The following is a 72,089-nucleotide window of genomic DNA, read 5'->3' as shown; positions in this document are numbered from 1 at the left end:
CCATGCAGAAGCCCCCCCCACGGTGTGTTTTAGGACCATGCAGAAGCCTCCCCCCTCCCACGGTGTGTTTTAGGACCATGCAGAAGCCTCCCCCCTCCCACGGTGTGTTTTAGGACCATGCAGAAGCCTCCCCCCTCCCACGGTGTGTTTTAGGACCATGCAGAAGCCCCCCCTCCCACGGTGTGTTTTAGGACCATGCAGAAGCCCCCCCCTCCCACGGTGTGTTTTAGGACCATGCAGAAGCCCCCCCTCCCACGGTGTGTTTTAGGACCATGCAGAAGCCTCCGAGCATCGAGTAGGCTGTTAATAATAAAATATAAAATAATAATAAAAATTAAAAACAATTCTGCCCCCCCCCCCCACTTCTAAAACCAAAGTTGCATCCCTTGCAAAAGCAGCCGCTAGTGTAAGAACACAACCAGTGACTAAACAGTTTGTGAACAGTGTTTTGGCATGTCAACATATTTGCCATTGACACATTATAAATCAAACTAATATTGTATTAATAGTTGCTTCATAATAGAGACCAGAATGGAGTCTATGAGCTTCGACTCTAGTTTTACTCTAGTAAACTATCAATTCATTGAACCAGGGCCAGACAATACTGTTGGACTCTAGCATCTGTCTGCTACCAACACATGAGAATCATGTTCCCTGCCCTTTACTCCTACAAAACATGCCTGCCTGCATCCCATCTGCCTGTTCCACCTTTATCCTCACAACATGAGCCCAAACCATGAGGGAAGAGAGGGATGGACTATTTTCTCCTTGGAAGTACCAATTTGAAGGTCACAGAGGCTTTCCCCACTACTGTCCCTGTTTGTGGGCTAAATGAGTGCTGGCCCACGTCAGCTTTTAGAGCCCATTATCCGAAGGGAGAGGGGAGGGAATAGGGCTTCCCGTTGCTGTCTACCAGCCCTGGCTTCTCTCTGGCAGAGAACGAAGAATACCTTCTCAGTGGCAAAAAAAAATCCTTGCCTGCTTTATGCGTCATTGACATGCAGAGTTACATCCAGCACAGAAACCGTTATTCCCTGCAACATTATTAATTCAGAAAGTCAGTTCCCGGCTTTAAATCAGGATTCCAAAACAATGTGCCAACTATCGAAGGGGAAACATGATTGAGATGTAGCACTGACAGGGTCATAAGAATCATCCCAATTTGCATTAATCAGCTCTGAGTCCACCAATTACTGAGATTTACTAAAATGATTGAGTCCACATCTCTTTACCGAATCCTCCAGTAAGAGCTGTCGGTGCCCACCTAGGAGAAGTCATGGCTGCCTGGTTTGATCTCTGGGTGAAATGAGACAGGGGCTATATGAATTCACAGCAACATGACACAGTAAAGTCCCAAATCAGAACAGATGCATGGTGTCCTCTCCTTTATACAACAGGAAAAAGAGAATGTTCCAGAAAATCCCAGCCCAACTAAGCAAACGATCAAGAGGATGTACTCTGGCAGTGTATGATGAATACATTATGACTATTAGCTAACTAACTACATATGCCAGGCTGTCCCAAGAGTCCAGGATATTTAAAAGAATCCCAACATACGTAGAAAGATTCCATCCTCATGGAAGCTTGGTGTTTGTTACCTTCCCCAGTTTCTGTGTTGTTTTGGATTTGTATGTGTGTATTTCAGGAAATGGCTTCTCGAAGTCTAAAGCAGCTGATTGGTCGGCCCCATTGCAGATTGGCACTCTGACTCCGCCCTCTCGTCAAGGGATGCAGCTGTCTTCAATTACAAACTCCTTCTGCAGCTGGATAAAAGCCAGTGTTCCTTTGTCAGGAGAAGAGAGAGCTTCTTTGTATGGCATGTGTTTCGGTGTGGGTCTGTATAATTTGTTGTAAAGTATTTTGTAGCTGGTCCTGCAGAGGTATGTTTATGTCAAAAGGACTGTGTTTTTGATTTGAAAATGCTCACTTTACATTAGTAACTGTTCCATTTTTGTTCCGCAAAGGGGAAGGCACTTTGGGAGTGTTTAGGCAAGAGACCTGCAGGCATACATACACATGTAGTATGTACTCTGTCTATGCAAACTAGGTAAGACCCGGGTGGACCACCCCCTGTATTTTGGTTAGCGTGCCAGGTGGTGTAACTACCCATCCGGGAGCGTTGTCATCAACTACAGTAATTAGCATAACGCAACAGACAAAAAACGGACAAATCTTTTCGCTATATAGTGAAATTAAATAACTTAAATCATTTACCTTTGCGCTTCGGATGTTTTCACTCACGAGACTCCCAGTAAGATAGGAAATTTTCCTTTTTTCCAAAAATATTATTTTTGTAGCCGAAATAACTCCGTTAGTTCTTCACGTTTGGCTGAGAATTCGACCGGAAATTGCAGTCACGACAACGCCGAAAAATATTCCAAATTAGCTCCATAATATCGACAGAAACATGGCAAACATAGTTTATAATCAATCCTCAAGGTGTTTTTCAAATATCTAATCAATAATATATCCACCGGGACAGCTGTATTTTCAGTAAGACCGGGAGGAAAAATAGCTACCTGTCTATTACGCAAGAATTACTCAGAGAGCTCATTCTTCAACATAAAGGCGTGAAACTACGTCAAAATGCTGTAGACACCTTGGGGAATACGTAGAAAAAGGAATCTGGTTGATTATCCCATTCACTGCTCAATAGGGACGCATCGGAACGCAGAGCTTTCAAAACATGAGTCACTTCCTGATTGGATTTTTCTCAGGCTTTCGTCTGCAATATCAGTTCTGTTATACTCACACAATATTTTTACAGTTTTGGAAACTTTTGAGTTTTCTATCCTAAGCTGTCAATTATATGCATATTCTAGCATCTTGTCCTGACAAAATAGCCCATTTTACTTTGGGTACGTTATTTTTCCAAAAATTAAAATAGTGCCCCCTAGTTACAACAGGTTTTAAGAGTAAGTAGGAGAGGGGCTCTAACTTTTACTTTATTTCCTTTGGTTCCGTCCAGCCCCTTTTCCCCAAATTACCGTGTGAAGGAAGAATAAATTCCCTGTCAACGGTAATATTCTCTGCCTCTGTCATCCTTATCCAGACCTACAGTCACATACCTCTATCACTCCACGGGAGTTGCATGTAGCAGGGAGTTACGTGTAGAAGGGTGTTGCGTTTCCTCCTCCCAGAGGCGTCCGTAACACTTGGCAAAGCCACTTTTAATCCAGCCTGGTCACACCTGACACAGATAACCAAGGTGACTATGTAGTGTGTATGTATATTTTTATTAATTCCATTCATCAGATTCATAAAATATATTTATAGTTATTTTTAAAGGCCCACTGGTAATCTGATGGCCTGTAAAATAGATAATGTGATAAACAAATGAGTATTGCATATTAAATCTACTGAATAATATATCATATAGCCTCAGAAATAGTGACAAATTATTGTTTAACATTCATGGATGTAAAGGCCCGTTTAAGAGTTCAGAAATGTCCGCTGCTGCATTTTTCCATGTGTCCCGAGTGGACACCTTGGCTCTGTGGATCCTGGCCATGGAGAGAACCATAAGTACAATTTCCTTCAATGTGAGCAGCCATTGTTGCAATGGTAACTGATGCGATGGAATCCACCTTCGTACAAATCATTTTCTTAGCAACTGTGGTTCCTGCCAACCACACTCTGTTCACGCAAATCAGAGTCATCACAAAGCAACATCACTACTGGATCTAACGGCAATATTTTATCTATAAGTACAGAGATTACATTTGTGGAAAGTCAACAGAATTCAACCACCCCTGGGCATTTCATGCTGAAAGTACCAAGGTCCCCTGTGGTGCAGAACTAACTTAATAGTGATGGACTAATACCCATGTGATGTCTTTTTTGAGGTGTTAGATTTTCACTTAAGAAATAATTGGTGATTGGGGTTTCTAGACTATGTAGTATTTCTGACTTCCAGTATGAGGGAATATCAAAGTCCCTATTCCCAGCTTCCAGGCACATGCACAGATAGGGCTCTACCTGTGCAGAACACAGTCTCTGAAGTGCCCTTTTCTGTTGTGATATAATTGAACCCACTGCCCACAAGTTGTCATTAAATTCTAATCTATGCTTCAGAACCAAAAAGTACCACGTATTGATTGTTGACCAATGACCAGTCATCCGCATTGGCGCCCAAAGGTGGGTGTTCATGTCCAGATGACCAGAAATAACTTGTTTAATTTCCTCCAGTTTTGCCTGGAAAAAGCAGAGTAGATCTATGTTTATCATCCATATAAAATAGTTTATTAATTTACTACTGACTCATCTTTGCCAGAACTACAGGCTTACCTTGTGATTTGATTTACATTTTTCATATTTCAGATAGGCCTGTTTGGGTGGCTATTGGCTATGTAAGTATGTCTAAGCTAAGCAGCTGTAACATCTCACTGCCTTTTAATATTACGGGATGACGATGTAACATGTTCTAGAGGATTTATTACAATATTTGTGCTGAGAACAACGCTACCCGGCTGGCAACAAGCACTCTGCAGGAAGGCTGCCCTCCAAAGTGATGGTGAGGTGCAGACAGAACATGCTTTCCATCCAATCCTACAACCTCTGCTACAATTAGGCCATATGATTCTGCTTCCTCTGGACTCCAGAGATGTGACGTGATATATCCCTAGTTGATATTGGCTGCTAACGTGAATGTCTTTCAGGTGAAAAACACAGTTTATTTCTGTTGCTTATCACCATTTATGGCTGTAATGACATGATACATTTGCGCAGCGATTGTGCACACATGTTAGCTTGTGCACTGGTGCAAGTTTGGTACCACTCCTTTTTGGGGGTTGCGGGTCAAAAAGTTTGAAAACCACTGGGATACATGACCGTGGAAACAAATGGAGTTGGTTGGATATACAGTGGTAATGGTAGACTGATCTTCAGAACAGGGCTACCCGGTTGGCTAATCTTCAGGACAGGGCTACCCGGTTGGCTAATCTTCAGGACAGGGCTACCCGGCTGGCTAATCTTCAGGACAGGGCTACCCGGCTGGCTAATCTTCAGGACAGGGCTACCCGGCTGGCTAATCTTCAGGACAGGGCTACCCGGCTGGCTAATCTTCAGGACAGGGCGACCCGGCTGGCTAATCTTTTATTTGGACTGAAATTGTGTTTCACTCTTCTTGTAATAATTGCTCAATCTGTGACCGCTGTTGCAGGAAAAACATTTTGAGGTGACCCTTTTTTTTTGTTGGAGCACATAAGTTCTGTGCACGGCCCTGCCAGCTCCATTTAGAGTGCATGAGAAGCCTGGTATCTTGTTGTGGTCTCTGACTCATGTAGCTCTGCTGCTATTGGCTTGGAAATGTCTCCCAGGAAGGCACAGGTCAAATTGTACATGAGACTCCTGACCACTACCCTGGCCTCTCAAACATGGACCTGCCCCTGAGGATCAACAACCCTCAGCTCCTCTCTCTCTGACACTACCAGGGATAAACAGAGATTCATAACACCATAGTGAGGAGGAACTATGAATGTATAGAAGACGATAAAGTATGTTAAAATGTGGAGGTTTTCCGCATGCTTCAATGAAGTTGTAACACTGTTCTTTGTAAGCATTATGGTGAGGATTTTTTTTAAATATCCATTGCAGAGTTTGAGTTAAATGGCTATGACTAAAAGGTTAAGACATGGCTCAGTTAAGAGACAGAATTCTGTGCCCCGGCTGTAACCCACTACTCTTTGGATAGCAGGCATTGCCTCCAAGGTTTGAGGTTGCCTCCTGTCTTCTGGACGGCTGAAGCTGGAATTCCCTCATGGATCTAACCTCGTCTTACTTGGCCTGCGGTATAAGACGTACTGCCACATGAGCGTTAGTTATGGATCACTTCTGGGTTGGAAAAGCCCTACTGCAGCCAGCATACACTGGCCTGTTCTGTCAATGTTATTGAGTCAGGGTGGTAAATGTCTTCTTCCTCCTTTTGGCCCAGCAGCACTCAATTCCCTCTCTAAGTGCCATGTCAATGAAAGCCTTTGCGCTGAATGCCCACCCAAAAAAAGAACAAATGGTTTTGTTCGCCCAAGGCTTTTGTGTCTAGGAGGATGCCACTCAGCAGGCTGGGAAGTTCCAGGCCACAGTCTTTTTATCTTGCTTCTGCCCCTGGCATTGACACAAGTTTATTTATATGGGCAATATCAAATATACTCTGACTTATACAGTGTCCCACCAAAAGAAATTGGATGAATAGAACGGCCGTCCCCATTCAAGACATTGATGGCATAATGGGTGGACTGGCAGCCATTTTGAATGTACCCATGAGCTTACCAGTCAAATTGCCAGGGTTAGCGCTTCCAAGCCTGTTCTATTCATTCATTTCTGTGGTCTCACCCAGACTGATGGTAATGCAAGGCATTTCAGCAATATGCCTGCCTGTTGAGATATTTAATAAACATATAATGACTACAAATCAAGTGAATCTCTTCATGTGTTCTTCAACTTGCCACTCTCACACATTCTTGAAATATATTTGTGATTGTATGTAAATCAGAATGCAGTCAAAACGACCAAAAAATTGGAGGGGTTGCTCCTTTCGTGTTCATTTTACTTTCTGGAGTATGCTGTGCTACCATATTTAGAATTCTCTTTATTCACTTTACCATGTGTGTGGCTGAATGCTGGAGAAATGGACATGAGCAGCATGCAGATATCCCTTGCTGAGTTGAAACCGTATGGGAGAGGTTATCTGTCTTACTCTATTGTTTCAACAGAAATGTAATAGTTATCTGTCAGTTCTCCTAATGGCGTGTCAACGAGCACAAACAGGCTGAAAAGTGGGGCTGCTATGGGGCCAAAAACACTGGTGCAGGTGCCAAAGTACTTAGCTACAATTAGCCATATTGGGGCTGTATTTTACAGGGCAGCTGAACTCAAAAAACTACTTCTCAGGTTGAAAATGGCCTTTGTGGCATCAATATTAGTCAGAAACATTGATTCTAGGTAACAGCAAGATGACGCCTACAGAGATGGTCGCCTCGCTTTGAGTTCTTAGGAAACTATGCAGTATTTGTTTTTTTATGTGTTATTTCTTACATTGTCAGACCAGAAAATCCTAAGTGTTATTATATACAGCCGGGAAGAAATATTGGAACTTTTGGATATAAGAGCGATGTCAACTTTCCAACATTATGACCAGGAATACAACTTCACCGAAGCTGATCCTTTGTTCGGACTACCACCCAGGACAGTGGATTTAATCACAGAAACCGACCCAAAACAACATCGCCGTAGAAGAGGCAGACGGAGCGGCCTCCTGGTCAGGCTTCGTAGGTGTGCACACCACCCACCTCTCCCGAGGATACTACTCGCCATTGTCCAGTCTCTTGACAACAAGGTAGATGAAATTAGAGCAAGGGTTGCCTTCCAGAGAGACATCAGAGATTGTAACATTCTCTGTTTCACAGAAACATGGCTCTCTCAGGATATGTTGTCGGTCGGTTCAGCCACCGTGCTTCTTCATACGTCGCGCTGACAGAGATTAACACCTCTCTGGAAGAGGGCGGGAGTGTTTCCTTCATGACCTATGACCTATCATAACATACAGGAACTCAAGTCCTTCTTCTCAACCGACCTAGAATTACTTTACAATCAAATGCTGGCCCAAGAGAATTCTCGTCAGTTATCATCACAGCTGTGTATATCTCGTCTCGACCCTGCCCTGTGCAACTGGGTTCTGGACTTCCTGACGGGCCGCCCCCAGGTGGTGAGGGTAGGTAAGAACATCTCCACCCCGCTGATCCTCAACACTGGGGCCCCACAAGGGTGCGTTCTGAGCCCTCTCCTGTACTCCCTGTTCACCCACGACTGCGTGGCCATGTACGCCTCCAACTCAATCATCAAGTTTGCGGATGACACTACAGTGGTAGGCTTGATTACCAACAACGATGAGATGGCCTACAGGGAGGAGGTGAGAGCCCTCGGAGTGAGGTGTCAGGAAAATAACCTCACACTCAACATCAACAAAACAAAGGAGATGATTGTGGACTTCAGGAAACAGCAGAGGGAGCACACCCCTATCCACATCGACGGGACAGTAGTGGAGAGGGTAGTAAGTTTTAAGTTCCTCTGCGTACACATCACGGACAAACTGAATTGGTCCACCCACACAGACAGTGTTGTGAAGAAGGTGCAGCAGTGCCTCTTCAACCTCAGGCGGCTTGTCACCAAAAGTACTCACAAACCTCTACAGACGCACAATAGAGAGCATCCTGTCGGACTGTATCACCGCCTGGTACGACAACTGCTCCGCCCACAATCGTAAGGCTCTCCAGAGGGTAGTGAGGTCTGCACAACGCATCACCGGGGGCAAACTACCTGCCCTCCAGGACACCTACACCACCCGATGTCACAGGGAGGCCACAAAAATCATCAAGGACAACAACCTCCTGAGCCATTGCCTGTTCACCCCGCTATCATCCAGAAGGCGAGGTCAGTACAGGTGCATCAAAGCAGGGACTGAGAGACTGAAAAACAGCTTCTATCTCAAGGCCATCAGACTGTTAAACAGCCACCATTAACATTGAGTGGTTGCTGCCAACATACTGACTCAACTCCAGCCACTTTAATAATGGAAATCGATGTAAAAAATGTATCACAAGCCACATTAAACAATGCCACTTAATATAATGTTTACATACCCAACATTACTCATCTCATATGAATTGGTATATACTGTACTCTATATCATCTACTGCATCTTTATGTAATACATGTATCACTAGCCACTTTAAACTATGCCACTTTGTTTACATACCCTACATTACTCATCTCATATTTATATACACTACTCGATATCTTATTTGTTTATGAGAAGCAGAAAAGCCTCAGGCCAAATCGATGAGTTCAGCCGCACTTTAGCAAAAGGACAAGTCATCACGTTCGTACTTACATTTACATTACATTTAAGTCATTTAGCAGACGCTCTTATCCTTATCAGTAATGAGAATGTTCCCTGCTGAACAGACCTCTATTTCTGGTCATTTCGACAGTCATGTTGGGTAGGTCTTTATCTTCATTCAACCAAAGTACATTGCTCCCTTCGGCTGTAGGATTGCCTGCTTGGCCAGATACCCCTGCATCCTTACACTCACCACAAAGGATTTGTCATCACATTCACTTGATTTGTCATCACATCCATTTGATTTCGGTCCGATTCAGTATATGTTCTCTACAGCCAGGTCACAGGGGAGTTCCTCAGCCAAAAAATTAAATTACAAAAAGATTCTCCCATGCTCATCGGGTAGGCTTGTCTACCGAACAATGTAGATATAATAATAGCTTATCCCCATGTAGCAATGGTGACCTTTCTCAAAGTCCTTTTGAAAAGCTATTTATGTAGGGGAGAGTGGGGTAACTCCTGCTCTCACCTACCCGCCTGGGGCTCAATCTACCAAACATCGGCTGGAGTGGATCTGGAAAATATTCAACACATACTTTCCATCTGACATTAATTCCACAAACAAAAGTAATCAAGCTTTGACATCAGTCCTATTTATTTTAGTTTCTTTCTCAGGTAGTTTTCAGCTGAATGTGCCATTTAGATATAATTGGATGCATCTGAATCAGAAAAAGAGAGAAACCTAGACGGTGATGGTTGCTATAATGACAATCACAGATGATGTGTTTATGAGATTGAAATATGGTGACCTTTGGTATATTGTATTTTATGGAAATTCAAAACTTAGCAGCAAAAAAAGCAAGTTGAAGTTGAAGCTATTTATAGACCACCCGGTATGTTCCACCATGATTACTATTGAAACAACAGGCCACATCTACTTCAATAACCCTCCTATCTGAGGGGTAGCAGTCAGTCAGACCCCCGTTGATTCCAGGAATGAAAGAAAATGAGTATCCTTCTCCTCCTGACATCACAGCAACATGCACACACTCTGATCTTGGTGTTCACCAAAGGAGAGAAGACATTCTCAAAGAACAGGCCCCGAGAAATAAGGCTCTGTAACCAACCACTCTCTCTTGTTTTAGTTATCTGAATGTTCCTCTGTAATGGGGTCTCAGCTACAGATACAGCAGGAATAAGAATAAGAGAGAGGGCTGGAGAAAGCAACTATTCCTGCTTTTCTGATAAGTGGCACAAAATACTGTCTTCATTAGGCTTTAATGGGTGAGATAGGATGACTGTTCTGAAGTGTGTGTGTGTGTGTGTGTGTGTGTGTGTGTGTGTGTGTGTATGTGTCAGCGTTCATTTTTACCCCAGCTATTTTAGATTTAGTCTTAGTCCTAGACTTTCTGACTAAAATACCATTTAGTCTTAGTCCCAAATTAGTCATTTCATCATTCTTAGTTTTAGTTATGACTTGTTTAAGTTTTAGTCACAGTCATTTTAGTCAGTGCATTTTTCCCCATGAAATAATACACTTTTGCCTTTAAATTCCATCATGTGCACATTCAGATAGCGTTGTCCAACTAGGCCTACTATCTCTCGTATAGCTGGCACATTGCTATTGTGGCAGATTGTAACCTATGCCAGCCAAGATTTACTATATACAGTTGAAGTCGGAAGTGCATACACTTAGGTTGGCGTCATTAAAACACGTTTTTCAACCACTCCACAAATTTCTAGTTAGTAAACTATAGTTTTGGCAAGTCGGTTAGGACATCTACTTTGTGCATGACAAGTAATTTTTCCAACAATTCTTTACAGACATATTATTTCACTTATAATTCACTATATCACAATTCCAGTGGGTCAGAAGTTTACATACAGTAAGTAGACTGTGCCTTTAAACAGCTTGGAAAATTCCACAAAATTATGTCAGGGCTTTAGAAGCTTCTAATAGGCTAATTTACATCATTTGAGTCAATTTGATGTGTACCTGTGGATGTATTTCAAGGCCTACCTTCAAACTCAGTGCCTCTTTGCTTGACATCATGGGAAAATCAAAAGAAATCAGCCAATACTTCAGGTTCATCCTTGGTTCATCCTTGGGAGCAATCAGGTTCATCCTTGGGAGCAATTTCCATATGCCTGAAGGTACCACGTTCATCTGTACAAACAATAGTACTCAAGTATAAACACCATGGGACCACGCAGCCGTCATACCACTCAGGAAGGAGATGCGTTCGGTCTCCTAGAGATTAACGTACTTTGGTGTGAAAAGTGCAAATCAATCCCAAAACAACAGCAAAGGACCTTGTCAAGACGCTGGAGGAAACAGGTACAAAAGTATCTATATTCACAGTAAAACAAGTCCTATATTGACATAACCTGAAAGGCCGCTCTGCAAGGAAGAAGCCACTGCTCCAAAACCACCTGCACATGGGGACAAAGATCGTACTTTTTGGAGAAATGTCCTCTGGTCTGATGAAATAAAAATAGATCTGTTTGGCCATAATGACCACCGTTATGTTTGGAGGAAAAAGGGGGAGGCTTGCAAGCCGAAGAACACCATCCCAAACACAGGGGTGGCAGCATCATGTTGTGGGGGTGCTTTGCTGCAGGAGGGACTGGTGAACTTCACAAAATAGATGGCATCATGAGGTAGGAAAATTATGTGGATATATTGAAGCAACATCTCAAGACATCAGTCAGGAAGTTGAAGCTTTGTTGCAAATGGGTCTTCCAAATGAACGATGATCCGAAGCATACTTCCAAAGTTGTGCTAAAATGGCTTAAAGACAACATTGGCAAGGTATTGGAGTGGCCATCACAAAGCCCCTCCCTCGGTCCTATAGAAAATTTTGGGCAGTTAAACCAGCTCTGTCAGGAGGAATGAGCCAAAATTCACCCAATTTATTGTGGGAAGCTTGTGGAAGGCTCCCCAAAACATTGGACCCAAGTTCAACAATTTGAAGGAAATGCTACCAAATACTAATTGAGTGTATGTAAACTTCTGACCCACTGGGAATGTGATGAAAGAAATAAAAGCTGAAATAAATCATGCTCTCTACTATTATTCTGACATTTCACATTCTTAAAATAAAGTGGTGATCCTAACTGACCTAAGACAGGTAATTGTTACCAGGATTAAATGTCAAGAATTGTGAAAAACTGAGTTTAAATGTATTTTGCTAAGATGTATGTAAACTTCCGACTTCAACTGTAGGCTACAAAGCCTTGGCTATAGGTTAAACAATTTAGACATACAGCCATTTTCTTCCCATCCTAACATTAGGATGGGGGTAAATTACAGTGATTTCCTTAAAAAGGGGAGAATCTGAACTTTCCAACAATTCCAGCAATACTACGGCAATCCTTATATTCAGCAAATAGCATGAATATTTCCCGTCTGGAAAAAACAACCGCCCTCTCATTTGCAGACTGTGAGAGCGGCAACACCGATAACAGAGCGCATGGGAAAATGTGATTAAAGCAAAATAGATAAAAGAAAGAGAGGGTGAACACTATTATTTCTAGTTTATTTAACGAGGCAAGTCAATTAAGAACAAATTATTTTTTTCAATGACAGCCTAGGAACAGTGGGTTAACTGCCTGTTCAGGGGCAGAACAACAGATTTGTACTTTGTCAGCTCGGCAATTTGAACTTGCAACTTTTCAGTTACTAGGCCAACGCTCTAGCCACTAGGCTACCCTGCCGCCCCAGTTTAGGTTAGTTACAATTGATGTGTCCTGACTTCCCATCAGTTCAAAAGTTTGACTGACCACCCGGGAGCTTTGTGTGAGAGCTGGGCAAATCGGCTCAATCAGAACACACAACTGAAAGACGTTAATTCTGCATATGAGAGGATTGCGTTGAATATGATGCAAAGCCATGGATGCTTATTTTTTTTTATTTTTTTATTTTACCTTTATTTTACTAGGCAAGTCAGTTAAGAACAAATTCTTATTTTCAATGACGGCCTAGGAACAGTGGGTTAACTGCCTGTTCAAGGGCAGAACGAAAGATTTGTACCTTGTCAGCTCGGGGATTCGTACTTGCAACCTTTCGGTTACTAGTCAAACACTCTAACCACTAGGCTACCCTGCCGCCCCATGATTGGACAAAACAGATTAGTCCATTAGTCTCATGTGAAATTCTTGTCTTGTCACGTTTACGTAAACTAAAATTACACTGTTTTTTTCATGCCATTATTTGAAGTCTTCTTGGTTATGACGCTACAAGCTTGGCACGCCTGTATTTGGGGGGGTGCTCCCCATCCAAGCCGATAGAGCTTCGGCCCAAGCGTTGCTGCACAGCTATTTTCAGGTTTCTCCAGAGATATTCCATCGGGTTCAAATCCGGGCTTTTGTGGGCCACTCAAGGACATTCGGAAACATGTCCCAAAGACACTCCTGCACTGTCTTGGCTGTGTGATTAGGGTTGTTGTCCTGTTGGAAGGTGAAACTTTGCTCCAGTCCTGAAAGCTCTGGAGCAAGTTTTATCAAGGATCTCTCTGTACTTTGCTCCGTTCATCTTTCCCTTGATCCTGACTAGCCTCTCAGGCCCGGCCAGTGAAAAATATCCCCACAGCATGAAGCTGCCACCACCACGCTTCATCTTAGGGATGGTGCCAGGTTTCCTCCAAATGTGACATTTGGCATTAATAAGGCCAAAGAGTTCTATCTTTGTTTCATCAGACCAGAGAATATTGTTTCTCATAGTCTGAGAGTCTTTAGGTGCCTTTTGGCAAGCTCCAAGCGGGTTGTTATGTGAATTTTACTGAGGAGTGGCTTCCATCTGGGCACTCTACCATAAAGGCCTGATTGGTGGTGGTACAGAGATGTTTGTCCTTCTGGAAGGTTTTCCCATCTCCAAAGAGGAACTCTGGAGCTCTATCGGAGTGACCATCAGGTTCTTGGTCACCTCCCTTCTCCCCCATTGCTAAGCTCTTGGAAGTGTCTTGGTGGTTCCAAACTTCTTCCATTTAAGAATGATGTAGGCCACTGTGTTCTTGGGGACCTCAATGCTGCAGAAATTGTTTGGTACCCTTCCCCAGATCTGTGTCTCGACACAATCCTGTCTCGGAGCTATACAGACAATTCCTTCAACCTCATTGATTGCTTTTTGCTCTAACATACGCTGTCAACTGTGGGACCTTATATAGACAGGTGTGAGACTTTCCAAATCATGTCCAATCAATTGAATTTACCACAGGTGGACTCCAATCAAGTTGTAGAAACATCTCAATGATGACCAATGGAAACAGGACTCACCTGAGCTAAATTTCAAGTCTCATAGCAAAGGGTCTGAATACATACAGTATGTAAATAAGGTAGTTCTGCGTTTTCTGCATAAATGTCTAAAAACCTGGTTTGCTTTGTCGTTTTGGGGTATTTTGTGTAGACTGATGAGGAAAAACATATTTAATCAATTTTAAAATAAGGCTGTAAGGTAACAAAACGTGGGAAATGTCATGGGGTCAGAATACTTTCCGAATGCACTGTAAATGCACACGTGTGTGTATGACTGAACATACTCCAACACTTGACGTCTGACACTCTGCCACACACCAAGTTTGTTGCCAACATGTGGCCCGCACTCCAGAGCCCTGTCTTTCTGTCTTACAATTGGTATTCACACTCATCCATTCATGTGTATAGTTAGCTCTCTGCCAGGGCTGCATTTTTAATAGTAATGACTTGTTCCCCTGTCCCTCCCGTGCATTGGGTTATTTACAACTGCTTTCGGATTCACCATGGCCCTCTAGCATTCCACTTCATTCAATCTGACTCATAGTAGCTTTCAAACACAGAGAAGCAGGCAGAGAGGCCTATCGTCTATTTCTGTGTTTCTTTTGTTTCTCCGTTGTACTGATGTAACTGGTTTCGTGGATTGAATGATGACATTTATTAGACTATTTTATAAATCATACATAAGGGTGCTCCAGCCGGTGACGCCTCCACGTACAATTTAAGGAAATCATCAAGTAAAACACAGTAAAGTTTAAAAGCTTATTTCCATTGTGGTCATTTTGTAAGGAGGATGCAGCAAGGTTATGGGGCAATTGTAGTGGCAACAGACAATGGTAGACAAAATTATTGTTTGTTTCATAAAATAGCCAAAGAGTACAGTTCTATTTCGAATAAACAACTATGGACATGTATATCTCCCTTGTCTCATATACCCTTAAAATATAAAACAGTTCATCCCTAATATATACAATATAACCATAATATGATACACAATTGGCAGCATATAACTCACTTTTGAGACATGCTACTATTTAGCCATTTTTGGGGTGAGAACTTGAAACTACCAATTGAAGGTATGAGTTTCCAATTATTTGGAAGACTACACCAAAGAATGGCATCTGAGGACAAAAATGCTTCTTTCCTCATACCACTATTAAATCTAAAAGGAACAATGTCAGTTTTACTCCTTCTGGTGGAATAGTTATGCTTATCCCGGACCAAGTTAAAGTATTTACAGTGGGGCAAAAAAGTATTCAGTCAGCCACCAATTGTTTAAGTTCTCCCACTTCAAATGATGAGAGAGGCCTGTAATTCTCATCATAGGTACACTTCAACAATGACAGACAAAATGAGAAAAAAAAATCCAGAAAATCACATTGTAGGATAATGAATTTATTTGCAAATTATGGTGGAAAATAAGTATTTGGTCACCTACAAACCAGCAGGATTTCTGGCTCACACAGACCTGTAACTTCTTCTTTAAGAGGCTCCTCTGTCCTCCACTCGTTACCTGTATTAATGGCACCTGTTTGAACTTGTTATCAGTATAAAAGACACCTGTCCACAACCTCAAACAGTCACACTCCAAACTCCACTATGACCAAGACCAAAGAGCTGTCAAAGGACACCAGAAACAAAATTGTAGACCTGCACCAGCCTGGGAAGAGTGAATCTGCAATAGGTATGCAGCTTGGTTTGAAGAAATCAACTGTGGGAGCAGTTATTAGGAAATGGAAGACATACAAGACCACTGATAATCTCCCTCGATCTGGGGCTCCACGCAAGATCTCACCCCGTGGGGTCAAAATTATCACAAGAACGGTGAGCAAAAATCACAGAACCACACGGGGGGACCTAGTGAATGACCTGCAGAGAGCTGGGACCAAAGTAACAAAGCCTACCATCATTAACATACTACGCCGCCAGGGACTCAAATCCTGCAGTGCCAGACGTGTCCCCCTGCTTAAGCCAGTACATGTCCAGGCCCGTCTGAAGTTTGCTAGAGAGCATTTGGATGATCCAGAAGAAGATTGGGAGAATGTCATATGGTCAGATGAAACCAAAATATAACTTTTTGGTAAAAACTCAACTCGTCGTGTTTGGAGGACAAAGGATGCTGATTTGCATCCAAAGAACACCATACCTACTGTGAAGCATGGGGGTGGAAGCATCATGCTTTGGGGCTGTTTTTCTGCAAAGGGACCAGGACAACTGATCCGTGTAAAGGAAAGAATGAATGGGGCCATGTATCGTGAGATTTTGAGTGAAAACCTCCTTCCATCAGCAAGGGCATTGAAGATGAAACGTTGCTGGGTCTTTCAGCATGACAATGATCCCAAACACACTGCCCGGGCAACGAAGGAGTGGCTTCGTAAGAAGCATTTCAAGGTCTTGGAGTGGCCTAGCCAGTCTCCAGATCTCAACCCCATGGAAAATCTTTGGAGGGAGTTGAAAGTCTGTGTTGCCCAGCAACAGCCCCAAAGCATCACTGCTCTAGAGGAGATCTGCATGGAAGAATGGGCCAAAATAGTCTGTCATAATTGACGTGTACCTATGATGAAAATTACAGGCCTCTCTCATAATTTTAAGTGGGAGAACTTGCACAATTGGTGGCTGACTAAATACTTTTTTGCCCCACTGTACATAGGTCCTTGGGGACCATACTGTGGACAAGCTTATGAACAAGACACAATGTAATCTGAGAGACTCTCTCCTCCACTTTGAGCCATCTGGGGCTATCAAAGTAGGAATGGTCAAGATGAGTATGTACTGGAATTTTAAGAATAGTCCTGAATAATTTGTTCCAAGATGTCTGCTGTTTATTTTTTATGATCTTGGGGGCACTATTGTACCAGGAAGAGCAAATATAGTCAAAGTGGCACTGAACTAGAGCCCCTGCCAATGCTACCACTGCATTCTTATCCAGATACTTGGAGGTTCTTGCTAGAAACCTAATTTTATGGTCCAATTTGGAGATAACATCTGACAGGGAGAGCATGGCATAAAAAGTTATCTAGCACACATCCAAGATAATTAACATTCTTTTTCTGTGATTACTAAGTCACCTACAACCACCTTAAAATCAGAGGATTTCTTCAGTCTCACTTTGGGCCAGAAAAAATTGAATCTGTTTTTCCAAGGTGAAGTGACAGCTTATTGTCATATAGCCATTTACTGACATTCAGAAGTTCAGCACTGAGGTCTTTCTCAACCACTGTCTTTGTGGGATACCAACTGTGCAAAATCATCGGCATAGAGGAAAAGGTCACTTGTACAGCCAGATTTCAGATCATTTACAGTTGTCATGACCTTGGCCTGGGAGTAGGTTTATGACAGTCATAAATACCTCTTCCCCCCTTTTCCTCTCTCTACCCAACTGATGTTGCATTTGCAAACCCCTTGGTTAACATAAAGATTCTGGGAACATCAGAAGGTGGGGGGAAATTAACTATATTCTGGTAATCCGACCAATTGAACATATGAGGTGGTACTTAATGAATATGATGTCAGTGCGGTTGTCATCTGAGACATTCTCATCAATGATAAGATGACAAACTTTACAGTGGAAAGTCTACAAATCAGAGTTATCGGATTCACATGGAATTGTTGTTCAATTTAAATGTCTGAATATGAAATTATTCGTGATGGGATGAAATGTGATTTTAGCTTCTAAAATGTGAGATTTGGGTTTTCATAAGGTAGGGCTCTGCTCAATCTGTGGCCCGCCCCTGTGAAGGGACATGGGCTATAAAACTTTTCAAACACGCCCTCCTCTCCCTTCCTGTATACAGCCTTGACGACAACCTCCTGTTCCGAGGATGTGAGGACGACGGTCCGATGTCAGAATGGTTCAGATAATAACTACAGAACGAATCCAACATCAGCGTGAGCTTTGGTTGCAAATAGTATGAACTTTGAACTCTTATTCACTACAGAAGTGATACCTCCTAGCCGTTGAGTTGGCAACAGCAGCTGCAAACGAGGGGTAGGAAGGAACAGACAGAGTATCCCGTCTATCACACATCGACGTTACCAATTGACCACCAGAGACATTCTTCAAAGGGCAAAGGACTAGGTTTGGCAACACGGCCTTCCATCTACCAACAACCTACTGAAGCGCAGCTCAGAGTAAATATTTATTACATTTTCCTTTTCCAAATGGGCGGTAATTTAGAATGCATAAGATACTGTATTTACGATAGCACAGATTCTTCCTTTGTTACTCAGTCTTCCTGCTCTTTCACTCAAACCCAGACCCTTTTCTTTGCTGTAACAAGCTATCATATCTGTTCCTCCCGCTAGGGGCGTTTTCCTTTATGATGTAATATGTAATCAAGTTATGATTAATTATGTGTATGTGTAATTTTGTGTGATTAGTTAGGTATTTAGTAAATAAATAATTAAACCCAATTTTGTATTGCTAGTTCAACTTGTTAGCCAGGGTTTGTGAAGATAACCAAGAATTTACAACTTTCAGATGAGACTGAATTAAGGTGACGATTAATATTGACTGCTATTGATGTAAAATATTACTAGGTCTTTAAGAGTTTATTCAGGAGATAACAGCTCTATAAATATTATTTTGTGGTGCTCCGACTCTCTAGTTAATTACATTTACATGATTAGCTCAATCAGGTAATATCAATTTCGGATACATTATTTTATAGAATTGCATGTCATATCACTTAATCCGGCATAGCCAAAGACACGGCACAGTACTGTGCAAAGGTTTTAGGCAGGTGTGAAAAAATGCTGTAAAGTATGAATGCTTTCAAAAATAGACGTGTTAATAGATTAGATGAATTAACAAAATGCAAAGTGAGTAAACAGAGGAAAAATCAACATCAAATCAATATTTGGTTTGACCACCCTTTGCCTTCAAAACAGTATCAGCTGTTCAAACCAGCATTCTTCTAGGTACACTTGCACACAGTTTGAAGGAACTCGGCAGATAGATTGGCCCAAAAATCTTGGAGAACTCACCGCAGTTCTTTTGTGGATTTAGGCAGCCTCAGGTGCTTCTCTCTCTTCATGTAATCCCAGACAGACATGATGATGTTGAGATCAAGGCTCTGTGGGGGCCATACCATCACTTCCAGGACTCCTTGTTCTTCTTGACGCTGAAGATAGTTCTTAATGACATTCGCTGTATGTTTGGGGTTGTTGTCATGCTGCAGAATACATTTGGGGCCAATCAGATGCCTCCCTGATGGTATTGCATGATGGATAAGTATCTGCATGTACTTCTCAGCATTGAGGAGACCATTAATTCTGACCAAATCTTCAACTCCATTTTCAGAAATGCAGACCCAAACTTGCAAGGAACCTCCACCATGCTTCACTGTTGACAGCAGACACTCATTCATGTACCGCTCTCCAGCCCTTTGGCAAACAAACTGCCTTCTGCTACATTCAAATATTTGACTCATCAGTCCAGAGCACCTGCTGCCAATTTTCTGCACCCCAGTTCCCGTGTTTTCGTGCATAGTTGAGTTGCTTGGCCTTGTTTCCACGTTGGAGGTATGGCTTTTTGTCCGCAAGTCTTCCATGAAGGCCACTTCTGACCAGACTTTTCAGGACAGTAGATGGGTGTACCAGGGTCCCACTGTTTTCTGACAATTCTGAGCTGATGGCACTGCTGGACATCTTCAGTGTGTGAAGGGAAGTAAACATGATGTCTTTCATCTGCTGCAGTAAGTTTCCTTGGCCGACCACTGCGTTTACGGTCCTCAACATTGCCTGTTTCTTTGTGCTTCTTCAAAAGAGCTTAAACAGCACATCTGGAAACCCCTGTCTTCCTTGAAATGTCTACCTAGGACAGACCTTGCTGATGCAGTATAACTACCTTGTGTCTTGTTGCTGTGATCAGTCTTGCCGTGGTGTATGACTTTTGACAGTAAACTGTCTTCAGCAACCTCACCTTGTTAGCTGAGTTTGGCTGTTCCTCACCCAGTTTTATTCCTCCTACACAGCTGTTTGTGTTTCAGTTAATGATTGTGTTTCAATCTACATATTGCATTGATGATCATTAGCATCTGTTTGGTATAATTGTTTAATCATACACCTGACTATATGCCTACAAAATCCCGGACTTTGTGCAAGTGTGCCTACAAGAATTCATGCACTTTTGAAGGCAAAGGGTGGTCACACCAAATATGGATTTGATTTTTCTTCTGTTCACTCACTTTGCATTTTGTTAATTTATAAATATGATCAATTAACATGTCTATTTTTTGAAAGCATTCTTACTTTACAGCATTTTTTCACACCTGCCTAAAACTTTTTCACAGTACTGTATATACAACAGAAAGAAAATTGGACCCAGTATACTCCCTTGAGGTACCCTGCAGTTCAAGATTTTGGGTTTAGACAGGGTACCATCCACATTCACCATCTGTTTTCTTTCTTGCAGATAAGAGCTAGCCCATTATACTGTTAAGTTGTTAAAGCCCATGGCTCTTAGTTTGATTAACAGAATCTCAAGATCCACTGTATCAAATGCCTTGTGGAGATACTATTCTTAAACATTATAGTTATCATGAGCTGGCTATGGATATTAACAGTATAGAGGAATATTCCAGCTTGTAGGATTGGGGGTTATGAATTATGTGCTGCACATTTACAAAAACCCTGCTTTCAAACAAAATGTCTACTTATGAAGAGATGTAGAGAGGATGTAGTACAACCAGCCCCAAAATGCATCAGACATGTTTTTAGTCCTCAGAGAGAGAGAGAGAGAGAGAAGAGAGAGAGAGAGAGAATGGTCCAGTGAATGGTCTTGTGCTCAGCTTATTCACAGATTGTATTGTTCTGTTCCCTGGCAACCTGATCTAGAATCATGTCTGTCTGATATGCGTAATGTTGGAAGGATTCTCACAATATCACCTAGAGAACTGACTTGGCAGTCAGAGGATTCTGGCTAAGTATCTGCATCAAAAAGAGATCTACAGAATTCTACACACACATGCACACATACATGCAAATAAAATTAAAAATAAGTTATAAAATGAAGAAATGTGTGAAAAGAAATTTCGATAAGATAGGGATACAGATGTAGGATCTTAATTTGATTACCCTGTTGGCAGTAAATATTAAACTTCTGTATTTGAGATTTTAAAATGCCTCTGAAGTTTGTAATTTCCGACTTGACTTTCCCTTACGAAAAATGTATCAACCCCAACAAAAATGTCCATTCAATACAATCCACATAATAATTCACATTTCATGTTGCTACCAGATTATTTTCCTTCTCTAGCAAACTGTCTCAAATGAAGATGCTACATCTGTCCTGACCCCTATTTACCTTTTGCTTGCACTTTAAAATAATTACTATGCCCAAGTTACCAGTTTGTTTACACACATCTAAGGAGAAACTGATTAACAAATGTTCAGTGTTTCTTCAAGCTGAAAATACGTTTGTTGTTACTTATGTAATTGCCTAACAAGGAAGATTTAGGTTTTTAATTAGCAATTGGGAAAATGGAGGATAGGTGTTCCTACACAGAACAAATGTTTTTGTCAAAAAAAGTAATCAGTGCTCATAAGTAGATCTGAGTCCTAATCAATTCTCAGGGCTTAATTTGAGTGACATGCAGGATTAGTTGATTGTAAGGGTAGCAGAATAGGAGCAGGTAGTGTACCTGGATGTGACAGTTGGAAGCAGTGTCTTCATCCCAAATGGCACCCTATTTTTCTACATGCGGATGTAGGATTTTAATTTGATCACCCTGTTGCAGGAGAACATTCCTGCATTGAGGAAATGTAAAATGTGTAGTGTATTTGAATTTTTAAAGGGCTTCTGAAGTTTGTAATTTCCACTTTGACATTTCAGACTTGATTGTCCCTTACAGAAAACTGATCAACTCCTACAAAAACCAAATAATAATTCACATTTCCTGTTGCTGCAGCATTATTTTCCTTCGATAGCAAATTGACTCAAATTAAGATCCTACATCTGTAATGCACTACGTTTGACCAGAGCCCTAATGGTCATTACCAAAAGTTGACTGCACCCCTCACATTTTCTACTGACTTTTCCTCTTATAGAATATTAGTTCAAAACTATTGTGGAGATCCTGCACCTAAATATAAACAGTACCGGCACCTATTTCAGTCCAAGTCAAGCACTGGTCATTAGGTTACACGTGTGGAGAGAGATGGATGAGATCATTGATAGGTGTCAAGCTATCCCCCTGCGGGAGAAAAACCAATTCCCGAACAATAAATACTTCAGAGAGGGTCAATAGCTTCAGATGATGTCACTTCCCCTTTGTGTCAAACTCTAATCTCTATCCATTCCAGTGCTGCCACCAGCCACCCTACTCAATGGCTTGGCTGTAGTTGTGAAATACAGTACATTGCTGAGTTTTCACATTATATGAAAGAGGCTTTGACCACAACCTAAATATCGGTTACCCAGAAGTACAATTATCTTGCAAAAGTTTGTAATTTCCTGTTTTACTTCTTTTACCTTTGTGCAAAAGAAGGAAGCAAAGACTCCTTCCTCGAAAACTGAAAACTCGGCCAAACCCATTCCGCTAATTTCACCTTTGTTTATCATGGCCAAAGCATACATTTTTGTTTTCATACATTTTTACAATACAGACAATTTTGGTGTTGTAGCTGTGGAAACTAGTAAAAACCATTTAAAATCTGCACACTGACTTGAAAATCACTGCATCAGTTTAGGCACCGCCTTTGCCCAATCCTGATTCGTCCAAATAATCAACAACAAAAATCCCAAACCAGGAACTACTGCTGCTCATAATCACATTATTATACTTGGCCTTGAAAGATTCTCACCGTTTCATCTGTCCATGAGGATCTGACCACGCGAGATGAAACCATTAATAACTTCAGGGTCTGAAGATGATTGGGGATTGATCTTAAAGATCTGACAGCCAATCTGAGAAGCGCAACCAATCAGCCACCGCAAAGATTTACTTTGTTCCCAACCCATACCCAATAATACAGGGATCACTCTTGCACGTTGTCTCTCAGTAATAGATTTTGGAAGTGCCTGTAATGTCAAATGAATGGCATACAAAGCCATGGCCTTTATCGAAGAAGCATTTTCATAGTAAAGCAAAATTGCCACAGCCAGCGCTGTGCTGTGTTTTCATGATAAAGACCCACATTTACTAGTGGAAGATTTGCCAAGCAAGTCATCTTTACACCTGAAAGCACACAACAAATGAACGAACCAAAAATGGATGACATTGTCGGTTATTAAAATGGACGATCTGATTCCTGCTTAGACAATGGAATTGAAAAAGGAAACTGTTGAAGAGTTGTGATGTTCCACCTTTGAGAGGGAGGTGGCAGAGCTCCAATGAGTCTTAATATCTAGTGTGTTTTTAACACTTCACTACCTCTTCTCATTTAAAAACCCTAGATAACTCCTGAGTGGGGACTCTTATGGTTAGAGCGTTTCTGAAAGACTTTACTTAATCATTGTCCATTGCAAATTATTTCCCAATTACCTTGTCAGAGAAATATGGAGCACAAAAGCAGCACATCTGACCACTTCAAAGGGTGATTCTCCTAATAATGTCTCTTTTGATGGACTAATTATAGTTTGGTTTTATAAGAAAGCCGTCTCTCCTGTAATAATATTGGTATCTTCAAACTATCAGTCTTTTTAATAATGTGGATCTTCCTGATTAATATGTCCAATGTTCCTTCTCACGCTCTGATGCATTAAACCAGGTTTGGCTGTTTCATTTAAAACGGAGCACCTGCATTATATTGATAGACTCCATGAAAAATGTAACGGTCGTAGGGAGCAAATTGAAGCGTTTTATTCACTTAAACTGTATTAAACTCCATGGCAACAGGTATATTAAGAGGTGGAACTACTCCTTTCACTCCTCTGTTCTGACAAAGACAGCCAGGCCAGGCATCAATCTTGGGAGCTCACCACCAACCTTGTAGAAATCTTAGTGTTGATTCATGGCCGGCTACCAACAGGCCTCGACTTAAATACTCCTGAAGGGTAATGTTAATGGAAGGGAGAGGGGTCGCCATATTTTTCATGTCAGAGAGTGTATTTTCTCGTCAGCTCTTTATGTTTTATAATTTACTGCAAATGCGTTTGGAAATCTCATAAACTGTTACTTAAATTCAGTCTACTGTTGTTCTTGGGACTTCTCCAGATAATGAGTCACCCACAAGTAGAAGCTGTGGCAAATATTATATTTATGGTCCAATACCGGTCAGTGGTGAAGCAACCAGTCACCTTTTAAATGAAAGAAATGTGTTAGAGTTCATGAGAGAAACTCCAGTAAGCGATATCTTTATAAACCTCTTACTTTGACCCCCACTGCTCAAAGGTAACATCTATATTTCATGTGTATTGCTTCACTCACCTTCAATATCGTCTGAATGATTGTGTATTTTGCAGTGCTTTCTTCCAATTCCTTGGAACCATTATTGTTTTTCCCAGGCCAGCCAACTATGGCCAAGTGTCTGTATAATCATTTTTCTTCTTGAAAACTTTCAGCACTGCCCAAACTTTCCATCAAAGTCACTGGAAAAACAAGCACTGCAGAAATTACTTGGTCAAATATTTGCAGAGGGAAAATAGTTATAGAACATCATTATTTTACATTAAAATGCAGGACCTTTCTAAGGTATGGTAGTGTGTGAATTGAATAACAACCTGGACTCAGGAGTAGACGCATCACAGTACATGCAAATTTGACTCCCTCCATTTAATATGATATGTTACGTTTCATATGGTGTGAATTAATATGTTACGAATTCCAATTTGTTCCGGCTAACGTTATATAGGTGGCTGAGTGGCTAGCGTTAGCTAGGCTAGGGATTAGGTTTAGAGATCAAAGTTAGATTTAGGGGTTAAGGTTAGGAGTTAGGGTTGGGGTTAGGGGTTAATGTTTAGGGTTAAGGTTAGGGTTAGTTTGAGTTAAGGTTAGGGGTTAAGGTTAGGGTTAAGGGAAGGGTTAGCTAACATGCTAAGTAGTTGCAAGTAGCTTAAAAGTAGTAAGTAGTTGCAAGTTGCTAATTAACTAAAATGTTAAAGTTGTTTGTGATGTGTTTTGAACAAGCAACCTTTGGGTTGCTAGTCATTCTAGTTATATGCACACCCGTCCCCCCCTCGCCTTTCATTTTGGCTTAAACAACCATATGTAACCATTATATAACCTTATGTAACCAAATGTAATCTTATATAACCATACCAAATGTAACATATCATAATAATTGGATGGCACAAATGTATGTTTACTATGTTACGTCTAGTCTTCGAGGCCAGGCTGTGAATAGAGGACAAGGGTTTTTTTAAAGATTGACCTTTTCCAGGCAGACCGTTTTTCAGCATTTTGGCAGCCTTGCCCCCCTACCACTCCATGGTGTTGATGTTGGATCGATGCACGGTCTTTGAAACAGGATGTTTTTATCTCCTCTTGAAAGCGGTTACAGTGGGGAACAGGTGATTGAAGAAGGGTCCCTAGTGACCTCATACGTCCCCCTACCAAACCAGTCTTGGTCTTGAAGGTAGAAGGTGACAGCCACCTAACAATGTTCAGTCCCCCAAGAGATGCTGCAATATACTTCCATACACAGAAGTTACATACTGTAATACAGACAGTATACACATTGTAGTATTGTTCAACACAGTGAAGTGATGGGGGTGGAGTGTGGGGGTGGAGGGGTGTGGGTTGAGGGGGTGGATGGGGGTGTGTAGAGGTTTCAGTATGAATGGTGTGTAGGAGTGTGAGGGTGGATGGGGGTCAATAGGGACTGATGGGTTCCTCTACAAGAAGGACATAAGAAATGGGGTCGCTATTTATATGTGTGTAACTTACTTCAACCTCATTTGTCAAATTCACTTAATCCATTCTCCCTGTATCCCATTTTCCTCAATCCCTGTTTTTCTCAGACTGTCACTCATTCTCTCTTCACTCTCTTCCATCCGTTAACTCTTCCCTTCTCCCCCTCTCCCTGAAAGCCCATTATCTTTAAAGATAGGGGCCATTATGCACCAGACAATGCAATCAGTTGATTAAATGCTGCTTCGACCTCCCGCTCCAATCAGTCACAGGAGGGAGAGCTCACTGTCTCTGTGTCCAGTCCATCATGTGGGCCAGGACATCCCCCACTGCACTGCCTCAGCCACTGTGGACTCCACAAACCCCGTCATGTGACTTCGGTTTGTACCTTATCCACCAGAGGTCCCAGTGCTGACAGATGAACACAACATGTGTCTTCTAACTTCTACAATATTAGTAGTTTTTTTTTCCCTAGAGAGCCTGTGTCATTGAAAATCCCCTGAAAGCCCAATCGAAGGTGATAGTCATTCACAGAGAGAAAGATACTGCATACATTTTGCATGTGAAGACTTCTAGCTGTAGGATGTTTAGAGAGAGCAGAGCCTGACGGAGAAACAGGCCCAATGATCTCTTCCCGTAAGCTACCCAGGCAACAGCATCTTGCTGGAAATGTGAAATGTGATGGCTGCTCTTAGCCCAAGGATTGAGATGAATGGTGGTTCTGACACCACCTCTTTTATGCCAAGGGCATGCATGCATATGTTGTCTTTGATAACTTAAAATATTAGAGCCTGAGGTGGATTTATTTGCACAGAAGTATGGTACACAAACATGCATAATTCATGGAATGGACAACAAGGGATTTATAATATTGGTTTACCGATGCTGTATAACTAATGAAGGCACAGGGATTTGGGTGTTTCTATCTGTGTCTTGGCACAGACAAGGTCGGGAAGTCTATGAGATCTGTGATAATCTGCCATTAGCTATATTTGCCTCCCAAACGGCTCTATAACCAGGTGAGAAGAAACACCCTTGAGACATGGTGGAGGTGACCACTACAGTAGTAACGTTTAAAACAAGTGACCCAATACCATATTATTAGCCAATACAACATCTGTTAGACTCCTTATGGGGTTTTGAATAAGCCACTGCCTGAAATACTAACACACCATATCTCCTTTCAGATCTCATTCACACAGCAATACTCACTCATTTGGAATGAGCTACTACATTTAGCAACCACTAGGAAGCTGCTCAAGGGCACCTCAACAGATTTTTCACCTTTTGGCTCAGGGATTTGAACCAGTGACCTTTTGGTTACTGTTCCAACACTCTAACCACTAGGCTACTCCCCTCAGCTGCCTGGCCTCACCATGCCCACTCAGTAGCAGCAGCTATACCTGGAGAAGAGCAGCTCAGATTCTCCATCCCAGCAGCCTGTAGAATGGGAACTCTTGTGTGTTGCTGCTTTACTGGAAGCAGACCAGTGAATCTGTCACATCATTTAGAGGACCGGGGCCAACAGCGCTTTAATTTGCCGTGACCAATAACCATCCATCTGTGTGGTAGTTGTCACGGGAAGGCGTTTCCGTGGCGATCCCGCTATTATCTCGGCGCTCAATACTCATCTCATAAATGGTTTAATTTCCCCCCAGAGGGAGATTGAAATGGAATGTGCTCTGTGGGCATCCCCATTGATTTTCATCCATTTTTTTTCCGACTGCAAAAAAGGAGAGAGATCCAGAATGGGGGGGAAACAGGGTCTCTACTGCCAGCAGAAGGCATTATTACAAACAGTCATTATGTTACCTGTTATGATGAGGACCTATCGTGAGCAATAACAAACAACAGTGGGTCTGTAGGGTTTACAGACATCCACAAGTGTGATGGTTCAGTTTGACTAAAGTGCCCTCTAGTGGTTTGGCTGTGTTACCATGCTGCAGCCGAGCTGCCTGATTTCCAGGGAGTGACACTCCGCTCCCTCTGAGCTTGTATGTACTGCAAAGCACGAATCCTATGGACCATCTAGCCAGAGGTGGCACCACAGGTCCCAGAGTAGTGTGCCGACAAATTTTCTGGGGCCCGTAGTTTTTCCTGACCTGGTAAACTAACCAGGTAAAACTCTGGACTTAATACAGTGACGTGATTAGTCTGTTTTTAAAAAATGTTTAATATGGGCTATGATGATACCAGTTTTTATAATCAAGTCACATGGTTTTCAAAAAAACTCCTGGAAAAACTCCTGGCCTTAATGGATGAAAACCCAGTCAAAATGCAGCAACCTTATGAATTATATTTTAAAGAAGGACTAAGTGAGTTTCCTATATGCAGACACAGAGAAAGCAACATGATTGGACAATAAAACTCACAGGGCTGAGCTTGCTTTATGTAGGTTTGCATCATGTAGTCCTGCCCTATGCAACTTTATAAGCCTAAATAAAAATGTCAGCTATTGTTTTATTGATTCATTCCAGTTAATCATTTTGGATTGAAAAAGTCTAGGTAGCCTAGTGAGCCTATGTTTGAATTTAAACCAAATTTGATCTCATTCACATTTTCTCACAAACAAATGGACTATAAATACACAACGTTAGCCTCTTGCAAATGTTTTCAGGGGAAATGGAAAGACAGCTTGGGATGCATCTCCCGCTTTTAGTTAACAAGGCAACACTTAACTCCTCCTCCACATTTACTAGATAGGTTGAACAGTGCAGAAGAGAACCTCCCCCGACAGGTTTTTTCTTTTGTTGAGACCAGTATATAGGGGGATCTAGTTTCAGGCTTTTCTTTTATGCCTGCAACGTTAAGTTACTGCATCTTTTACCTTGGCCAGAGGGACAGGGCGCATATCGCTGTATGTAGCTGCTGTTGTTAGTAGCCTACAGTTGATCAGACTGAATTTGTTTATTGTTTTCATGGAATACATCATGTCAGATGGTTAGTGTCTAGGTGTATAAGCTGCTACAGTTATGGGTCTAGGTGAATAGGCTACTACATTTATGGAAGAGTTTTTGCGTGTGTCTGTAGGGAGTGATGTATTATCATGTTTGGTAAATAGGTACCGGAGGAAAGTGAATCTGATTGGTGAAGACATGCAAAGAGCCTGCAGCAGCACTTCGATGTGAAGGACAGAGAAATTGTGTGCGAATTGACAAACAATGAGGCAAATTGGTTAATTGTCCTTATTTTTAACACTTTGCATCGATATGTTTTATTCAACCAAGTCAAACGTGGTGTGGTGCTGCCACACCTGATTGAAAAGTGCTGTGGCAAATGTCGCCTCGCCACACATTTTCCGGCGGCCATGCATCCAGCTTCAATAACGTCTGACTATAACTACAGGATAGCCATGCCTTTCCCCTCCCACTGCTGCAGTAAATGCTGTTTTCTGCAGAATTTGAGACCTCTAAAATATTTTCTAGATTTTCGGGCCCCCCTCCTCAGAGGCCCTTCATCCAATAAGCACGGAGTTGAGCAAGCATAATGTTGAACATTATTGGCGGCTATAATGACCACCGTCTCTGAAGCCCAGACATGGTGGGCAGTAAATCTGACTTTATTGTCTATTATGTTAATGTTGCCTGTGTTGAACAGACGTCAGCCCTGAGTTTAACCATGAGGAGGCCAGGTTTATTGTCTGAGAAGGCAGTGGTTGTGGGTACTCTGTGCTCCCCATGGTGCACTGGGACTGGCACTGCAATACCCCTGGCCTCTTTTCAGTCTTTTTACCCTTTTCTCCTGTTAGGTAAGAACCTAGCTGCCCCAGAATGCAACATTAGAAAGCAGCCCAGAAGTCATTTTTAGTGTCTTTGTCTCAACACAAGACAAATCCTCTCCAACCGAGACCTCAAACTGTCTGGTCTGTAAGTTAACCCATATTTTATGAGCTGGACGCTGGATGCCGGACACCGTAAGATGATTCCTACACTGCACCAGTTCCTGTGAGACACTGTGAAAATAATTCAGACCTTGTTTTTTACAGGAAGGGCCATCAATATTGTTTCTGTGGACACGCTGACAATTCCTAGTTGAATTAATGAACCTGAAGTTGTGAGGCCACTTCTAATGACAATCGACAGACAGTGTCTCAGTAGACAGGACTCTGTTTCTCATGCATTTGTTGGGTCAGTTAGAGTCTCGTTGGAATGAGTTGGAGGGAAAAGTACACTCTGGAGTCAATGAACCGCTCTTCTCTCTTCTCTGAGTTCTGTGACCTGGTAATGAACCCAATGACAATGGCGGTAAACAACTAGGTCTGTCTGGTGCCAAGCATTCTGAATGAGGACCACAACATGCTCTGGCTGGCTAAAGACGAGGAGGAAGAGGAGGAAGAGGAGGAGGATGAAGGCAAGCGAGCACAAACACCCGACTCTGTGAGGGTCCATGATCCCACACTCCTAGTCAACTACAAAGCCTCAGAGAGATGGGCATCAGTCCAGCTGTGTACACCCCCCATCCATCCATCCCTCCCTTCATCACCTCAAATCTCCTTCCATCACTCTCACTTCATCTCTCCCCCTCTCAATTTTCGATTTCAATTTAAGGGCTTTATTGGCATGGGAAATATATGTTTACATTGCCAATGCAAGTGAAATAGATAATAATCCAAAGTTAAATAAATAATAAAACAATGTACACTAAACATTAAACTTACACAAGTTCCAAAAGACTAAAGACATTTCAAATGTCATATTATGTATATAGGAACAAACAGTGTTGGATACAGTGTTGGAATGTTGGAATGATTTGCAATTAGTCAAAGTATAAAAGGAAAAAATAAATAAACATACATATGGATTGTATTTACAATGGTGTTTGTTCTTCACTGGTTGCCATTTTCTTGTGGCAACAGGGTCACAAATCTAGCTGCTGTGATGCCACACTGTGGTATTTCACCCAATAGATATGGGAGTTTATCAAAATTGGATATGTTTTCAAATTCTTTGTGGGTCTGTGTAATCTGAGGGAAATATGTATCTCTAATATGGTCATACATTTGGCAGGAGGTTAAGAAGTGCAGCTCAGTTTCCACCTTATTTTGTGGGCAGTGTGCACATAGGCTGTCTTATCTTGAGAGCCAGGTCTACCTTTGGCTGTGCTCACTGAGTCTGTACATAGTCAATGATTTCTTTAATTTTGGGTCAGTCACAGTGGTCAGGTATTCTGCCACTGTGTACTCTCTGTTTAGGGACAAATAGCATTCTAGTTTGTTCTGTTTTTTGGTCAATTCTTTCCAATGTGTCAAGTAATTATCTTTTGATTTCTTGATTTGGTTGGGTCTAATTGTTTTGCTGTCCTGGGGCACTGTGGGCTCTGTTTGTGTTTGTGAACAGAGCCCCAGGACCAGCTTGCTTAATGGACTCTTCTCCAGGTGTATTTCTCTGTAGGTGATGGCTTTGTTATGGAAGGTTTGGGAAATGCTTCCTTTTAGGTGGTTGTAGAATTTAACATCTCTTTTCTGGATTTTGATAAATAGCAGGTATCGGCCTAATTCTGCTCTGCATGCATTATTTGGTATTTTACGTTGTACGCTGAGGATATTTTTGCAAAATTCTGCATGCAGAGGCTCAATTTGGTGTTTGTCCCATTTTGTGAATTCTTGGTTGGTGAGTGGATCCCAGACCTCACAAACATAAAGGGCAATGGGCTCCATAACCGACTCAAGTATTTTTAGCCAGATCCTAACTGGTATGTCAAATTTGATGTTCCTTTTGATGGCATAGAAGGCTCTTCTTGTCTTGTCTCTCAGATCATTCACAGCTTTGTGGAAGTTACCTGAGGCTCTGATGCTTAGGCCAAGTTATGTTCCGTTTTTGGTGTGCTCTAGGGCAAAGGTGACTCTCCCTCTCTCTCACTCCATATCTCCCTCCATCTCTCTCTTTCTCACTCAATCTTTCCCTCTCCCTCAATCTCTCCCCCCCCCCCCCCCCCAGGCTTCCCAGCCCAGCTGTGCTCCCCACTGACATCTCCCTCTAACTCTCTCGGGTGGTTTGTACCCCAGGTGGGTTCATGGTGGTTTGTTCCCCGGGTGGGTTCATGGTGGTTTGTTCCCAGCTGGGTTTATGGTGGTTTGTTCCCCGGGTGGGTTCATGGTGGTTTGTTCCCCGGGTGGGTTCATGGTGGTTTGTTCCCAGCTGGGTTCATGGTGGTTTGTTCCCCGGGTGGGTTCATGCTGGTTTGTTCCCAGCTGGGTTCATGCTGGTTTGTTCCCCGGGTGGGTTCATGCTGGTTTGTTCCCCGGGTGGGTTCAAGGTGGTTTGTTCCCCGGGTGGGTTCAAGGTGGTTTGTTCCCCGGGTGGGTTCATAGTGGTTTGTTCCCCGGGTGGGTTCATGCTGGTTTGTTCCCCAGGTGGGTTCATAGTGGTTTGTTTCCAGCTGGATTCATAGTGGTTTGTTCCCAGCTGGGTTCATAGTGGTTTGTTCCCCGGGTGGGTTCATGGTGGTTTGGTCCCCGGGTGGGTTCATGGTGGTTTGTTTCCAGCTGGATTCATAGTGGTTTGTTCCCAGCTGGGTTCATAGTGGTTTGTTCCCAGCTGGGTTCACAGTGGTTTGTTCAAAGCTGGGTTCATAGTGGTTTGATCCCAGCTGGGTTCATACTGGTTTGTTCCCAGCTGGGTTCATAGTGGTTTGATCCCAGTTGGGTTTATGGTGGTTTGATCCCAGTTGGGTTCATGCTGGTTTGTTTCCAGCTGGAATCATGCTGGTTTGTTCCCAGCTGGGTTCATGGTGGTTTGTTCCCAGCTGGGTAGATAGTGGTTTGTTCCCAGTTGGGTTCATGGTGGTTTGTTCCCAGTTGGGTTCATGGTGGTTTGTTCCCAGTTGGGTTCATGGTGGTTTGTTCCCAGTTGGGTTCATGCTGGTTTGTTCCCAGCTGGGATCATGCTGGTTTGTTCCCAGCTGGATTCATGGTGGTTTGTTCCCAGCTGGGTTCATGGTGGTTTGTTCCCAGCAGGGTTCATGGTGGTTTGTTCCGAGCTGGATTCATGGTGGTTTGTTCCCGGCTGGATTCATGGTGGATTGTTCTCAGCTGGGTTCATGGTCGTTTGTTCCCAGCTGGGTTCATGGTCGTTTGTTCCCAGCTGGGTTAATGTGGGTGTTGGCTCTTATCAAAGGCTCACCAAATGTGTTGTTTGGATGAGGCCTATGAGCAGAGCAGAGCATGGAAGTAGAGGGAGGGAGGAAGGAGTATCTGGGTCAGGATTTAGGTCTCCCTTGGTGAAGTGGGAAAGGGAGAGAGAGAGAGAGAGACAGGCCGAGACCCATCATGCCCCCTCCTCTTTCCCTCTCTCTTTCTGTATTTTTCATTTTATCATTGTCACCGCCAGCAAGCAAAATGTTACAATCAGACATTCATGATGAGGCAGGTTTCTACTCGTCACTGCAACGCCTCTTCCCCAAGCCGATTCTAAATAGCCTTCAATTCTGTTATCAACGTATCATTCGATAAAAATACATTTCACCAATATACATTGTTATATTTCCCCCTTAATCTTGTGTGACACAGCCTGCTGTGATTTCCTTATTAGATTGAGAAGTTACTTCCCGAAATATTGAAAAGTTGGGTGGAGAATTTATCATGAGGCAACATTTCCCCCTCCACTCTTAGTGGGTGGGGGATGGGTGGTGGGAGGGGGGTCGGACGGACGAACTGCTCGGTAATTGGATTTGAGGGAGAAAAGGGTCTTAAGCGGTGAGACATGAAATGAGGAAGGAGGATAGCCCTCATCCCTGTTGCTCTTTCTCCAGCTGCTCCCTGATAGGACAAAGCTGGTTGCTGGATGCCAAGCTCTGGGAGCCGGAGGTGGAAAGCCTCTCCTTCACAGGAGGAGAATCGGCTCAGGAGGAAAGCATTCCCGGCTGGGATGATCTAGAGGGTTTGGCAGGGGATCCAGCCCAGTCGACAAAGATGGATGATCATGGCAGCGGATTGAGGGCACAGTGAACCGGAGTGCTCCAATTCTCTCTCTCCATGGCATGCAGAATTGTGGCATGTAGCGTGAAGAACGTGCTAGGGGAATTGCTGGTAATCCTGACACAGAAGAAAGGAGCTGGACAAGGATAAAATAAGGAGACTAAGAAATGTCTCAGCATGTTGACTGGACTGGCAGGATCAGGAAATTATCCATCTGGACAGGAGACCGAGAACAGTGGCCGTCTCAGTGGAAGAGACCACGGTCAGACAGAGGACCGACAAACCAGCAGAGTTCTGTCAACTCTGTTTATGACAGTTGTTGATGAGGAAGTCGAAATCAAATTCCTTAGCACTGTCTTCAGCATGCAAATGTTTTAATGCATGTCACATACAGTTTATGCCATCAACCGAATGTTGATGCTATTTCTGCAGAAAAAAAATAATCTCTCAAGACAGAACCTAAATGTTAATGAGTGCATTATGTAAGCTTTATGACAACACATTATCAAGGAAAGTAACTGGTTACCCAGATATACAGCTGGATGAGTGTGTGTCCTCCAATGGCCAGTGTTTTTCTTTCTAGTCATTAGTGTTATAGAGCTCCATCTTTACTGATGGCTATAATTAGTGGCAGGGGGGTCATTTTGTTGTTCAAAACATCTGTGGAGACACTTCTTTTTTACATAATGTGCCATTATAATTTGTCTTCCTCTTTTAATTTTGTTTGATTAAAGTATTTGTCTCTGACAAGCTTTCCTTGATGACACATATAATGAATAATGTATTATAATTTGTGGTGAAATTAGCTGAGATTACTATGCAACGCAAAAATGTTGTAGCAACCCTAAGCTAATTGGACAGCCAGCTGTGAGCATTAGGTATTGAGTGATTCCTCACGAAACACAGACAATAAAAAACATGATTTTTTTGGGATGTTCACAAAATGTAATTCATAGAATAGTCCTTTGGAGGAAGGATTGTTGACAGATATTGTATCTAAAAGCATATTTGACAAATAATTCATCAAAGTTGCCATATTTAGGACATTTCGGCCTCACTCAGGCCATAGTGTTTCATCCGTAGGTGCAACAAATAAAAAAAATTGGTGTCATTTGATGCTATTCCGCTTGCTCTGTAATGAGTAGTATTTTGATTTCATAAACTTTTTGTACATACACTAATGAATATTGAAAACAGGTGGGTGTAATCCAGAATGCTGATTGGTTAAAACTGTATTCTAGCCGGTGTCTATTCCACAAGTTACCACCGGCTAAATCTAAAATTTCTATTTACTCTAATCCGTCTGACTGCGCTTCCACTGTCTCATCAGCCCAGCCAGGCAGTTTATGAACTTGATTTCCACTATAAAACGCATCTAGACATTATCTCACATTTCTTTTAGACTAACATTTAATTTTCTGTCTCTCTGACATTTGCAACATTGTTTCAATATTCATATTCGATCTCCAGCTGTCCCATAGTGATGAACGTTTCGGGAGTCGGAACGACAGACAGGCAGGCAGTGTTTCTCAGCCAGTCGAAATCATGAATCAGCAGTCAAACGAAACGAAGTGCAGCTAGTTTGCAGTCTTTCCAGTTTGAAGTGATTGTGTTAGCTGTGTTGTTGGCAAGCTCCTCTGGACAACAGTGTCCTGATGAGAGAGACCATTTTCTATGCCAGGCGAAGTCTTGCATCATTAGCCCATTGTTATGGAGGTATCCAAATACATTTCACTAGAAAACAGCTTAAACAAAGCTACTTTGTTGATATTCTGGTTGCACTGCTTGGTGTGACTGTAAATTAGCCATAGTTGGCTAGCTAGCAAGCAAGGTTGCATCCATACTGTAGACATAGAACAAAAAGACTGAACGACTGGGTTGCGTCCCTAGCAACTGAACCAATAGAACAAAAGACCAGCCGGCTTGGGTAGCAACCCTAGATTTGTGTTGGGACTATATCTTGTGGAAGGATGAAATTGTTGAATAAATTCATCAAAATAAAGTTCATCAAAATATGTCAACCATTTTTAAAATATTTTGGTAACCCGTTATAATGCCCTTGAAGACGGTGTTTTGAGGATATATCGGCACGGTTTGGTATTTGGTATTGTATTAGGATTCCCATAAACTGTTGCAAAAGCAGCAGCTACTCATCCTGGGGTCCACACAAAACATGAAACATGACATAAACAGAACATTAAAGGACAAGAACAGCTCATGGACAGAATGACATTGTCTCGGGCCTACACCCAGGCCAATATATCCTCCAAACACCAGCTTATCGGGCATTATCACTTAAATAAAAACATTTATTTGGCAAGTTTTTCAATATATTGTTGACGATAGTACTGTAGGGGCATATCAGATTTCCAGAGTGTGATGTGGATTTCATAAGGAATAATAAAAACCAATAAGGAATAAATAAACCAATAAACTCATCCCTGAAATACCAAACTTCTACTTCATTCTCAATCATATTACAATAATGAATCTTCAACTCAAACCATGTCCAACATGCCCAACAGGACACCATTCACTTTTTTGTAAGCCACACTGAAAAAAATATGAACACAAAATTTAAAGTTCCATGTTTTATGAGTTGAAATAAAAGATCCCAGAAATGTGCCATACGCACAAAAAGCTCATTTCTCTCAAATGTTGTGCACACATTTGTTTACATCCCTGTTCTTGAGCATTTATCCTTTGCCAAGATAATCCATTCACCTGACAGTTGTGGCATATCAAGAAGCTGATTAAACAGCATGATCATTACACAGGTGCACATTGAGCTTGGAACAATACAAGGCCAGTCACACATAACAATGCCACAGATGTCTCAAGTTGTGAAGGAGCGTGCAATTGGCACACTGAATACATGAATGTCTACCAGAGCTGTTGCCAGAGAATCGAATGTTAATTTCTCTACCATAAGCCACCTCCAACTTCGTTTTAGAGAATTTGGCAGTACGTCCAACACGGCCTCACAACCGCAGACCACTTGTAACCATGCCACATCCGGCTTCTTAACATGCAGGATTGTCTGAGACCAGCCACCCGGACAGCTGATGAAACTGTGGTTTCTGCACAAATTGTCAGACACCATCTCATGGAAGCTCATGTCTGTGCTTGTCGTCCTCACCAAGGTTTTGACCTGAATGAAGTTCGACATCGTAACTGACTTCAGCAGGCAAATGCCCACCATCGATGGCCACTGGCTTGCTGGAAAAGTGTGCTTTTCACGGATAAATTCTGGTTTCAATTGTACCGGGCAGATGGCATCATGTGTATGGCGTCATGTGGGTGAGCGGTTTGCTAATTGCAACGTTGTGAACAGAGTGCCCCATGGTGGCGGTGGGGTTATGGTATGGGCAGCCGTAAGCTACGGACAACGAACACCATTGCATTTTATCGACGGCAATTTGAATGCACAAAAAATTCCCTGGATTGTTGCATGTTGCGTTTTAATATAGCACTGAGTAGTACTCTGATATAACAGTAGGTAGTCACAGTTGTAACAGATCATTCATCCCACACGCCCACACTGGCTGGGCAGTATAATGAAGTGATGGCCGGAGTGTGTGCAGGAGAACATGACGAGTGAAGCAGCTGTCTACTTGATTAACTACATTGCCTCTACGGCCTCCCTCCCTCCCCACCACCCACTGGCCATTGAGAGACTGCCTGCCCCTTCTCGATAACCCCAGCCAGGGGACTGGAACCCACGGGAGTGACGAGTGAGACAGTAGGATCCCTCCTGAAGGGAAATAGGGGCAGAGAGGGAGGATGACTCCCAAATGGCGCTGACTATTCCATACTGTATAGTGCATATTCCCTTAGGGCCTTTGTTTTAATCTCACAACGGCTGAAGATGTAACATGCTTTTCCCAAAACACCACACAGAGAGAATGGTCGCAAAGTGTGTCGTTGGAGCATGTGTCCATACTGATAGGATTGGAAAAAACAGGGAGCGCTGCTCTGGATCAGCTTTCTCCATTCAAATCTTTCCTTAACGTTAGAAGAATTTCACAATATGACGACGGATCAGCTCCTAGAGAGATACTGTTTTACCACCTATGGCTGCAAATATTGAGCCAGCTTATTCTACTGCTTACCCAATAAAAAAATAAGCCTATTTAATAAAAATACATAATAAATTAAAAATCTCAGATTTGGCACATCATTATGCACATGTTGGGCTACACATAATGAAATATATTGAGGCACATTAAATACAGTAGCCTACAAGTAGCAAAATAGAACAAATTGTTTGAACATGAAATGTATTTCAATATTATTGAAATAGGCTTATAGCCTACGGTTTATATTTTATATTTTAATGCAGTCATTTAGGTTTTCATTTTAAGCATTCGTCGCTTGTTTGTATCAATTGCAAAGACATTGGTGTCTTTGTATTTGTAATAAACGTTGTTCTGAAGTTATCGCTGGTAACAGAGAGACGGATAAATCATGTGATTCTATGTTTAATGAAGATCTTCTGTGTATAAAGTGACGCGGGAGAGAGAAGAAAGGATCTAACGACGCACTTAGCAGTTCTACGAGTGGCCTGAGGCTGGAATAAGATTTCAAGCATTTTCAAGTGTAACGTTAAAACCTCTACGAGATCGGTGTCCCTCCACCGGGGCAGTTGAGCTAACGTGCGCTAATGTGATTAGCATGGCATTGTAAGTAACAAGAACATTTTCCAGAACATAGACATGTCTTATATGGGTAGAAAGCATCAATTATTGTTAATCTAACTGCACGGTCCAATTTACAGTAGCTATAACAGTGAAAAAATACCATGGTTTTGTTTGAGAGTGACAACCAAAAACCTTTATCACGGCAACTGAGTTGATACATTCACCTTTGAAAGTAAATAATGTACTTACATTCAGTAATCCTGCTCTGATTTGTCATTCTGAGGGTCCCAGAGATAAAATGTAGTGTTATTTTGTTTGATAAAATCTATTTTTATATTGAAATGTAGGAACTGGTTTCTACAGTTTGAACCCCTGCTGTATCTGGCTCCACACCCACCCTGCCATCTAGATGTGTGAAAGTTAGTGTATAAGCTAATGATCCATCATGTAGGACATTCCTGGGAGTATGTAAACTTAAATTGTATATTACCATATCATTTTTGTATGTTCTCTATAGTTATGTACTTGAAAATGTATCAATTGACCAATTCTGCACCAATTTGGCAACAATTCAAAGATGATGAAGAAAAAAACCTGCATGTTTTTTTGATTGTATTATTGTTTACCAGATCTAAAGTGTTATATTCACCTACATTAATTTCACATTTCCACAAACATCAAAGTGTTTGCTTTCAAATGGTATCAATAACATGCATATCCTTGCTTCAGGTCCTGAGCTACAGGCAGTCAGATTTGGATATGTCATTTTAGGTGAAAATTGAAAACAATGGTACGATCCCTTAATAACGATGGTTTTGGGAAAAGGCTTGGAGGTTTATATGAAGGTTCTAACAATTAACTTAGCCTTAAGATGTCTATTGGGAAACCGGCCCTGGTCAAAACTTGTGCACTATAATAGACACACCCTATGACAAAAGCTGAGCAGTGTTTCCTGGCACGCTGAGGCACTGTGCACTCTGAACAGCTGACCATGCAGGAACTAGGGGGAACAGAGGGGGAACCTGCTGATTTACACTGGGTGAGTTAATGAAAACATTGTCATGGCTTTTGCAAAGACGTTTCAGGGCTTGTCTGAAATGCACACTTTCTTTCCCTGAAACACACACTCCTTCCCTGAAAGACCATCTAGCTTTTTTGAGTTGAGGGAATATTAGGAAATGGAAATGCAGATGTTTGATTTAAATTGAGAATGGGGGTCTTCTGTAGCTTGCTTGGTAGAACATAGCGCTTGCAATGCCAGGATAGTGGGTTTAATTCCCGGGACCACCCATTCGTAAAATGTATGCTTGCATGACTAAGTCGCTTTGCATAAAAACTAAATGGCATATATATAACACACAATCCCTGACCTCCCTGTTTTGTACACACTCCCTTTCCATGGCCTCCCTGTTTCGTAGTGCTAGCTAACCCCCATGAGTTTTGTCTGGGCGGTACAAGTGAGGTGAAACATGGCTGGTGGTGCTACTGCTAGGCTCATGGGCTCACTTACCACAGTAAACCTTTCTATACCCCCCCCCCCTGCTTCCTCTAGCTCTGCCTCTGGGCTGCTGGGAGGCATTCACTGCTGTGGATCCAGACTAACACTAATTAACAATACACTGTCTGTGCATAGATGTGTTTAGTTCAAGACCGGGTAAAACATTACTAACCAGATGAATGTGTTGCTGTATTAAATGTATAGCCAGTGTCATGACCCAAGGTGTCATACAAAGGCTTTCCTTTGAATATAGGGGATTTGTTTTTCCATTTATCCAGAGGTGTCTAAAACTGAATTTTTTTCTTTGCCCTTTCCCGGCCATAATGGGGATAAAGCGTTACTATGGTAACCAAAGCACTCAGGTACAATTCATCATTGTGGGCCCATAGAAGCCCATTCTACTACAAAAGCAGTGAAGGTTCCAGCAAAAGAAACGCTGAGGCACGACTCATGAAATCCGTTTTAGGTAGCGAAGGCTTTTCTTTCATGGATTCAATAAATGCAATGAATTTACTGACAGTCATAAACACATGAATATCTTTCTGCATACACCTTGATATTCTCCCTGTGCCAGAGCTCTTCTGTTTTTATAGAGGAAAAGGGATTTTCCACTTCATAGCTTCTTATCTGACTCTCTCCCTTCTCCCCGTAATTATAATTAGGGAATTGATAATGCCTTCAAATGTTAATCTCTATCGTATAATCAGTGGCACTCAGGGGAGACAATGACATAAAACACCCAAAATAACAGCAGCTCTGTGAAACCGGATCTCTCCCAGATTCCCCATTCGCCATAATTACCTGAAGTTTAGCAGTGGTGGCTGGCATGGCAATCAATGCACGCCTCTGATGGGGACACGTTTAAATGGAATCGGATGAATAATGGATAGCGTTTGATATTGTGGCATGAGGACACAGGCATTTCTGAGTGCTGCAGGCTTCCCTCTCTCCTTTCTGCTGTGCAAGCAGAGCCTCGGAGTGGCACAATATATATGTATAATCTGACTTTAACAACGAACCCAGAGGAAAGAGGTCTATTATCCAAGGCTGGCTGTGGGAAATTCTCATTTTTTGGGGGGGGGGGGGTGGAAAGGGGATTGATGGGGAGATCCAATGAGTTTGGTTCATGTATCAGAGACGAGGCCTAACCTTTGAGATACCTCTGCACCTCCATGCTCCTCACTCGTTGAGTCCACTGACAGGTAGACAGAGAGATGTTGTCAGTGAGGAAGGAAGGAAAGGGACGGGTGGCGTAGAAGCAGCTGAACAAGGATTTCTACAAGGTTCAGATCAATGGAAGAGTTCGGGACCATCTTTACAGGTGGCACGGCCCCCGTCCAAGCTTTCCCTTCACCGGGGAGAAGCCCACATACAGAACACAAAGTTTGACTGAAGGGAACACTCTTTCTGAGCTCAGACTTCTATCATCTGAGGATCCTGACACGAACACCCCCAAAACATCTTAGTTAACAGACCCTGGACATAGTGATGGAGAGATATGGGTCTGTCTTGTAAGCTTCCATCATATGCTTCACTAAATGTGCCAAAAGACCCTTCACTACTGTATTTGCCAGAAAGGTTGCTTTGGGTTAGCTGTACATCCTCCAGCGCTGCTTGTTACTGAATGTGGTTCTATTTAACCAGAACTGACCATTAACTGGGTTAGTTCTCTGCTGTGTCATTCTGGAGCTCCATATAATGTGGTGGGGAATAACACACCTTGAAGCATCACACAGACTTGTAGCACCCAGTTGGACTACTTCACATTAGATATTGTGCTTGCACACATTAGTTTCATTTAGTCACTCAGTGTTTCACACATTCAGGTACTGTATCCATATAGACACTTACACACCTTGTGTTAGCAGACACATGGTGAGACCCGCAGTAGCTCTGCACATTCGGCAGTCTGGTGAGCTGATCAGTATGCTCAGTACTGCTAACACAGCTAGCTAATCATATGACGGAAGATACTGACATGTAATCACAGTGACCTTGGTGACTTGGTGACTCAGAATGTTTGGCACATGGATGATGCTTGGAGCGTTCCAGGTAGCCTCCGTCACACTGCCTCCCTGGCATGCTTATCTCACTGCTCCCGCTTGTTTGACATGGATGATGCTTGGAGCGTTCCAGGTAGCCTCCGTCACACTGCCTCCCTGGCATGCTTATCTCACTGCTCCCGCTTGTTTGACATGGATGATGCTTGGAGCGTTCCAGGTAGCCTCCGTCACACTGCCTCCCTGGCATGCTTATCTCACTGCTCCCGCTTGTTTTACATGGATGATGCTTGGAGCGTTCCAGGTAGCCTCCGTCACACTGCCTCCCTGGCATGCTTATCTCACTGCTCCCGCTTGTTTTACATGGATGATGCTTGGAGCGTTCCAGGTAGCCTCCGTCACACTGCCTCCCTGGCATGCTTATCTCACTGCTCCCGCTTGTTTTACATGGATGATGCTTGGAGCGTTCCAGGTAGCCTCCGTCACACTGCCTCCCTGGCATGCTTATCTCACTGCTCCCGCTTGTTTTACATGGATGATGCTTGGAGCGTTCCAGGTAGCCTCCGTCACACTGCCTCCCTGGCATGCTTATCTCACTGCTCCCGCTTGTTTGACATGGATGATGCTTGGAGCGTTCCAGGTAGCCTCCGTCACACTGCCTCCCTGGCATGCTTATCTCACTGCTCCCGCTTGTTTGACATGGATGATGCTTGGAGCGTTCCAGGTAGCCTCCGTCACACTGCCTCCCTGGCATGCTTATCTCACTGCTCCCGCTTGTTTTACAGGAAGCAATCAATACATTCGAAATGTCACGTAATCCATCTCCCAACAGCCCAGACTGCTAAATTGGGACGTTTAGTTTCCCACCTGAGGGGTCAACAGAGAAATCAATGTTCCAGTACAGGTAGTTGCTGCACTGTATTTTCAACAACATCAAAAGCTCGAAGATCAGAATCGTGCTCGCATTCAAAGTATTTTTTCAGATTTATTCTCAAGGTCCATACTTGGCCATTGTTCTTGTTGGAGAAGTAATCTTTTCCTCTGCAGCGACTGAAAATTAGCGGGGTTGGTTGGGTAATCCTTTATGTTACATGCCAAGAGCATTCAGAGCAGAGTCTTTCTCTCCCTGAGCGATGACACTGGCTCTATTTCCCTGGAGGAGGCGGGGGGGGGGGTTGAATGCTGGGCAGAAGCAAGCATGACTAGGGTGCTCTCCACCAATACACTGTCTATTAACGTTTTAATCAATATGGATTGAGTATGAATTTCCATTGAAATAACTGAATTCAAATGAATGCAGAAAATGCTGTCTTTGTGGCACTCGGGCTACTTTCCAACTCTAAATTAAATCAAGTGTAATTATTCACACAATGTGGAGGAAGAGTGGGCTGTGTTGGAAATGGAGGCAGCTCTGTGGCTCTTCTCAACATTGATCTACAGTATAAGACACAGTCAGTTGCCAATTGACAGAGACATTCTTTATCAACTCATTGAAACAGTGTGAGGACGAGCTGTCCTTTAAAACACACAGTACTGCAGACAATTAGGTGGCTGCGTCCATATCATGGCCCACCACTGTGAGAGATCAGACTCTTCATTACTGCAGTTTATCATTGTTTATATCCTGAAGTATGTATTTTGTATGAAAGCCCTCCCCTGTCTTGGACATGAAATATTAATTCCTTCTCCCTCAGGGGAAATCTGGAGAGGAGAGGAGAGAAATCCCCTCCCCTGCTTCTGGGGTTTGTATGTTTTATTTTCTCCTTGATCTTGCAGTTAATCTTCCTCGACACCTGAGTTTGTTTGTGCTTTATTCTTCCATGTGAAGGACATGGAGACGGTTTGACTGAGGGAGGGAGAGGAGAGGAGAGGAGAGGAGAGGAGAGGAGAGGAGAGGAGAGGAGAGGAGAGGAGAGGAGAGGAGAGGAGAGGAGAGGAGAGGAGAGGGGTCGGTCCCCTGAGGCTCGGGGTGAAGCCTCCCAGAGCTCTGTGTCACAAGCCATTAGTGCTCCTAAGGCTCCCATGATGCTCCATAACATGCAGGGGCACCGGTGGCTGTCTGGAGGTTAGGCCGCTGGGCAGAAACATCTTCAGGTTGATTTGAAAAATGGATGCGTGTGTAAGGCAGCTGAGCACAGAGCCCATCCAACCCAATTGCCATAGGATGCTTTGTCCGATTCCTTCTTGTTGTTCAAAGTCGTTATTTCATCTTTTCATCATTGTTGGGAGGGGATGATATCGAAACTGCCTAAATTGGGCTGAAGCCCCATATCCTTTCTACTGTAAATCTTGTCATCATTGGGATTTTGGGCACTTCCTTCATGAGGGGTTTGTTTAACTCCCTACCCCAGGTCTTCAATAGCTTCACTAAAACGTGCACGATCCTGGCCCACACGGCCCCTCACCACCGTGCTGCTACCAGTCTCTGATTAAGAGAATGGTGCACTTGTCAGATCTACCCAATCTTCTTCCCTCCTGTTCCATCTACAGTGTCTGGAGAATTCATGTTGAGAAGGGAAACACTACTTGAGGCTTGGATCAGGTGACCCAGAACTGATCTTATCTACACCACAACTGACTGTGAGAGGAACCACTGAGAGATCATTCAGTGAGGGAGCAGTCAACACCTGTCAGCCCTGCAACGGCCGCAAGTCAAACCCATACTGCTGAGGGGAGGAAGGATCATAATAATGGCCGGAGCAAATGGAATGACATCAAACACATGGAAACCAAAACCATGTGTTTGATGTATTTAATAGCATTCCATGAATACTGCTCCATCCATTACCACGAGCCTGTCCTCCCTAATTAAGGTGCCACCAACCTCCTATAACTCTACATATTTCTTCTTCTCATATTTCAGAAACGGGATGCAGTAAAAGTGAAAGAGCATTGGCAGTGATGAATTAAGTAATAGAAAGATTGATTAACCAACCAATAAATGACTTCTAGAAGTCAAAATGGGCAACAGGTAGCCTAGTGGTTAGAGCGTTGGGCTTGTAACCGAAAGGTTGCAAGATCGAATCCCTGGGCTTACAAGGTAAAAAATCTGTCGTTCTGCCCCTGAACAAGGCTCTGTTACTAGGCTGTCATTGAAAATAAGAATTTGTTCTTAACTGACTTACCTAGTTAAATAAATAGACAATCACACACGCACAATATTTGAGAGATTCATTGTTCAGATTGATGCATGTATCAGATTCAAATTATTTTAATGAAGAACAAAAAGCTCCATCTAGAGAGCCTTAATGACCGGGGGTCTTTGTGCACATTCTGTGACGCTCAAATCTTAATTAGAACTAATGTGTTTTGATGCAATTACAATGGCTATTGTCACCCTGGGACATCATCTGCTGTCTCCTGTCATAAAGCTGACTGTCTGGAATCTGGGAACACACGTTCCCCAAACAGAAAGCCGGTCTTTTAGGACTGTCACCGTCCTGGTGCTGAGTACTGCCGGCCCGACGGGCCCATAAACAGAAGCAGCATCTAGCATCAGCCGGGAGCGAGGCAGCAGCAACGTGATGGATGGCTGCAGGAGGGCCGCCTTCCTTTTGTGCCTGCGGCGCCTAGTCACTGAGGATTAAAACATTCATCAAATTAATGCCCAAGTGTCATAAGAGCCAGGGGAGCTGAGCACTGTTCGTTAAGGAAGAAACACAGTGATAAGCAGAGACAAACCAAAAGGAGGAGGGGCAAACAGAAAGAGGAGGCAGCAGCAGAGATGCAGTGCAGCTATTGTGCTGCAGAGAGACAGAGAGAGCAGCCAGTTTGATTACCCCTGCCATCTTTTAAAGAGAGATGGGCAAAAGCTAGCTCTATTTGCACACTGGCTCCCCTCCACTGTTGGCGTGGCTATAGCCAGATCGATAGAGTCATGAAGATCATAAACAACAGATAAAGATCGCCTCCTACCCAAAGAACAACAAGCTCCAAAGCAGCCATAAATTGATTCCACAATTCTGTTCCTCAGATAGAATATTGTTTGGGTGTAGATCAAAGCAGATTCACTCAGCCTCCCCTTGTTTGTTTATGTTGTTCTCGGTGTGTCGTCATGACGCTAGCTGGGATGTGTTGTTCTCGGTGTGTAGTCATTACGCTAGCTGGAATGTGTTGTTCTCTGTGTGTAGTCATTACTTTAGCTGGGATGTGTTGTTCTCTGTGAGTAGTCATTACGCTAGCTGGGATGTGTTGTTCTCTGTGTGTAGTCATTACGCTAGCTGGGATGTGTTGTTCTCTGTGTGTAGTCATTACGCAAGCTGGGATGTGTTGTTCTCTGTGTGAAGTCATTACGCAAGCTGGGATGTGTTGTTCTCGGTGTGTAGTCATTACGCTAGCTGGGATGTGTTGTTCTCGGTGTGTAGTCATTACGCAAGCTGGGATGTGTTGTTCTCTGTGAGTAGTCATTATGCTAGCTGGGATGTGTTGTTCTCTGTGTGTAGTCATTACGCTAGCTGGGATGTGTTGTTCTCTGTGTGTAGTCATTACGCTAGCTGGGATGTGTTGTTCTCTGTGTGTAGTCATTACTTTAGCTGGGATGTGTTGTTCTCTGTGAGTAGTCATTACGCTAGCTGGAATGTGTTGTTCTCTGTGAGTAGTCATTATGCTAGCTGGGATGTGCTGTTCATTATGTAATGTGAGGAGCTCAGGGCTCTGCTCTGCTAGCAGGAAGGAGCCATGCCAGCAGGTGGTGGGAAACCAGGCTGAATGGAGCTGCAGCGAGCCTTTAAATCCAGCAGGAGCCAAGGTAGCTACCACAGCAAAGATTAAAACAGAAATAGGGATTAAAACTCTCTTCCCTATGCACTTGAGCACAGCAAAAAACCTACTGGTGTGTAGTTTGATTTGATTTGACTGGTGTGCGTCAGAACAGAAAAGCTACACATCTTACTATTAATTTATTTTGAGGCCTGCCGTTGGAAAACGTAAAACACAGTCTGGCGAGTGACCATTACACGTATTTTGAGGAGATAAGAGTTACCAAGGCGTAACATCACCTGTAAGCGTTATTCAATATAAAAGTGCACCGTCTACGATGTCATGAGGAAACCACCTATGAGATATCTACCGTGAATGAGAACTCTTACATACACAGGTTAAATGAGTGTGTGTGTGTGTGTGTATATGTCTGTGTGTGTGCATGCGTTACTCTTCATTAGACGGGGCTGACAACATATCCACCCCACCAGGAGGCCTTGTGGAGTTGAGGAGAGTAAAGGTGCCTTCTTGACTCTGCTACTGCTGCTGTCTTCTGGAACCTATACCCACAGTGCCTCAGGAGTATCCAAATCATTATCAACTGACAAGAGTGTTGACCTTCGACCTAAGCCATATTCATAAGACCTCTGTTGTACTTAATTAATGACCTGAATACATGAATTGTGGGGAGATGTAGCAGCGTATAGGACCCAGGATCCCTCAGCTCTCCTGGCAGCAGGGCTCATAGTGAGACTTTTTGCTGTGAAAGAGGTTAATCTTCCTGTCAGCTGCTTACAAAAGGCAGAACTTGTCCTGGAACAGTATGGCATCAACCTACGTTTCGGCTAAATATAGTCAGGACGGGCCTGAAATGTAGTTCAATTAGCTGGTTTTAGACCCAGTAACACCCCAGGGTCTTCATATATTCCAGATGTGAAGAAGACATTGCGGATAATAGCTTTTGTCACGTATTTACTGAAATACATTGTTGACAGTCTTTGCTTTGCAGTAAGAATTATGAGCAAGCTACATATTCACTGTGCGTTTATAGCGTCCAACAACCTTGTTGATGTCTATCCCCACTCATTCCTCATTCCCTTTATGCGTTGCCGATCCATCACTGTGTTTTCCTCTACATCTTTCTCAGTGTGGACACCATGTTGGTTATCAGCATGTCAGTCGCCCCAGGGCAGTTCACCAGTCAATCTGTTTAATCTCTCTATCATGTCACAAGCTGCTTTTGGCTGGGCCTCATTTTGTTCCCCATGAACTATGCATGTTAGTAGAAGATATATACTATAGCTGTGGATGGGATCTACGTGATCCACCAGGTCCAGCTGGGGAGATCTATCTGGGTGTTCAGCTATAAGAGGATGACTGCTTAACTAGACAGCTCTTACCCCCCCTTCTCTCTATTGATCTGTCTCTCTCTCTCTTTCTCTTTTGCTCTCTGTCTACACCCATTTCACTTCTCAACTCCATCTCTGTCTCTCTCCATCTCCATCTTCCTCTTCCTTTTGTCTCTATGTCTCTCTCCATCTTCCTCCTCCTTTTGTCTCTCTGTGTCTCTCTCTCTATATAAGAGTACAGGAATACAGTCTTGAGCTGTGGAATAGGGGTGAGGGGTGAAGTCATTGAGCGAAAGGAGATACTTAGAACCTGATAAAAGGTGTAATTACATGCTGTGCCATGGCCGCTGTTGACAAACCTCTGTTTATTGATGTTAAGGCCTGTGAAATTGTTTTCATTAGGCTAATTATTCAGAGCAGTGTTTTGCTAATTTGATTTGAAAAGCACAGTAGCTTATATTGCTGCAGTATGAATGCAGCTTTCCTCTCAAGAAAACCACTATGGTTTTGTCCAGAATGCCACCTACAGGTACAGCTGAAGTCGTAAGTTTACATACACTTAGGTTGGAGTCATTAAAGTTCATTTTCAAACCACTCCACAAATTTATTGTTAACAAACTATAGTTTTGACAAGTCGGTTAGGACATCTACTTTGTGCGTGACACAAGTAATTTTTCCAACAATTGTTTACAGACAGATTATTTCCCTTTTAATTCACTGTATCACAATTCCATTGGGTCAAAAGTTTACATACACTACGTTGACTGTGCCTTTAAACAACTTGGAAACTTCCAGAAAAGGATGTCATGGCTTTAGAAGCTTCTGATAGGCTAATTGACATCATTTGAGTCAATTGGAGGTGTACCTGTGGATGTATTTCAAGGCTTACCTTTAAACTCAGTGCCTCTTTGCTTGACATCATGGGAAAATCAAAAGGAATCAGCCAAGACCTCGGAAAAAAATTGTAGACCTCCACAAGTCTGGTTCATCCTTGGGAGCAATTTCCAAATGCCTGAAGGTACCACATTCATCTGTACAGACAATTGTACGCAAGTATAAACACCATGGGACCAGAAAGCCATCATTACCGCTCAAGGAGGAGCGCTCTGTCTCCTAGAGATGAACATACTTTGGTTGCGAAAAGTGCAAATCAATCCCAGAACAACAGCAAAGGACCGTGTGAAGATGCTGGAGGAAACAGGTACAAAAGTATCTATATCCACAGTAAAATGAGTCCTATATTGACAGAACCTGAAAGACTGAAGAAGCCACTGCTCCAAAACTGCCCAAAAAAAGCCAGACTACGGTTTGCAGCTGCACATGGGGACAAAGATCATACTTTTTGGAGGAATGTCCTCTGGTCTGATGAAACAGAAAAAGAACTGTATGGCCTGAAGGACCATCGTTATGTTTGGAGGGAAAAGGGGGAGGCTTGCAAGCCAAAGAACACTATCCCAAATGTGATGCATGGGTCTGGACTGGTGCACTTCAGAAAATAGATAGCATCATGAGGAAAGGAAAATTATGTGGACATATTGAAGCAACATCTCAAGACATCAGTAAGGAAGTTAAAGCTTGGATGACATTGTCCATTTGGGTCAGTGTCCATTTGGGTCTTCCAAATGGACAACAACCCCAAGCATACTTCCAAAGTTGTGGCAAAATGGCTTAAGGACAACAAAGTCAAGGTATTGGAGTGGCCATCATGGCCATCACAAAGCCCTGACCTCAATCCTATAGAAAATGTGTGGGCAGAACTGAAAAAGTGTGTGCGAGCAAAGAGGCCTACAAACCTGACTCAATTACACCAGCTCTGTCATGAGGAATGGGCCAGAATTCACCCAATTTATTGTGGGAAGCTTGTGGAAGGTTACCCGAAATGTTTGAACCGAACAATTTAAAGGCAATGCTACCTAATACTATTTGAGTGTACTTAAACTTCAGGCCCACTGAGAATGTAATGGAAATAAATAGAAGCTGAAATAAATAATTCTCTGTTCTATTATTCTGTCATTTCACATTCTTAAAATAAAGTGCTGATCCTAACTGACCAAAGACTGAGAATCTTTACTAGGTCAGGAATTGTGAAGAACTGAGATTAATTGTATTTGGCTAAGGTGTATGTAAACTTCCAACTTCAACTGTATATAGATCTATGGAGGTATACAGGAACACATTGAGGCTGTTAGATTAAATATACAGTGCCTTGCGAAAGTATTCGGCCCCCTTGAACTTTTCAACCTTTTGCAAGCCACTCTATATACAGTATTTAGAGTCTACAACATAAAAGTGTCTAAGTTATTGACAGGATCCTTGTTCCCCCTATGATGGAGTCTTCCTGGATTGTTGGTCTTAACCACATCCACTGCCCACAGGTACTGAAGAGGAATGAGTTCTCTGCTCCAGAACCCAGTCCACCTGAGACAGATATCCCCAGCCATTTCAGACGACATCCAATGAATGCAGAACTCAGTGACTCAGTTACTTAACTTAAGCAAGTGTGCATTTCATGGGTGGCACTATCAAATCAAACTATATTTGTCACATGCTTCATAAACAACAGGTGTAGACTAACAGTGAAATGCTTGCTTACGGGTCATTCGCAACAACGCAGAGAAAAAAAAAGAGAAATAATAGAAAACTAATAACACAAGGAATAAATCCACAATGAGTAATGATTGGATATATACATGGGGTGCCATTACCAGTGGATGTACAGGGATACAAGGTAGCTGAGGTAGCTATGAACATATACAGTAGGTAGGGATAAAGTGACTGGGCAACAGGGTATATAATAAACGTTAGCAGCAGTGTGAGTGATGATTCAAAACAGTCAAGGATCAATGCAGATGTTCCAGGTAGCTATATGGTTAACTGTTGAGCAGTCTTAAGGCTTGGGGGTAGAAGCTGTTCAAAATCAAAACAAATGTATTTATAAAGTCCTTCTTACACCAGCTGATATCTCAAAGTGCTGTACAGAAACCCAGCCGAAACCCCCAAACAGCAAGCAATGCAGGTATAGAAGCACGGTGGCTAGGAAAAACTCAGGGTCCTCTTGGTTCCGGGTAGCTATATAGTTAACTGTTGAGCAGTCTTAAGGTTTGGTGGTAGATGCTGTTCAGGGTCCTGTTGGTTCCAGACTTGGTTTATCGGTATCGCTTGCTGTGCCGTAGCAGAAAGAACAGTCTATGACTTAGGATGCAATTTTGGCCATTTTTAGGGCCTTCCTCTGACACTATATATTTCTTAGTTTGGGGTCGACTGGATCGGACAGAGTAACCTCTTAGCCTACATAGCAGTAGAAACTTGTCTCTGTGTTGTGGGTCCATATTAAATAAGAATGAATGTTGCAATAGAGGCACAAGACTACAAATGCCAGCCCTGGTCATGTCATTAGTCATCCACCAGCATGATTCAATCAGAAGCTGATACCTCTTACCCTTGGTAGTCCTGTAGAGAGCACACTTGTTTTAGTGCAATCCTTCATTTTGTGTCAGTGAAATGTGCTAGAATGAATGAGGTGAGTTTCAGGACTGGGTTTCATGGTAAATTGGTCTCTTGTGAGATAGCTTTGTTTGTTTTTTAGGAGCCTGGCTGCTAGTCAGCATGATAAACGGATTTCCGGGCTGGCAATGCACCTGAGAGGAACACACTGCTCCCCGACTACCTAATGTGCCATGTGCTTATCACCAACATGTATGTATGTTCAATTAAAGCCAAGGTGTACTTCACTCTTTCCTATGTCAGTTTGTTCTTAATATACCAAGCAGGTGTTGTGTTCCAACTCATTGTGTGGTTAAGAAGAGCTAAACTCATTGTGTTGCCATTAGAAAAGGTCACTTAGTCAGTGACAGTCGAGACATTTAAATTCTGGCTTCCATACAGACGTTCAGTCCAAAAGGAGGACTGGGGAGGGAGGGGAGTGGGACACACTTTAGTATTCCATAACAGCCTAGGACATTGGGGCCCTTGAAACGGAACAGAATATACGTTTTTTTCTTTCCCTGCTTGGCAGAAAAAGGGCCAAGTGAGCTGGTTTCATTAGTGTTTCTTTTTCTTTTAACTCAGCCAAAAGAGCAAAGATCAAAGCCTCAGAGGTAAGGGTTCTGCAGACAGATCAAGAGCTTAGCCGTCTGAGATGGGAAATTGTAACTTGGCTATTCCATTGCTCTTCTTCACAGAGAAGCGCACAAGGATTGTCAGGAGTGTCCTGAGCCTTATAGAATTCAGCAACCAAGGAGATAAATTGGACAAAATCTTAGCCCTTCAATCCCAAAGTGTCTTCAATGATCTCTCTGTCACTTTCAACTATTCACATTTCTACTTAAACCATGAAAGATTATTGATTTTTTTATTTGTAATATCAAGCTATGCTCCATTTAACATTGATAAGGATGCCTAATACCACTGGTCTGTCTGATGCAGCAGGTGTACTATTCACCTAACCCTATGGACTGAGCCTAATAGCATAGCATCCACAAGCCTGGCTCTAGTGAGTTCAAGTCTCCCAGCCAAGACCAGTCACTCAAATGGCACTCAGCTTTCATTGAGTGCTGTGAGTAATTCATTCAAACACCGGCTTGTTTGTGCCCAGATTATCCACTGCATTCAGAAGCCAGAGAGAGACCCATTTCTTTCCACATGCCCACACAGAATGGAGGGGAGCTTTTTACACTAACGCACAATGCAGTAATCAAATATAATAACACACAGCAATCTTGTGCGATTTCCTCAGGGAAGCTTATTAAGATTAATGTTTTTATTTCCCAGGCTCAAACTTCAACCAGGCTCTCTTTTTTCACTGTAATTTGATTTACCCCAATTCCTCTGGGGAGACTGTGTCATTTAGAATACGCACACACACGTACACAAGCACATGCCATGTACTGTGAGAAGGCATTCAAGGCTTCCCTGCTCTTTCAGTGAAACAGTACAATGCATCCAAATTCCTTGACTTCATAGTCTGTATTTGTAGCTAAATGACTTAATTTGTGTAAAGAATCCCTTTAAAGTACACTTTTCATTAAAAAGGAAGAAACTCGATCTTCAGGCTACAGACATAGTACGTGGTTTAAGTAGAGGCATTACTTATTTTTCACCTTTATTTAACCAGGTAGGCTAGTTGAGAACAAGTTCTCATTTACAACTGCGACCTGGCCAAGATAAAGCAAAGCAGTGCCACACAAACAACACAGAGTTACACATGGAATAAACAAACATACAGTCAATAACACAATAGAAAAAAAGTCTATATGCAGTGTGTGCAAATGAGGTAAGATAAGGGAGGTAAGACAATAAATAGGAGGTGAAATAATTACAATTTAGCAATTAAACACTGGAGTGATAGATGTGCAGAAGATGAATGTGCAAGTAGAGATACTGGGGTCTAAAGAGCAACAACAACAAAAATAACAGTATGGGGATGAGGTAGTTGCATGGGCTATTTACAAGATGGGCTATGTACAGGTACAGTGATATGTGAGCTGCTCTAACAGCTGGTGCTTAAATTTAGTGAGAGAGATATGAGTCTCTGTGATTTTCAGCTTCAGTGATTTTTGCAATTCGTTCCAGTCATTGGCAGCAGAGAACTGGAAGGAAAGGTGGCCAAAGGAGGAATTGGCTTTGGGGGTGACCAGTGAAATATACCTGCTGGAGTTTGTGCTATGGATGGGTGCTGCTATGGTGACCAGTGAGCTGAGATAAGGCGGGGTTTACCTAGCAAAGACTTATCCTTACCTGGAGCCAGTGGGTTTGGCGACAAATATGAAGCGAGGGCCAGCCAACGAGAGCATACAGGTCGCAGTGGTGGGTAGTATATGGGGCATTGGTGACAAAACGGAAGGCACTGTGATAGACTGCATCCAATTTGCAGAGTAGAGTGTTGGAGGCTATTTTGTAAATGACATTGCCGAAGTCAAGGATCAGTAGGATAGTCAGTTTTACTAGGGTATGTTTGGCAGCATGAGTGAAGGATGCTTTGTTGCGCTGTAGGAAGTCAATTCTAGATTTAAATTTGGGTTGGAGATGCTTAATGTGAGTCTGGAAGGAGAGTTTACAGTCTAACCAGACACCTAGGTATTTGAGGATGTCCACATATTCTAAGTCAGAACAGTCCAGAGTAGTGATGCTGGACGGGCGGGCAGATGTTGGTAGCGATCGGATGAAGAGTATGCATTTAGTTTTACTTGCATTTAAGAGCAGTTGGAGGCCACGGAATGAGAGTTGTATGGAATTGAAGCTCATCTGGAAGTTAGTTGACATGGTGTCCAAAGAAGGGCCAGAAGTATACCGAATGGTATCGTCTGCGTAGAGGTGGATCAGAGAATCACCAGCAGCAAGAGCGACGTCATTGATGTATACAGAGAAGTGAGTCGGCCCCCCTATAGAGACTACCAGAGGTCCGGACAACAGGCCCTCCGATTTGACACACTGAACTCTGTCTGAGAAGTAGTTGGTGAACCAGACGAGGCAATCATTTGAGAAACCAAGACTGTTGAGTCTGTCGAGTCGAAAGCCTTGGCCAGGTCTATGAATATATCTGCACAGTATTGTCTCTTATCGATGGAGGTTATGACATTGTTTAGGACCTTGAGTGTGGCTGAGGTGCACCCATGACCAGCTCGGAAAGCAGATTGCATAGCAGAGAAGGTAAGGCAACAAGTATGGCTTGTTTGATTATTTTGAAAAGTATCTAAGTTATTCTACAAAAGGCTATGAAACTCATCACCTTGGGAAACAGTTTATCACTAAATAAATCATTTCCAGTTGTTTCCAGTTCCAGTTGTTTCCAGTTCCAGTTCTCAAAGGGCCCCAGATGGTTTTATTGTGGATGGACCTTCTGTAGTGTATTCAACACAGATACTCGGTAATGTATTCAACACAGATATTCTTCATACAGTCAGGCAAATAGAGGTGGAGAAAAATATATACAATACCAGTCAAAAGTTTGGACACACCTACTCATTCCAGGGTTTTATTTTTACTATTTTCTACATTGTAGAATAATAGTGAAGACATCAAAACTATGAAATAGCACATATGGAATCATGTAATAACCAAACAAGTGTTAAATAAAGGTTAAATAAAATTAAAATAAACAAATCAAAATATATTTTATATTTGAGATTCTTCAAAGTAGCCACCCTTTGCCTTGATGACAGCTTTGCACACTCTTGGCATTCTCTCAACCAGCTTCATGAGGTAGTCACCTGGATTGCATTTCAATTACTGTAGTGCCTTGTTAAAAGCTCATTTGTGGAATTTCTTTCCTTCTTAATGCGTTTGAGCTAATCAGTTGTGTTGTGACAAGTTAGGGGTCGTATACAGAAGATAGCCCTATTTGGTAAAATATCAAGTACATATTATGGCAAGAACAGCTCAAATAAGCAAAGAGAAATGACAGGCCATCATTACTTTAAGACATGAAGGTCAGTCAATCTGAAAAATGTCAAGAACTTTGAAAGTTACTTCAAGTGCAGTTGTAAAAACCCATCAAGCGCTATGATGAAACTGACTCTCATGAGGACCACCACAGGAAAGGAAGAGGAAGGAAGACCCAGATTTATTTCTGCTGCAGAGGATAAGTTCATTAGAGTTACCAACTTCAGAAATTGCAGCCCAAATAAATGCTTCATAGAGTTCAAGTAACAGACACATCTCAACATCAACTGTTCAGAGGAGACTGCATGAATCAGGCCTTCATGGTCAAATTGCTGCAAAACAGCCACTACTAAAGGACACCAATAAGAAGAAGAAACTTGCTTGGGCCAATAAACACGAGCAATGGACATTAGATGAGTGGAAATCTGTCATAGGGTCCAAATTTGAGATTTTTGGGTTCCATTTTGGGTTCCAACCGCCGTGTCTTTGTGAGGCAGAGTAGGTGAACGGATAATGTTCGCATGTGTGGTTCCCGCTGTGAAGCATGGAGGAGGTGGTGTGATGTTGTGGGGGTGCTTTGCTGGTGACACTGTTTGTGATTTATTTAGAATTCAAGCCACACTTAACCAGCATGGCTACCACAGCATTCTGCAGCAATACGCCATCCCATCTGGTTTGCGCTTAGTGGGACTAACATAGCTCCTGGCTGTGTGAGGGCTATTTGATCAAGAAGGAGACCAATGGAGTGCTGCATCAGATGACCTGGCCTCCACAATCACCAGACCTCAACCCAATTGAGATGCTTTGGGATGAGTTGGAATACAGAGTGAAGGAAAAGCAGCCAACAAGTGTTCAGCGTATGTGGGAACTCCTTTAAGACTGTTGAAAAAGAATCCCAGGTGAAGTTGGCAGAGACAATTACAAGAGTGTGCAAAGCTGTCATAAAGGCAAAGTGTTGCTACATTAAAGAATCTAACATCTAAAATATATAGATATATAGATTTATATATTTAGTTTTATTTTATACTTTTTTGGTTACTATATGATTCCATATGTGTTATTTCATAGTGTTGATGTCTCACTATTATTTAGAAAATAGTACAAATAAAGAAAAACCCTTGAATGGGTAGGTGTGTCCAAACTTTTGACTGGTACTGTATATCTGAGCTAAAATGTCTCCCTCTATACCTCCGTCTCTCTATACAGTATATCCCTTCTCCCCCTTCCTCTCTCATTTTACCCCCATCTCTCTGCTCCCCCTCTTTCTCTGTGAGTCATGTTGGGAGGAGCAGAACAGCATCCTCAGACAAGGGACTATGTCATTATGCCATCTCCCCAGAGGAGGTCTGTGTCAGTAGGATGTATTTTTCCCATGCAGGGAGCAGGAATCTGGGCCATCATCTGCCACTCCATCAGAACTGGGGGGGCCACTATCAGGTCACGAGGGGGGGTCATGACAGAGTCTTGTCCTTGCGTCATAGGGGGGAGATAATAGAACAGCTGCACTGTGAGAGTCACCCCCCCCCCCCCCACTCCTGGGGTGCCATGCCTGCGCCCTCTCCCTACCCCCTGTAGTGATGGCAGACAACAGCAGATGCCAGCTCTCTCAGATGACCAATGCCCTTATTGTGTTAGGTTAGTGAAGAGGAGAGGAGAGCCCCTTACTGTGTTAGGTTACTAAGGAGGGGACATTACTTATTATCAAAGTCTACAGAGGAGAGACCGGAGCACCAGATCACTGCTCTTAATCGTAAAGGACACCAGGTCCTTACTGGGTTGGTTTCCAATAAGGCAACAAGACCAGCAAGGGTGATAGAAGCATCAAAAAAAGAGAAGTAGGAACTGCAAGAGGAACTGCAGCGCCCAAAAATACTTGATGTACCAATGCCATGGCACAAGTTTAAGCAATTAACGCTCAGTGTTCAAGAACAGAACATGTCACTGTAGTTGTGCATACTAATCAGTTGTGAGTAACTTGAATGAGGAATGAATTCACTGACAGACAGAGAGTGGTGGAGGTCAGCTGTTTTCCAAAGAGGCGTTTCCAGTGGTGATTTACAGCCTCAACAGGGAAAAGAAAGGCAGCTTTCCATCTGCACAGAGCATCCCCCAAATCTCTTAAATCATGCATAACCAATTCATTGTGCAGCCTGGGAAGTGTGTCTTCCACCCAGAGGCACAGGCAAGTCTCCAGTATGCATCAGCACAGTACATGGCAGCAGCCCCATAAACACAAAGCGCATTAGTGGCCCGCTCAACCTCACTGCACCGCATTCAGCTCAACAAACCCCACTGATTTCTGGGGGATCAAAGCCACCCAGGCATCCCAGTTAAAAGGTATGACACACGCCCACTCTGCAAATACAGGAGATGTATCTTTGTTGTTGGGCATATTCTCATTACGAGGGTTCTGTTTGGAGCGATGACACCGGGAGGTTAGGATCACAGTAAATGTCCCCGAACTGGGAAAAGCAACCCTGTATCATGACAAGACATATCATAGGCTTGCTCCCTGATGGGCATTTACAGGTGTGATATAACTACAACATGGCCTGTCTTTTAATTTATGGTGACACTGGAAGAGCATTAATTGACTCTCATGATGTGACTACATACAGTGACTAAACACATTCTGTTTATGGCTCTCTGAAAGTTCACCTCCCATGTGATGTTAGAGACATTGGTGGATGTGTTTATAGAAGAGCATACGTTAGCAAAAGTATTCTCATAAACCAGAGAGGAGAGGGTTTCTATCAACCAACTACCCCATAATCTGTTGTGAATAACTTTTCATCTCTTTTTCATAAGGGCCCTGATGAATCTTCATGCAATGGAAGACATCAGTAGACTGTGTTGGAACACTGAATATAATGGTTACTGGCACAAATAGGAAATGTTCAATGAATGCTATTTAATATAGAGTTCATTCTGCGGTCCAGTGAACCAAATCATAAAAAGCCAAGATAATAATCGCCTCTGATTTAATAGAACTGCCAGAGCGAGTTCATTAAAACGGACAAACTTGTATGCCAATATGCCAGAAGATGAACATTGATCACTGGTTTATTTCAAGGCCCTACGCTGCTGAACAAAGAGAAAAGACGCAATGGGGCTAGCAGTAGTGGGACAAACATAATTTCATGGACTTTCACTGCACGTTGGCCAGTGAATCTACATCTGCACAGTGCTGTGAGTCAGTCAGTTTGAGGCAGCCCCATTCCTGTTCCCCTCTCTAGTGTGCCTGAGTCACGGTTCCTAATCCCAGTGTGGAACTGCGCTCCCGTTTGTTACCTCATTCAGACTGGAGCCGGAGCATTATCGATGGCGTTCCTTCAGTCCCAGCAGGAGGGCAATATCAGGCTCGAGCACGTCTCCTCAACAGGAATAAACCATTGATTACAATGTGTAAATTCCATCTGGCGATGCAGCAGTTTGTGTTGCATTGGAATGTGAGGTGAATAGCAAGCAGAAGAGCTGAAGCCTTCGCCATCTTATTAAATCAGGTTGTTACTGTAATCTAAAATATGTCCTTGTTGGGATGAAATGCCATGTATCTCCGCAAACAGAAGATGTTGAGATACAGCGTGGTCACAAATATTCTTTAACACAAATAAACTTTCACAACATGAATCATTCAATGATTCAAGGGAAAGGGGATCTTCAAGCTGAATGCATATTTCTGAATGACAGTATAGGATATGGCCTCTTTCATTCCCCACATAGTCATCAAGCAATGTACCTTTAAGAAACTAGCATGCAGCACATCTAGCATCCCTGAACTGGAGGATAGAGGGAGCACTTAAGTTACTCATACAGGACACATTCATAGGCAGGGTGCTAAAAGCATCAAGCACTATGCTGGTGATATTCCCATGTACTCACAGCAGGTCAAATCAATATCACCTGGAGAGAAGCGGTTGTATTTGTCTCTGGCTGTGTGTGTCTTTTATACACACATCTTAGTTGGCTACATTGTTTAGTGTTTCAACATATTTATTCAAAAGAGGTTCCCTGTGCAGAGGCTGCCTGAGGGGCAATTAGCGATGCTGTTCCAGTGCCCCGATACCCTGGGGTAAATCCTCTCTCCACCAGGCTCATCTTGTTGCTGGTTTGATGTCCATCGCTAGTCATCTGAGGCTATTGGTTAAACTTGCTTAGTGCTGCTATAAGGTAAAAAAAAAAATGCAAGCTTAAATACGGCCTTAAATGTCTCTATGAGGAAACATTTCATAAAGCACTGCAAATTGGTGCCGGTTTTCTAGAATTCAAGAGCCTCCTCTTCCAATGGCTGATATTTGTGTGTGTGTGTGTGGGAGGGGGGGCTCTGCAGATCTACAAGTCTGATTCTCCGATTGAATTCATTTGAAATGTATTGCCTGCTCAGAATTACAAATTAATAATATATGGAGGAAGAAATTGATCCAACACGAAACAGAAAGAAAAAACAAGAATTCGTAAAGCGCCAGGTTTGGATTGGTTGTCGGAAGCATGTCTCTCCAGGTGTGACGAATGGCATGCATCGCTACAGTACCTAGATGTCACACACACTCCCATTTGAATGTCTTCACATGATGTTGTCTCTAAGGTTGATGGATGTACACTCAGCGGAACGGCAGAACACCACCACCTCCTGCTACCAGCCCACTCATTACCCAGACCCCTACGGAGGAGAACTATGTTTGTTGATGGCTGTGCTTTTTTTCTCTCTTTTCTTCATAAGGACTACGACTTCTCTCTCTCTCTCTCTCTCTCTCTCTCTCTCTCTCTCTCTCTCTCTCTCTCTCTCTCTCTCTCTCTCTCTCTCTCTCTCTCTCTCTCTCTCTCTCTCTCTCTCTCTCTCTCTCTCTCTCTCTCTCTCTCTCTCTCTCTCTCTCTCTCTCTCTCTCTCTCTCTCTCTCTCTCTCTCTCTCTCTCTCTCTCTCTCTCTCTCTCTCTCTCTCTCTCTCTCTCTCTCTCTCTCTCTCTCTCTCTCTCTCTCTCTCTCTCTCTCTCTCTCTCTCTCTCTCTCTCTCTCTCTCTCTCTCTCTCTCTCTCTGCAGAGGCTCACATGTAAATAGAAACTCAGATCCTGAGGTTGTGACAGAGCTGATGTTCTCCAGGTTGGTAGGAGAGAGACAGTGGCCCGCCTATCCATGAGCTCTCCCCATGCCAAGCCTGTGTGATGGATTGATGTGGAGACTGAGCATGAGATAGACAACAGGCTGCAGCGACAGAGGGTTGTGGAGGGGAAAGGGGAGGAGAGGGGGGAGGAGGGCATCAAGACTCACTGACTGCTGTGTAATTAAGGCTGTGCTAATGGCCACGGCTGTTGCTGTAGTGACAGAATACAGGATCAGTGGTCTGGGCAGCTCCCCTGGGGTCCATATGGAGCTCTCAGGTGCCTCATATTGGAGCAGCATGAACACGGTGGACGTGACCTGTCATTAGTGACCAATACAAAAACGAAAGAGCTCACACTCATTATTATAACAACACAACATCCAGGTATTCTAGATAAAGAAGGAATTACAACATATTATTTTCTAAACAACACACGCTTGTTCTCCAACAGTATAGGATATACATTCTGGTAATGATGGACAAAAGAAATGAATCAGCGCCAATTAGTTTCTGCTGACAAAATGGGTATTAGCCCGAATGCTGACACACCTTAGTGGATGGCAGTCAGTACCAGCCAACCGGTGCTAGCCTAAAAATGATATCTGTTGATGAAGTGTGGCAGCCCATATGGATGGGAAGAGTGGAAGTAAAAAGGGCATCAGGGAACATTTCTAAGCCCAACACAGCCAGTGCAGCACTGGGCCTGGCGGCCTAGGTCTGCTACCTGCAGGCCTAGGCACCTAGCACTGGGCCTGCCTCATGCCCATGGCTGGTCCCCCATCCCTGTCCTGGGAGCTAAACACACAGAGGGACCGGGCTCTGCCAGAGGACGCGGCTCATTTGTCAGCCATTAATTTTCCCCGGTGCAGAGCTAGAAGAGACAAAGCTCTATTAGCCAAGCGACAGACAGGCCAACACATTACTCATCAGTGAGGGGATTCATTACAGGGCCCTGGGCTGGGAGGGGCCTAATTGTGTGGGTCCTTATTTAACTGGCACAGCCATGGCAGAGCACAGCAGAGCACAATCAGACTGCAGTGTTTCCACCAAGATTTTTTCCGCAGTGGTGGCAAGGGTAGGGGGGGTGGGGGGGGTTGCATTGCTACTAGCATTAGCGCAATGATCCATCCACCTGACAGGTGTGACATATCATGAAGCTGATTAAACAGCATGATCATTACACAGGTGCACCTTGTGCTGGGGCAATAAAATTAATAACACAGATGTCTCAAGTTTTGAGGGAGCGTGCAATTGGCATGCTGACTGCAAGAATGTCCACCAGAGCTGTTTCCAGAGAATTTAATGTTAATTTCTGTACCATAAGCATCTTTCAATGTTTGTTTTTTTGGCAGTATGTCCAACCAGCCCCACAACTGCAAACCACATGTAACCATGCCAGTCCAGGACCTACACATCCAGCTTCTTTACCTGCGGGATCATCTGAGACCAGCTACCCGGACAGCTAATGAAACTGAGAAGTATTTCTGTCCCATTATCAGCAACCGTCACTCATGTGTTCCAATGGCATGTTGTGTTAGCTAATCCAAGTTTATAATTTTAAAAGGCTAACTGATCATTAGAAAACCATTTTGCAATTATGCTTGCACAGCTGAACAACTAGCCTTATTTATGTAATGTCTGCTTCCAACTCACACTCTCAAACACATAGATCCCCTGAACACAGCTCACTCTCCCAATCCCAATCACCTGTTCACACACCTGTATGTCATTATCACACACTATTTAGTTCAGTTCTTTGCACCCAATCATTATGAGGTATTGTTTGTTTTGTGACACGCTTCTATTCGGCGCGTTGGTTTGCCCAATAATTGACTCCTCCCGTGTATGATAGGTTTTGCCTGCCTCACTAACGATGCCTTTTGCCTCTTCCCTGCCTGTACTTTAGCCTATGGGTTTTCCTGTTATCAACCTATTGCCTGATCTCCCGGACAACGTTTCCCTGCCTGTACTGTTGCCTTTTTGGACCCCCTGTGTATGACCTTCTGGCTGTCCCTGGACCCAGCTACCTTCCTCCTACTGTGGTCCTTTACAAATAAAAACCTGGTGCACCCTGCACTTGAAACCAGCTCTCTGTCTCCCATCGTGTTCATTACACTTTAGACTAGTTGACTATCTGGAGCATCAGTATTTGTGGGTTCGATTACAGGCTCAAAATGGCCAGAAACAAAGAACTTTCTTCTGAAACTTGTCAGTCTATTCTTGTTATGAGAAATGAAGGCTATTCCATGCAAAACATTGACAAGAAACTAAAGATCTCGTACAACACTGTGTACTACTCCCTTCACAGAACAGTGCAAACTGGCGCTAACCAGAATAGAAAGAGGAGTGGGAGGCCCCGGTGCACAACTGAGCAAGAGGACAAGTACATTAGTGTCTAGTTTGAGAAACAGATGCCTCACAAGTCCTCAACTGGTAGCTTCATTAAACAGTACCTGCAAAACACCAAAACAACAGTGAAGACACGACTCCGGGATGCTGGCCTTCTAGGCAGAGTTACAAAGAAAAAGCCATATTTCAGACTGGCCAATAAAAAGAAAAGATTAATATTGGCAAAAGAACACAGACACTGGACAGAGGAAGATTGGAAAAGAGTGTTATGGACGGACAAATCTAAGTTTGAGGTGTTCGGATCACAAAGAAGAACATTCGTGAGACAGAAAAAATGAAAAGATGCTGGAGGAGTGCTTGACGCCATCTGTCAATCATGGTGGAGGCAATGTGATGTTTGGGGGTGCTTTGGTGGTGGTAAAGTGGGAGATTTGTACAGGGTAAAAGGGATCTTGAAGAAGGAAGGCTATCACTCCATTTTGCAACGCCATGCCATACCCTGTTGACTGCGCTTAATTGGAGCCAATTTCCTCCTACAACAGGACAATGACCCAAAGCACAGCTCCAAACTATGCAAGAACTATTTCGGAAAGAAGTGGTCAGCTGATATTCTGTCTACAATGGAGTGGCCAGCACAGATACCTGATCTCAAACCTATTGAGCTGTTGTGGGAGCAGCTTGACCGCATGGTACGTAAGAAGTGCCCATCAAGCTAATCCAACTTGTGGGAGGTGCTTCAGGAAGCATGGGGTGAAATCTCTTCAGATTACCTCAACAAATTGACAACTAGAATGCCAAAGGTCTGCAATGCTGTAATTGCTGCAAATGGAGGATTATTTGATGAAAGCAAAGTTTGAAGGACACAATTATTATTTAAATTAAAAATCATTATAGTGTAGCCTAGTGGTTAGAGCATTGGACTAGTAACCGAAAGGTTGCAAGTTCAAATCCCTGAGCTGACAAGGTACAAAATCTGTCGTTTTGCCCCTGAACAGGCAGTTAACCCACTGTTCCCAGGCCGTCATTGAAAATAAGAATTTGTTCTTAACTGACTTGCCTAGTAAAATAAAGAAAAAATAACATTGTCAATGTCTTGACTATTTCCTATTCATTTTCCAACTCATTTCATGTATGTTTTCCCGGAAAACAGGACATTTCTAAGTGACCCCAAACCTTTGAACGGTAGTGTACCAGTACCAGACAAAATGTTGGACACACTCATTCAAGGGTTTTTCTTTATATTTACTGTTTTCTACATTGTAAAATAATAGTGAAGACATTAAAACTATGTAGCAACCAAAAAGTGTTAAACAAATCAAAATATATTTTATATTTGAGATTCTTCAAAGTAACCACTACTAAAGGACATCAATAATAAGAAGAGACTTGCTTGGGCCAAGAAACACGAGCAATGGACATTAGACCGGTAGAAATCTGTCTTTTGTTCTGATGAGTCCAAATTTTAGATTTTTGTTCCAACCGCTGTGTCTTTGTGAGATGCAGAGTAGGTAAACGGATGATCCTCTGCATGTGTGGTTCCCACCGTGAAGCATGGAGGAGGAGGTGTGATGGTGTGGGGGTGCTTTGCTGGTGACACTGTTGGGATTCATTTAGAATTCAAGGCAAACTTAACCAGCATGGCTAACACAGCATTCTGCAGCAATACGCCATCACATCTGGTTTGCACTTAGTGGGAATAGAATTTGTTTTTCAATTGGACAATGACCCAACACACCTCCAGGCTGTGTAAGGGCTATTTGACCAAGAAGGAGAGTGATGGAGTGCTGCATCAGATGACCTGGCCTCCACAATAACCTGACCCAATTGAGATGGTTTGGGATAAGTTGGACCACAGAATGAAGGAAAAGCTGTCAACAAGTGCTTGAGTAGGTGTTCCAAAACTTTTGACCGGTGGTGTGTGTGTATATATTTTTATATCTAATATTTCTTTTTCAGAGGTGGCAAGAATTTAGCATGAAAATAGAGGGAAACACTGAGACTGCATTGCATCCCTCATCCTTGGTAAGAGGCCAAAATAGTGGGAGAGAAGAGCTGACTGCTGCAATGGTCAAACAACCAATGCAACAAACCAACACAGTGCAAAGGTGGTTTGACTGTAGAGTGTGAATGTATGCACGGTTATGTGTGAGAAATTAGCGAATTAGAGCTTGTGCTTTGTTGGCAAATGCATCAGGTATTCCTCAGCACAGTGTGAAACCTCCTGTGATTTATTTCGGCCTAAAAAGTTTTGTGGAAAAGGCAATAATTTACAGAAACCCTCAGTCAGATTTGGAAGAGCTATGCTGAAATCTCCTTCTCAAAAGATTGACTTTGTAAACACTGTGTGTGTGTGTGTGTGTGTGTGTGTGTACCGGTGTGTGTGTGTACCGGTGTGTGTGTGTACCGGTGTGTGTGTGTGTGTGTACCGGCGTGTGTGTGTGTGTGTGTACCGGTATGTGTGTGTGTGTACCGGTGTGTGTGTGTACCGGTGGGTGTCTGTGTAACCAGTATAGTAAGCCCTCAGGTACAATAGGGAAACGCTGCAATAGTTCCAGGGTGTTGAGGAGACAGCCTGCTGCCTTATCGCTCCAGGGAGGGGGCGGGCATCCCATGTGGGCATGGGCACAACACCACAGCCTGTTTCCAATGGATACCTATCCAATTACTTCCAACCTCTCACCTCTGGGCATGAAGGAGACAATAGGAGAGGGCCTTGTGGGTGTGTGTGTGGGAGAGGGGGAAGAAGAGTAGGACGGAGGTAGAGGAGAAGGAAGAAGTGAAAGAGTGGGGGAGCTGCTGTTTCCATTTACACAGGACAATTACCGTGGTACAAGGAGGACCGCTGTTTAGGAGCCCAGCTGGGTGCCCAGTCGGAGCAGGGACAGGAGATCCATGCAACTCCAACAGCAGGCCTTATTATGATATGAGGCAGTAGCTCAGCCTTGTCCTGCTGGCCTGTCATTAGCCCATCACCCTGCCAGACGTGCATTGCCTGGGAGGCTCTCTGGGCAACCCTCCGAACCCTCGCCCTCTGCCTGGGAGGCTTTCGGCACTCTGGGCAGCCCTTCGATCCCTTACCCTCTGACTTCGAGGCTCTCTGGGCAACCCTCCGATACCTCACCCTCTGCCTGGGAGGCTCTCTGCACTCTGGGCAGCCCTCCGATCCCCCCTCTCCCCGGTCCAGTGGATTTTCCTTTATCCCCCTCCCCTGGGTGAATGAGAGTCTGTATCCCAAATTGCACCCTATTGGACTACTATTCAATGTATAGTGCACTACTTTTGACCAGGGCCCTATTTTGACCAAAGCCCAAAAGTAGTGGACTAGATAGAAAAAAGGGTGCCAATTGAGATTCACACATAGAGAGAGAGGGCCTGCCTGCCTGCCTGCCTGCCTGCCTGCCTGTCTGCCTGTCTGCCTGTCTGTCTGTCTGTCTGTCGAGGGGACAGTAATCTATCTGTTGGAGCTGGCTGGGTGGCATGAAACAAGACAGAGTGAGATACAGCTATTAAAGGAGAACTTTAAGAAGTAAATCTAAGGAAAGAGATGTACTCAATCCACTAATATTTCATGTTCTAAATCTTAGTGTTTCCATTACCCTTTAATGAGCAATGCTGCTTCTACCTGACTAACATGGAGCTACAGCTAAAAAATACTCTAAAAACCTGCCCAGAGAGAGAGACTCAGAGGGCCTGAAGCACTGTGTGACGTATATGGGAGAAGAGTGACTTCACTGCAAGTCTCTCTTTCAAAGGCTGGAAGAAATTGTGCGGTACTGTAGGTTTCCTATCCTCGTAGTCATGTTAATGACACGGAAGATTTTTGGGGAAAGCGATGCTTTCCTTGCGGTGCAATCGCCCCCGTACATGTCTGAGTGCCTCAATTGAAACTTCAAACGATTCCCCAGCCACATTGTTAGTGGACAAGTCCACTTTTTAGGATTAGCAAATACAATGAGAGAATGAAACCACTCTGAAATGCAAGGAGTGGTAGTGTCTTTGATGTCCCCTCCTGTATAATAGGAATAACCTTTTATCTTTATCTCTCTCTCTCCCAGTAGTCATCAAGAACCACACCACCGTCTGCTCCCAGAGGGAGATGGAGGAGAGAGTTAATGAGCATGGGGGAAGGAGCACTCAGCAACACACACACACACACACACATTAATTGCACACTCACACACTGACACACTCACACAAGCCCACACACAAACTCAGGTCACAGAGGCCCAGACAGTAAAAGTGCATTTCATTTTTTAAATCTCCTACGCATCACATTTAGCCCAAAGGAAATCAGAGAGGTCAGTTCCTTGTTTGACCTCCCGCTGTGTAAATCCTTGATGGTGAGTTTGGTGCTTCCCTGACAACAGGAAGAGCATAGAGTGTTCTCTGATAACAGGAAGAGCATAGAGTTCTCTGATAACAGGAAGAACAGAGAGTGTTCCCTGATAACAGGAAGAGCATAGAGTGTTCTCTGATAACAGGAAGAGCATAGAGTTCTCTGATAACAGGAAGAACAGAGAGTGTTCTCTGATAACAGGAAGAACAGAGAGTGTTCCCTGACAACAGGAAGAGCATAGAGTGTTCTCTGATAACAGGAAGAACAGAGAGTGTTCCCTGACAACAGGAAGAGCATAGAGTGTTCTCTGATAACAGGAAGAGCATAGAGTGTTCCCTGATAACAGGAAGAACAGAGAGTGTTCTCTGATAACAGGAAGAACAGAGAGTGTTCCCTGACAACAGGAAGAGCATAGAGTGTTCTCTGATAACAGGAAGAACAGAGAGTGTTCCCTGACAACAGGAAGAGCATAGAGTGTTCTCTGATAACAGGAAGAACAGAGAGTGTTCCCTGATAACAGGAAGAACAGAGAGTGTTCCCTGACAACAGGAAGGGCATAGAGTGTTCTCTGATAACAGGAAGAGCATAGAGTGTTCTCTGATAACAGGAAGAACAGACAGTGTTCCCTGACAACAGGAAGAGCATAGAGTGTTCTCTGATAACAGGAAGAACAGAGAGTGTTCCCTGACAACAGGAAGAGCATAGAGTGTTCCCTGATAACAGGAAGAACAGAGAGTGTTCCCTGACAACAGGAAGAGCATAGAGTGTTCTCTGATAACAGGAAGAGCATAGTGTTCTCTGATAACAGGAAGAACAGAGAGTGTTCCCTGACAACAGGAAGAGCATAGAGTGTTCTCTGATAATAGGAAGAACAGAGAGTGTTCCCTGACAACAGGAAGAGCATAGAGTGTTCCCTGATAACAGGAAGAACAGAGAGTCTTCCCTGACAACAGGAAGAGCATAGAGTGTTCCCTGACAACAGGAAGAGCATAGAGTGTTCTCTGATAACAGGAAGAGCATAGAGTGTTCTCTGATAACAGGAAGAACAGAGAGTGTTCCCTGACAACAGGAAGGGCATAGAGTGTTCTCTGATAACAGGAAGAGCATAGAGTGTTCTCTGATAACAGGAAGAACAGAATGTGTTCCCTGATAACAGGAAGAGCATAGAGTGTTCTCTGATAACAGGAAGAACAGAGAGTGTTCCCTGATAACAGGAAGAACAGAGAGTGTTCCCTGACAACAGGAAGGGCATAGAGTGTTCTCTGATAACAGGAAGAGCATAGAGTGTTCTCTGATAACAGGAAGAACAGAGAGTGTTCCCTGATAACAGGAAGAACAGAGAGTGTTCCCTGATAACAGGAAGAACAGAGAGTGTTCTCTGATAACAGGAAGAGCATAGTGTTCTCTGATAACAGGAAGAGCATAGTGTTCTCTGATAACAGGAAGAACAGAGAGTGTTCCCTGACAACAGGAAGAGCATAGAGTGTTCTCTGATAACAGGAAGGAAGTGTTCCCTGACAACAGGAAGAGCATAGAGTGTTCCCTGATAACAGGAAGAACAGAGAGTGTTCCCTGACAACAGGAAGAGCATAGAGTGTTCTCTGATAACAGGAAGAGCATAGAGTGTTCTCTGATAACAGGAAGAACAGAGAGTGTTCCCTGATAACAGGAAGAGCATAGAGTGTTCTCTGATAACAGGAAGAACAGAGAGTGTTCCCTGACAACAGGAAGAGCATAGAGTGTTCCCTGATAACAGGAAGAACAGAGAGTGTTCCCTGACAACAGGAAGAGCATAGAGTGTTCCCTGACAACAGGAAGGGCATAGAGTGTTCTCTGATAACAGGAAGAACAGAGAGTGTTCCCTGATAACAGGAAGAGCATAGAGTGTTCTCTGATAACAGGAAGAGCATAGAGTGTTCCCTGACAACAGGAAGAGCATAGAGTGTTCTCTGATAACAGGAAGAGCATAGAGTGTTCTCTGATAACAGGAAGAGCATAGAGTGTTCTCTGATAACAGGAAGAGCATAGAGTGTTCTCTGATAACAGGAAGAGCATAGAGTGTTCTCTGATAACAGGAAGAGCATAGAGTGTTCTCTGATAACAGGAAATACAGAGAGTGTTCCCTGATAACAGGAAGAACAGAGAGTGTTCCCTGATAACAGGAAGAGCATAGAGTGTTCTCTGATAACAGGAAGAACAGAGAGTGTTCCCTGATAACAGGAAGAGCATAGAGTGTTCTCTGATAACAGGAAGAGCATAGTGTTCTCTGATAACAGGAAGAGCATAGAGTGTTCTCTGATAACAGGAAGAGCATAGAGTGTTCTCTGATAACAGGAAGAGCATAGTGTTCTCTGATAACAGGAAGAACAGAGAGTGTTCCCTGACAACAGGAAGAGCATAGAGTGTTCTCTGATAACAGGAAGAGCATAGAGTGTTCTCTGATAACAGGAAGAGCATAGAGTGTTCTCTGATAACAGGAAGAACAGAGTGTTCCCTGATAACAAGAATGACCGGGGGGGTTCACTGATATCAGGAAGAACGGTGTCAAATCAAATCAAATTGTATTGGTCGCATACACATGGTTAGCAGATGTTATTGTGAGTGTAGCAAAATGTTTATGCTTCTAGATCCGACAGTGCAACAGCATCTAACAGGTAATATCTAACAAATTCCACAACAAAACCTAATATCTAACAAATTCCACAACAAAACCTAATACACACAATCTAGTAAAGGAATAAGATGAGAATATATAAGTATAAAATATATGGTTGGGCAGTGACATAGCAGCTAAGATGCAATAGATAGTAAAGAATAGATAGTGAAAGACACAGTATAAAGTATATACAGTTGAAGTTGGAAGTTTACATACACCTTAGCCAAATACATTTATACTCAGTTTTCACAATTCCTGACATTTAATCCTAGTAAAAATGACCTGTCTTAGGTCAGTTAGGATCACCACTTTATTTTAAGAATGTGAAATGTCAGAATAAGAGTAGAGAGAATTATTTATTTCAGCTTTTATTTCTTTCATCACATTCCAAGTGGGTCAGAAGTTCACATACACTCAATTAGTATTTGGTAGCATTGCCTTTAAATTGTTTAACTTGGGTCAAACATTTCGGGTAGCCTTCCACAAGCTTCCCACAAGACGTTTTGTGGATTTTGGCCCATTCCTCCTGACAGAGCTGGTGAAAATGAGTCGGGTTTGTAGGCCTCCTTGCTCTCACACACTTTTTCAGATCTGCCCACAAATGTTCTATAGGATTGAGGTCAGGGCTTTGTGATGGCCACTCCAATACCTTGACTTTGTTGTTGTTGCCATTTTGCCACAACTTTGGGAGTATGCTTGGGGTCATTGTCCATCTGGAAGACCCATTTGCTACCAAGTTTTAACTTCCTGACTGATGTCTTGTTGTTGCTTCAATATATCCACCTAATTTTCCTTTCCTCATGTTGCCATCTATTTTGTGAAGTTCACCAGTCCCTCCTGCAGCAAAGCACCCTCACAACATGATGCTGCCACCCCTGTTCTTCACAGTTGGGATGGTGTTCATTATGACCAAACAGTTCTCTTTTTGTTTCATCAGACCAAAGGACATTTCTCCAAAAAAGTACGATCTTTGTCCCCATGTGCAGTGGCAAACCGTAGTCTGGCTTTTTTTATGGCAGTTTTGGAGCAGTGGCTTCTTCCTTGCTGAGCGGCCTTTCAGGTTATGTCAATATAGGACTTGTTTTTACTGTGGAGATATATATATATATATATATATATATATACTTTGTACCTGTTTCCTCCAGCATCTGTTCTGGGATTGATTTGCACTTTTTGCACCATAGTACGTTCATCTCTAGGAGACAGAACGCGTCTCCTTCCTGAGCGGTATGACATCTGTGTGGTCCCATGTTGTTTATACTTGCGTACTATTTTTTGTACAGATGAATGTGGTACCTTTAGGTGTTTGCAAATTGCTCCCAAGGTTGAACCAGACTTGTGGACGTCTACACTTTTTTTCCTGAGGTCTTGGCTGATTTCTTTTGATTTTCCCATGATGTCAAACAAAGAGAAATGAGTTTGAAGGTAGGCCTTGAAATACATCCACAGGTACACCTCCAATTGACTCAAATGACGTCAATTAGCCTATCAGAAGCTTCTAAAGCCTCATTTTCTGGAATTGTGTGATACAGTGAATTATAAGTGAAATAATCTGTCTGTAAACTATTTTTGGAAGAATTACTTGTGTCATGCACAAAGTAGATGTCCTAACCGACTTTCCAAAACTATAGTTTGTTAAAACTTGTTACAACTAGACATTCCGCTAGCGGAACCCCTCAACAACATCCGGTGAAATGGCAGAGCGTCAAATTCAAATTAAATTACTATAAATAATCAACTTTCATGAAATCCCACATGCAATACACCAAATTAAAGCTACACTTGTTGTTAATCCAGCCAACGTGTCAGATTTCAAAAAGGATTTACGGCGAAAGCAAACCGTGCGATTATCTGAGGATAGCACACCACCAAACATGACATTCATATTTCAACCTGCCAGGCGCGACACAAAACGCAGAAATAACTATATAATTCATGCCTTACCTTTGAAGATATTATTTTTTTAGCACTCCAATATGTCCCATAAACGTCACAAATGGTCCTGTTGTTTGATTAATTTGGTCGTTATATCTCCAAAATGTCCATTTATTTGGCGTGTTTGATCCAGAAAAACACCGGTTCAAACTCGCACTACATGACTACAAAATATCTAATAAGTTACCATGTAAACGTGTTCCAAACATTTCAAACAACCTTCCTAATACAACTTTAGGTATTTTTTTACGTAAATAATCGATAAAATTTAAGACAGGATAAACTGCGTTAATAGCGGATAAAAACAAAGTGGAGCGTGCTTTCAAGTCACGCGCCTCTAACAAACAGTACACTA

At 43.0% G+C, this 72,089-nt stretch overlaps 1 long non-coding RNA gene across 1 annotated transcript; it reads left to right on the top strand.

Annotated features, from left to right (window-relative positions):
• Positions 1 to 39,387: 39,387 nt before the first annotated feature.
• On the top strand, positions 39,388 to 62,545 carry LOC135545177 (uncharacterized). The gene is made up of 3 exons (XR_010456416.1): positions 39,388 to 39,472; positions 61,811 to 61,936; positions 62,365 to 62,545. It is a non-coding gene; the product is annotated as an uncharacterized LOC135545177 (long non-coding RNA).
• The last annotated feature ends 9,544 nt before the right edge of the window (positions 62,546 to 72,089 follow it).

Source organism: Oncorhynchus masou, chromosome 9 (genome assembly GCF_036934945.1).
Source record: "Oncorhynchus masou masou isolate Uvic2021 chromosome 9, UVic_Omas_1.1, whole genome shotgun sequence".
NCBI classification, from domain to species: Eukaryota; Metazoa; Chordata; class Actinopteri; order Salmoniformes; family Salmonidae; genus Oncorhynchus; species Oncorhynchus masou.
Note: the sequence above shows the minus strand (reverse complement) of the source record. Positions and strands in the feature narration are given on the sequence as shown.